This window comes from Phoenix dactylifera, unplaced genomic scaffold, assembly GCF_009389715.1.
Source record: "Phoenix dactylifera cultivar Barhee BC4 unplaced genomic scaffold, palm_55x_up_171113_PBpolish2nd_filt_p 000204F, whole genome shotgun sequence".
Classification (NCBI taxonomy): domain Eukaryota; kingdom Viridiplantae; phylum Streptophyta; class Magnoliopsida; order Arecales; family Arecaceae; genus Phoenix; species Phoenix dactylifera.
In genome coordinates this window covers 74827-145543 of record NW_024067722.1, presented here as the reverse complement: position 1 = coordinate 145543, position 70717 = coordinate 74827, and the positions used below count along the sequence as shown (strand labels likewise).

The window sequence follows — 70717 nt, the reverse complement described above, 5'->3', positions numbered from 1 at the left end:
TACTTGAATACAATAAATGCTTCCATCAAACAAAGCTCATCCTTTTGCTTGAGGATGTTTTTATGCTTCTGCCAGTCCATTTAATGAACCTAAATTCATTTTGCCGATGGTCAAGTGGTAAAAATTATTTCTTCCAATACTTTGAGATTTGAAATGTTTATTACCTTATAAGATTCATTTCGTGTGTATGCATCTCGTACTCTATATGATAATCTGAATGTTGACTTGAGCACTGTGACTGATATATCTGGTAGGTAGCCAAAGCCTACCTAATTGGATATGGGCAGTTAAACATGTAAATGCTCATTATGTTTAAATGATAAGCTAATAGAGATTGGACTAAAACTTTCAAATAGCGAATTGGATTAAACTTGTCTTTTATGCTGGCTGGATGCTGAGTTTTTGTTTGCTAGCATGCATTGTCAAATAACCTGAATTTTTAAGATAGGATCTGACTAAACAACTATGCTTTGGACAAATTTGTGGATGTATATCAATTTTTGAGTTGATAATAGTGCTGGAAGGGAAGGCCACAATTAACACAAAATGATGTATGCATTATACATATAAGTGATCTGTTAGAATTTAAATCCACATGGACCATATCTAGATGTCGTCTATGTGTTATAGCTATGTCCCTAGATTTTCTTATGCATGGTATGCTTTCAAGATATTGATGTCTATTGGGATAGAAGCAGCAACAGTATGTAAGAAGCTTTTGGATTCTTATGCATTTTGTTGGGACAAGTCTGAGATGCGTTCTCTCTTTATTTTACAAAATCAAGATTCGTTCCATGGAACAATTGATAGTATTTGACATACATGTAAAATGTTAGTACCTTGGACTAATCCAGGTAAAGTAGTTAACTAGGCTAGCTAAAATGCCCCTTTCTCTCTTTCCGGAAATCTAAAATAGCATAGTATGTGCTGCCCACTTGCATTTACATATATCCTTCATCTTGAATACAGATATCATTTCTGTACTCAAACCTATTACGTTTTCTTGACAATCAACAAGTCCCTCCTACATCATCATTTCATGTTCCTCTTTCTCTTCAAGTTCTATGAAAGTGATCCATCTGTTTGGACTTTTTTGATGTTTGAACTGCACCATTACCTTGACAACATCTTAGCTTTATTTTCTCTACCTGTCCTGTTGAACTAGTGCCAGAACTGTAGCAATGCCAAGAGTACTGCCTTTGGTTCCAATGTTTGATGATGAGCAATTATTTGCTTAAGAATGTTGGTATTCTCATAGGTTACGATCGTTTTGGGCAGTTCAAAGATTTTGCCTCCCATGATTCATTAAGATAATTTATCAGTAAAGACTGAGTGGTTTTCTGATCCCCTTTGCTTCATTCTTTATTGGCATTTGGAATTCTAAAGATTGCTGTCTCATGTGGAATACCTTTTGTTTTAGCTGAAGTAAAGCAATCATCTTTTTTCTCATTCTCTCTGTTCATATGGTGCGAAGAAAGTAACTAGTTGAGATGCAATGAGGAAAATCCCTCAATTCAAGTTCCTACATCAACGGAAATTGTAACTGCAAGAAGCTTGTACCTCGGTGTCACTTTCGGTTTATCTTGCCACTGAGTTTAGTTGTGGGAATCTTCTGTTTTAGATGCTGCACCAGTTCTAAAAACTTGTTTCTGCTCATGCTCTCGTGCCCCTACAATGGTTCAATCTAAGTTACTCAATAGCTAAGTTAACCTGATATGATTTTCCTAAGTATAATTGTAAATTTTGTGAAAATTTCTCAGGATCTTCTGCTTCTAATGGACTGCTGCTTCATTGCTCACATTGGGATTTGTTTGGTTGCATGATAGTAGTCTTTAGTCATGTAAGTCATGTTAGTGATCCCATCCTGAGATTTTCAACAGATGCAAGTTAAGTGACTAATTTAACTTGTTTATATCTTTGCTTCCTACGTTCAAGAATTGACTTCAATTAGCAGGGAAAAGAATCCAAGTTACCCCTCAAAAATTGATTTTTGAAAGTGGTTTTGTTCAGACCTTCTTGACTTTAGCTGGCGATTGTTGTTGCTGACTATCACATTTTTATCATGTTTATTAGCATTAGATAATTCTTGTCATGTTGTATTTTCCAACTTGCTTCCCCTGAAGCTCACTTCAGATAGTTTCGCATGTGCAACCAAACTGGCCCCTTCATGCAACCATAGTCTAAATTTTCTTTGAGTTCAACATGAGAATAAAATTTCAGGCTTCAGCTGGTTAATATGTACTTGTGCATTAAATCTAAGTAAATGACACCATTGGCTAAAGTTGAAGGGGCCCATATTTTCATTGTGACTCTTCAAGTGTTCTTAATAATAACATGCTTTCCTTTATAAACAACATCCTGCTGCATTGGTATTCAAAACAATACCCTTCGCTTCCAATTCTTCCTAGGTTTTAGAGACTATTGCCAAGTCATTTAATTCTCATGCATTGTTGCTTTTCTTCACTTTTCAATTCATCATATTCGAACCATCCAATTCTTCACTATTCAGCCCACTACTTTTCTTCCTTTGAGCATTTACATTTCTGGAAGTCTAGGTATACTCTCCTTGGGATGATAAGATATAGGACTCAGATCAGATTTTGAATGAATCATAAATCTAAGATTTAATTTTTGCTTTGGAGAAATCAAATGAAAACAAAAAAATTATTTGGCATGAGAAGAAGAAATAAGAAATATATGTGAGCTACACATGCAGTTCTACAACTCAATTTCTAGTCTTGACTATATATTTCTTTTGAAGTAGCCAAATGATCTCTACTTCCTGAAAGATAGGCTTCCATAATATGTCATTCTAATTCAACTCTCCACAAAAGATAAAGAAATTCAAAGTTTCTGAAAATGAGAGGAGAAATTCTGCAAATTCTTCTTCTGAAGTTCTTGATGCTGCGCTAATATTTTCTAACTTTATATTGGACTAGCATTTAGCATGTGTGGTGAACCTGCAATGCATATATGGCTGTGATTCTCTCAAAAAGTACTTAAAAAATTGGAGCAAGCAAGGATTTTTTTTTTCCGACAGGTGGGGTGGGGGGTGGGGGGGTGTTGGCATGCAAGAAGAAGATTTTTTCCATTATTTACAATTTGATAAACCAATCCCTTTTCAGAGAGTGCATTTCTTTTCTATGTTAGAGGATCTTGATAATGGTGCTTATAAGATAAAGGACTTTGTTTCTGTTTTCTTCAAGATAAAGCTAATTAAAGAGTGGGTCCAGGCCTCACATAAGGTCCCTCGGATTCATTTTTCTCAGCCCGTCCAAGAAAGCCGGGCAGTTTTTTGAGTGATATGGTTGGGCCATGTTTTTTTTTCCTTTCTTCTTTGAGAAACCAAAACCAAGATGTCAAGGAAATGAAACCACCATGCTTCAAACTCCGGGCCCCGCTCAAAATCTCACCACGTCGCAAAACCAAGAGTGAGAGAAATGAAACCTTTTTGGCTTCAGGCTTTGACACAGCAGACTTCAAAGCCTTTCATGTGAAAGGTATTCAACTCTTGAAGACTTGAAGTATTTCCAGACCATCCTAATTCCCTTTTTAGGTGGTGTCCCTCACTATTTCTTTCTAACTTCCAGGTAAATCTTCTTTTTCTTCTTTAACTTTAGTGTCTGCTTTTAGAACAACATCACAGCTTGTAACTTGAGAGCTGATTACATCCCTTCATTTGGTATGGGAAACAATAAACTTGGGCTGCATCACAAAACCTCCTGAAATCTTACAAGCATCATCAGATTCAAACCTGAGTTTAATGTATAGTTGGACATATAATCTGGAGCCTCCGGAGATGAGAATATGATTGATCTAACGATCACGCTGCATGCATCTATTTACTGTGACCTGGTTTAGCCTGCCTGGCTTGAAGGTCTAGGTTGGCAATGGGCCTAATAGGCTTTTACAACAATATTATTTGGCATAGGTGATGAACATGAATGATTCAAGAGGCCCAGGCATTTAATGGATGACATGAGCTTCTGTCAACTGATGAAATTATATGTTATGTATTTTTTGCAATCAAATTTTCATAAACAAACAGTTTTGCTCTTATTTTTTGGTTGATGGGGGAGCTGGTGTTTGGAGGGGTGGGGGTGGGGGGTTGGTGTTGCAGGGATGCTTCACTGTTGTCTCATGTAGTAGAGTTGCCTAGAGCTACAAAAATGGCCTCGTTTTCAAATTTTTGGTTGCTTTTGCCCCCTGGCTTCAGCAGATGCACAAGAACTGTATGTTTCTAAGTATTTGGATGCACTTTCTTCTATATAGTGAATGTACATATTCTTTTCATATTGAATGGCTGGAACACAATCATGCAGTGAGGGGCAAAAGCATCTATATATTCTGAAACTGGTCATATCTGCCAAAGGAAAAAAAAAGTGGCCTGACAGATATAAAAAATGTGCTGTTTCTGCTAAATAACAGTTTTCTGATCTGGGAACCAACCTGAGATTGAACTGGTTCACAGAAGCCTGGTGAAGGGCTGAGGCTTATCCACATTGTTCTTGTAATGTGAAAGGGAACGAATGGATGCCTATATTTGTCCATACATCCATCATGTCCTAATTTCTTAGCATGATATTGGTTTTGGATTCTAACATATCCTAAGCCAACAAGATTCGGTTACAGTATGCGGGACTCCTATCAGCAGCATGTTTTTTTTGGTAGTCAGGCACTTCAATTGTGATGATTAAGAATCCTAGGCTAGAAAAATATGCATAAAATGACCTTGCCAAAGTTGGAAATTTTGTTAAATATACCTTAAAAAGTGAAATCAATGCTAGAAATCTCCAATTGTTTGATGACAAGTGGAACAGTGGCTTGTGACAAAAAAAATGATTGCCTCAACTTAGTACCATAGATATTGTGTCCATTACATATCTGTGGAGCCATGGTAATCGAGTTGTCGAGAGAATCAACACTTAATATGTTATGTGCTATCACCATATGGAGTAGAACTCTATTAGCTGTTTCTCCAGTCATCAGATTGTAGTTTTTTTTTTTTTTTAATCAGTTGATGCAAATCCAAACTAGCACACAACATAGTGTAATCTGCTTCATTGTTTTAAAAAACAGCTGCTACAACGGCTATAGTGTCTGCCTTTCACAGTTTTGGCTTGAAACCACTATGTTAAGTTTCATTGCAGCATCATATGATGCTTGGGTATGCGGAACCTGATATTCTGGGAGGAAACCTGCTATAGCAGCTGCTCTGTGATGGACTCAAGATGGGCCCTTTATTCCATGGTTGGCTGGATCAGTTTCTTATTGGACATTTTTTTTTCTATGGTTGGTGTTTATATGGTTGTGGACATCTTTACTTTATGATTCATGTTATATGATTGTGGGCTCTTTATCTTAATGAGTGATGTTATTATATTTGGGGGATGATGGTATTATATCATTATATTGTGGACCTTTACATTATATAGATGTTGACATGATGTTATGATATTAGGTGGATGATGTTTTCTAGCTTCGCCCTTGGTGTTCTCTTATCGTTTTCCGCATGAAATTGATGTAAAATATTGATTTTTGATACTTAGTAAGAAAAAAATATTGATATGTTTTGGCAGCCCATGCTGGGTGCATGGTGTCCATCATCCTCTATTTGCTATGAAACACCCCAACCGCTACATGCCCACCAACCGTTTTTTAATGCATTGATCTGTGCACATAAACCTTCTATTCACTTTGTATTATGAAAAAAAGGTATTTTCTGAATAGTTTTGGTGGCTCATAGTAAATGGATGGCAAATTGTTTTTTTGGTTATAATGCAGTCTTGATCTTGTTATGTGTGCTTTCTGCATTATGTTCTAGATGTAGAAAGACATTGGCAAATCATACTTATTAGAATTTAACAGTACGAAGTTTGTTCAGCTGAAGCACTCAATTATTCAATTCAGAACTGCGGCTTCTGTACAAAATTTGCACAAAAAATTTTGTATTACAACTTATGTTTTCTCCAAAAGGAAATAAAAAGGCTGTGACATCCTTTATTTATACTTGCCAACAGTTATTAGCTCAGTTGGCACCTCACCCATAAGGGCTTGCCCTTCAGGATTCAAATTCTGAGTATTGCTCAAAAAAATCTTTTATTTATACTTAATCAAGCCTATTCATTATTCTTTTGATTTTTATAATTTTGGTAAGGGATCTGCTATGACCATGTTATGTTCAAAAAATTTCCACCACTATACACTGTCTAATTCATGTGTTTAATGTACTCGGTTTGCCTATCTATGTTGGCTTGGTACCCTTGTTATTGATTACATGACCTTTTCTTTTGTAGATGATGGATTCAGCATTAAACCTAATGAATGCATCATTTCAAGATCGCTAGACCCAGATGGTGTTGGTACTGGCCTAACAATATATCCGGAGTTTACTGCTTAGCCTCATTGCGGGAGTTTCTAGCTACTAGAGTTGTTGCGGTGAAATCAATGAATAGAGTACTTGCTATGTCTCTGGTTTATGGTACATCTGTATGATTGCAATGAAAATGGATGTGGAGCTGTTATATATGTATTACCGTGCCAAAAACCTGATGTGAAGTTTGTACATTAAGTGATTGTGGTTTTATTAGATACTATTTGGCTGGATGCCAGGATTCATTTCAGCTGTTTGCATGAACTAACATGGGATTTGTGGACGTGTGCATGTGTGTGTGTGAGAGAGAATACTTGCTATGTTTCCAGTTTTTGGGCACATCTATATGATTGCAATGGAAATGTATCTTGAGCTGTTCCATTTTTTGTCTTACTGTGAACAAAACCCGATGAGAACTTTGTATAGCAATTGATTGTACTTTGATTAGATTCTTTTTGGCTGGATTTGGGATTCATGTTAACTATTTCTATGAATTAACATGGATTTGTGTGTGTTGTGAGAGAGAGAGAGAGAGTACTTTCTATGTGTCTGGTTAAAGGTACATCTATGTGATTGCAGTGAAAAATTCAATGAGAACTTTGTAAAGCAGGTGGTTGTGCTTCCATTATATATTGTCTGGCTAATCACAGGTATTATCCATTTCCACTAAGGTGGCAAGAGGGCAGGCTTCCATTCCGGTTGGGTCAGTTATTGAGAAGTGGTGTGGATACAGGTAGAAGGTTGGGATTAGCCTTTCCTGATCTCAAAATATTGTACACTGTCTAGCTAGATGCTAGAGTTACATGTCAGATATTTCGATGAGCTAATGTAGGATCTATGCATGCAGGGGAGAAGGATGAAATTTCCGCAGTTTAACGTTTTCGGAAGAGCTTGCTAAATCCGTTTCGTTCTTTGTGGTGAATTTTGCCCAGTGCGGAGTACCTGCATTGGTGATTTGTGTGTTAAATGGTTGGAGGATTTGCATGCAGCTGCCATTCAGATATTTTATCAGTAATCCCAAATTGTAAATTAACTTTGTCTTGAGATGTGGTACATGGAAGCCGGGATAAATTTTCTGGACATATTGCTGTTGTGAGTTGTATTTTATATGTGGCCAACCAATTGTCCTTTTCCCAACCAGTTGGCAATGCTGTTTCTTCTTTGTATGTGTGTATTTACAGGAATTCAATGAGAATGTTTGCATTGTTCTAATTGACCATTAAGAGTGCCTTATTCCTTGCCCATATTAACATCTTAATTGGAAGCTCCCTAGATTTTTGTAACGAAATCTTTCTGATTAACCATTAAATTTTCGCTCATTATGTGTGTATGATCATCAGGAGCATCAGAGGACACCAAGTCTTCTGATGTCACCTATTTTTACATTCTCCATGCTGTTCCTGACTGCTGATCGTTAATATATCAATACAGATATTGTACGCTTGCATGCGTTGCATGCATGCATGTTAAATTCATAAATCAATAAAACTAACAAATAAACATAAATATATATAAATATTCATACATGAAGCCCGGCTAAGTTCCGTATGTTTTATTTTCCCATGCAACTCGATCTTTAAATCAGAATTTGCATGCATAAATGTTTGTTTATCATATTTCTAGTATTCACCGTAATGACCATGATATACGAATAGAATAACTTGGAATCCGTAAGCTCTTACCTTGTCCGAGTGATGCATGCAATATCTTTGTGCGGATCCAAGATCTGCCATTCACTTTTTATCCGTGCAAGTCATATATTTACACCATCACGTATGACATCACTGCTGAAAGGCGAGAAGACGGCAAGAATCGTTTGCATTTGGGATCAGCGTCCAAAAGTAACGGACAAAAGGTCCCTTGCTGATTTGATAGCGGGAGAACGATTGATGGCATCAGTTAGGTCCCAAATATCAATATCTTTTCACCAAAAAAAAAAAAAAAATCGATATCTTCATCGGATCAGTGTACCGAGCAGTCATCTGGCAGGTGATCTTTAGCATCTTTCAAGTTTAAAAAATTTCTGCAGAGGTCGCGATCCTTCTTGGCCCACGAACACACCCCTTTGCGATCTGAGCCTATTAATGCGAAAAGCGTCAACGTCCACATCGTTCAGGCCCACCGATCAAGTGGTCTCCTTCCATTCAGGCCCACACTTGCCCATGCCCTTCTCACAGGATCGCCGATTAACTCCATAATGCCGTTATAGGAACGCGGTTGCTTAGTACCATGAAGAAACTAACGGTCATCATTACCTGTCTTACTTTAATAATACAAGTCAGCATATATTACCGTCTTATTTCGAAAATAAAAATCAAGAATATGATTTGACTTTCGCCTTTTCTTTTGCCTCTCTTTTTTGATGGAACTAGTGGAAGTTGTCTCTTGAAACGGCTGTTATCTATGACGTTATGAAAGTGATGATGCTATTCTAACCCTGCCTTTCTCCCCGGTCAAACGAAATCTCGATGGAATCTCAAATCTCATCATGGAGTGGCGCGCAAGATCTCAGGTAGGCGGCTGTCGTTCGCTTTGTTGGCTTCCCTGGGTCGTCAGGGGCCAGTCCTCAAGAGAACGAAGGGAGCATGCTTCTTTTTTTTTTTTTTTTAGGGGAACAAACAGATAATGTTTTATATAGAGAGTTTAGGATTGCGATGAAATGTATTAACCAACATTTCTCTCGTCAAACTTTGACCGACTTTCTTTAGTCATTCATCATTGGATGGATGCATTCAGAAGAGCGCCCTTTTTTTTTGTACAACGGTGGCTCATGCGCAACAGATGTGAGTGCAGCCCATAAAATCAAAAAGGATAGGAGCAAGCAGGGTGCTTCGAGTCTCCTTAAATATGCAGCCTAGGGCTCTTCGAACCTAGACCCTTGAGAGTACAAATTATAGTAGTGTTATTTACTATTTTTATAGCATGGTAACTTATAATACTATTAGTAATATTATTTACTACTTTCTAAATAAGATAGTGTATTTTATTATTAATTATTTACACAATATTTCAATCATATATAATTATATTTTCAATGATGAATAAGTATAATTCATATCACCATTAGTTACTATTTATTACATAGTATTAGCATATTGATTACATTAATTTGTTGCTACTATTTATTGGGATTAAATAAAATACTATTATCCTTTAATATTTACATAATATATATTCGAAACTTAATATTGTTCTTTATTAATAGTAACTAATAGTAATATTGTGATGTAGACAAGAAAAAAAAAACAGGTTGAAGTGAGAGACCATTTTTTTTTTCCACTTGACTTCCCATTTTTAGGTAACTTTGAGACCTAAATGGCACAAAACTATCTTACCCCTCCTTTACTTATTTTGGATGAAAATCACTTTAGGGATTAAAAGTAGTTTTTATCTTTTATTTACACAATCAAACATCCAAATGTAAATCAAAAATAATTTTTAGAAAAGCGATTTTCATTTATTTTTTTCGAAACAAATAGGCCTTGAGTGTATCTTGTCCACGGAGTCAAACTATCATCGAAGCATTCTAATGGCTATTGTTGAAAGTTTGATAATAAAACAAATATGATCCAAAAGCATTACAATAATTATGAAGGTGAAGCAACATGGATCATCCCCCCAAACATGTTACATTTATATGGGAGTTTTTTGGTCAAATCTTTTAACCTAATTGAATAAAATTAATTTTGGCTGAATTCTCTACTGTCGATTTGTACATCGAAATACGTTTGAGCATAAAGCTCACAATGTCTCATAGCCACTATTAGCTATAGAAGTCATGATCATGGCTAAATGGGTCTCTTGGCATTTTGAAAAAAAATAATAATTTGATCAACTTTCATTAATGATTTAAAGCTCAAATGCCAAAGAACTATGGCTAAAGACATATATTTTCTTTTTCCTATTAGAGGTCCTGGAAAATAAATTACAAAAATGGCAGCCAGCCGCCTCTTAAATACCGCTAATCCCATGAACTCTATGAATGAGATTTGATTCAGCTTCTTTGTATAACCATTTTTTAATTAGCAAAGAATTAGGGAAAAAATCTTTGACTAGTTTGATAAAGGGAACATATATATCTCATTATTAGATATAGTTAATAATGTACCATACCTTAATGAATTTTTACTTAATGAAAACAAAACTGGGCTGGCCGGGTCAGGGCCTAGCATTTCCTGGTCACCGTTTGCAGCACGCCTTACATCGTGAGTCATGTTCTTAAAAAAAGATTATTTTTTTTTTCTTAAAGCTGTGCCCAAATCATCATCAAATCATTGAAAAGGGAGAGAGAAAGTGCCGTAAAGGTAATGCAGATCCTAATTGAGAAAAAACCTGTGTCTCTAAAATATAAAAATATGCTATTCTTTCCACTGCCCTCGGTCAGCCCCCCGCCCGTAGATTCGATCCTGCCGGACCCCCCCCCGTAATCCAGTCCCCATTCCCGCATCCTTAATTGATATTTCGAGGACTCGAGGAGTCTCTAGTCTCTACATGCCCCGATCCCCATGCCGTAAAATTTCCTTCTTTCCTTATTCTACTCTATCTCGGTATCCCACTCTCGCTGCGTATTTAGTCCGCTATTCTGGCACCTATCCTCGGATATTCCCCTTGTTCCTCGCTATCCCGGTCCTATTTAAGCAACGCAGGAGGAGCGTGTTTTCCGAGTGCGGAACTCTCGAGACAGGGGAGAGACAGGGGAGGAGCAAAGGAGTAAGGGGGGAAGACAGGAGGGATGGGTCGGCGGTGGGCTTCTCGCCGGCTTGGTCTCGCTCTGGCTTTGGTGGTGGTGGTGGTGGTGCTCGCGGGGCGGTGCGATGGAGGAGTCACCAGCTCCTTTGTGAGGAAGACTGGGAAGACTGTCGATATGCCACTCGATAGCGATGTCTTCCGTGTCCCCAGTGGGGATAATGCTCCCCAGCAGGTCTTGAAATAGATCTGATCAGCTTAAACTTTGTTCCTTTGACCTGTTTGGTTTCTGTGCTTGTTTTTCCGGCTATCCAAGTGTTTCTTCCCCCTATCCATTCGTACCTCTTTTTTTTTTTTTTGGTGCGTCATAATCCGATCACCTTGAAGTTTCCTCATCTAATCTCCTCTGCAATCTCTAGTTTTTATTTCTTCGTTTATATTTTTTTTTACTATTTATTCATGTCTTCAACCGTTTTTTTAATCTGAGCTAAAAGTTCTTTTTTTTTTTTTGGTGTGTTTGTTGGGGGGGGGGGGGGGGGGGGGGGGGGGGGGGGGGGGGGGAGGCCTCCTTTTCGATATATGATTATGGGATTTCCGTGACTTTCTTTTTAAAACTTTTCCTCTTCCTTCCTTTCTTGTTCTTTCTTGTTCTTATTTTTAATTTTATATATATATATATATATATATACCCTTTGTTTTCTTTCTTTTTTTTTTCCTGTTTCGTTCCTTAATTCTGGTTTCTACCTCCTTTCCCTTTGTATGTTTCTTACATGGTGTTTGGTCGTCAATGTTTTTAGTTCATGCACTTTGATGCTGAGGTTTTTATTTCCGATCAATCATGTCATCGTCGCTGGTACTGCCTTGTTTCCGTGGTTTTCAAAAATATTCTTTTGGGGTTTATTATCTCGCAGGTTCATATAACCCAAGGCGACCGTGATGGTACGGCGGTTACTGTGTCATGGGTCACTTGCGACGAACCTGGCTCCAGCACCGTGCTTTATGGGACTACTAAGAACAAGATCGAATTCTTCGCTGAGGGCAAGTATACTCGATATAAGTTCTATAACTACACTTCTGGCTACATCCATCACTGCACTCTCAGGAATTTGAAGGTGATTTGGCAACCTCTTAACCACTTGCATGTCTTCTTCTATTATGGCTTAATTGTCGCTGCCGAATCCTTCCATCTGTAACATTAGACGTAATATCTCATGTGCTCGAACACAAGTATAGATTTAGAGAAGAGTTAGGAAGTCAGAGTAATGCAAGTTGCTGTTGTTGTCTCTTTGCAGCATGACACAAAATACTACTACGCTCTTGGGATCGGGCATACATTGCGGCAGTTCTGGTTCAGAACCCCACCAAAAGTTGGTCCTGATGTACCATATACATTTGGCCTTATAGGTATTTCTAGTTGTCCTCTCTCTCCCTCTCTCTCTCTTTTCCTCTCTAATTAGACAGACTTCTTATGATGCCATATATTTAGACTCATTGGATTCAGCAGGCAGCAATAGAGACATTCTAATCAACAAGTTTATGTTGGTTAATGCTTGACATCATATTCCATTCTCCGAACACATCTAGCTTTTGCTTCTTTTTTCGTTCTGCATGATCACCCGCATATTCCTTAGATGCAAAAATGGTTTATCTGTATCTGTTCAAAGATTGTAAGATTTTCAGGCTATCAATGTACCCGTGCTATTTCTACTGATCGTTCACATGTTATCACATGATTTTCATCTTTTTGTATCGCGTACAGGGGATCTTGGACAGACTTTTGACTCAAATAGGACACTTTCTCACTATGAATCAAATCCAAAGGCACAGGCAGTGCTATATGTTGGAGATCTTTCTTATGCAGATAACCATCCAATTCACGACAATGTCAGGTGGGACACATGGGGCAGGTTTGTTGAGAGAAGCGTCGCATATCAGCCATGGATTTGGGCTGCAGGAAATCACGAGATTGACTTTGCCCCTGAAATTGTGAGTAGAAAGCATATGATCAGTGATTATAGTTAAATATAACATGTATTGCATGATATATTCATTTATGCTGTAAAGTTAATGTATTACTCATATTGTAACATTAGTATCTGCCAGTGCAATAAAGCATTGACAGAGGGCCATGCCAAATGGGTGGTATCTACTACCAGCAGTTGGCTGGCATTTGTAGTTTGGGTCACTCTCAGGAGATAAAGGACATGGTACTTCAAAAAAAAGCATTGATGTAAACATTGAGCCAACTCTCAGGAAGTACACCTCAAGAGTTGAGCATATCTTACGGTCATGTAGTTTTAAAAACATAACCAACTGCGAGAGGGAGAACGCTTGCATGGTACAATCATGTGTGGCAAAGATCACAGGATACCACATTTAGCAGTGCGCTTGAGTTTCTTCTGAGGGGTTAAGAAAAAGCAAGGAGAGATTTAGAAATAGTTGGACGAAACTTGTGAAATCCAGATAGATGGGATGAGGCTGGCTGGTTAAGTTACATACACATTGATTAGTAATTTGTTTGGGTCAATAAGTTAGAGATCACCAGATTTTAGCAAGCTGTATGGTAGATTATACTGTTCATAAGATTTTGAGACTCATTTTTGTTACTTACCTTTCATGTTCTAGGAAAGATAAGATTTTATCTTATGGATTTTAAATGCAAAATCTGAACTGATTTTATATTTAGAGTTAAATTGGACAAGTTGGGGCATTTATAAAGTTGAGAGCTTCGAAAGAGTTGAAATGTTAATACATTCCTTGCAGGGTGAAAATGAGCCATTTAAACCGTACAGGCACAGGTATCATGTTCCTTATAAGGCTTCTGGTAGCACATCTCCATTCTGGTACTCCATCAAACGGGCCTCAGCATACATTATTGTGCTGTCGTCATATTCTGCGTATGGTAAGTATACATGATGCATCCTCCTGATTTTTTTTTTTTTTGTAAATTCATGTTTAGAATTTTTGAAACATGATGCATCTTTTTGATATTCATATATGATGCATCATATTTGAAATGTCTTTTTGCTGAACAGTTTATGTAAATTTTCCAGAACAGTTTTAACCTGATGAAAGAATTTTAGTATTCTTGCATGCATTTTATTCATCAACTTTGTTTTGGCGGACCCGAAGCATTGAGAACCAGAGGAGTCTGAAGTTTTTGATCAAGTCGTTCCTTACCGTCTTCTATTCTGTCCATTTGCATTCCAAAGCTTACCTCTTGCCTCTACCTGTGGAATTTATGCACCTTTCTCAACCATTACATCCATAGAGTACAACACACCTATGCTTTGCATTTATTTTCCATTCAAACCTGGATAAATGAAAGCTGCAGCTTCCTGAAGTCCATAGCTTGCCATATACTGTACATAACTATGGAATTAGATTACAGAAAGTTTCATCTAAATGTATTCTCCTGGACCACCTTTCTTTAGTTGGAATTACACCCACTTTCACACCCACTCACAGAGGTGCAATGGCAACCAGGGCATAAACAAATTTAGAAGGGATGCAGATAGGAATTCCTATCACAGTATGTCATTCCAATCATTGCGCCTGACTTTTGGTAAAATGGGGTTTTTCAATGCCTTTCTTGTGGTTAAATATATCTTGCTCGTGTTTTTTTCCTCTCTTTTTTTTTTTTTTTTGGTGGTGGTTTGGGGGGGGGGGGGGGGGAGGGGAGTGTTATTCTGCGTACATGTGATCAATGAACCAAACAGTTCAGGTCTATTGCCAAGCCATTTCGCCTACTACAGTTGTTTGATGCTTTATTTTTGTACTGTTCAGGTAAATACACTCCTCAATACAAATGGCTTGAACAAGAGCTACCTAAAGTGAATAGAAGAGAGACACCATGGTTGATTGTTCTTGTGCATTCACCATGGTATAATAGCTACAACTATCATTATATGGAAGGAGAAACCATGAGAGTAATGTTTGAACCATGGCTTGTACAATACAAAGTTGATGTTGTCTTTTCTGGCCATGTCCATGCCTATGAGCGCAGTGTAAGTGCCTACCCTTCCACCTAGTCGTCGTCTACCATGGAAACTTGGTTTTTGTTGCTCTCATTTTACCTCCTCCATCCCAGATTATGAACAAGCTACATGATTTGATGGTTCTTTTTCTCTTCTTCTTTTTTTTTTTTCTCCTTTTGCAGTATAGGATATCAAATGTTGCATACAATATCGTGAACAGGAAATGCACGCCAGTTCCTGACCAATCAGCTCCTGTATATATAACCATTGGCGACGGCGGGAATGTTGAAGGGCTTGCTAATAAGTAAGATTACTACAAGATCCATAATTATAATTTCCATTCCCTCAATATTTTCTTAACATTTTACAGATGCAATCAGAAGTAATGATTCTTCATTCATTCATCTACAATGCAGCATGACAGAGCCACAGCCTAGCTATTCAGCTTACAGGGAAGCCAGCTTCGGTCATGCTATCTTTGACATTAAGAATCGGACCCATGCTCATTATGCCTGGCACCGCAACCAGGATGGAAATGCAGTTGCTGCTGATTCCATGTGGTTTTACAACAGATACTGGCACCCGATCGATGATTCTGCTACATCTGCTGCATGAACTTGGGCCGCTAGTTCTCAATCTTTGGAAATAAACATGTCTCTCTCTCTCTCTCTCTCTCTCTGGTATTTTTCCGGTTTTTGCCGTCGAATAATAATTGCTGTGACCGAATACTCTTGCCATTTAAATTGAATTAAGATGTTTGTTACTTTGTCAAGAGCCATAGTTCAGTGACCACAAAGTTCATATCGAGGTGGGCTCTGAATTGTACAAAACATTGCTTTGGATGACTGGCTTCATTTCAAGGAAAAGATTTATATCACAAAGATCCATCTAGGCCAGTTATGATAACTTGCAATACTGCTTCGCATCAATTGGATTTCAATTAAGGAATTTGCTGAAGTGTTAACCTAGTTTACGATGAAATTCCCTATAATATGAAAAAAGGTTGGAATTCAGTTTGATAATTTATTGGATGAACAAAATGCAAAATGGATGGATGAATAAAGAGAGAAAATAACCATTTTATCAGGTAAGTCCTCTGCATGCTACCCCCTTTATTCCCTCCTCACCGACAAATGTCTTTATCTAAAACTTTACACAAGCAACTATATAAATCCATCAAAAAATTCCTCATCATATCTCAAGCAAAACTTTTTTTTTTTTTAAAAAAAAATTGCTCTTCGTCAAAAGGTCAAGCAAATCCTAACAAAGCAAATCGGTAAACTCAGCAATTCTTAATCCCTAATCCAAACAGAAATGGACCCAAGCAATCAAGTCTATGTTATTAAGATAAGGTATGTTATGAAAGATTCAATTAGACTAGCCCCTACACAAAAATTCCATATTCTATTCTTGTACCATTTAATTCTAAGGATAGGTTATTGGATCTTTTTGAGACTTGAAAGTTTCCGTCCGTGGAATTTTGATAAGTAGATGATGCCGGGTAGAGGGAGAAGGAGGAGAAAAAAAAAAGAGGAGGAAGAAAGAGAAGAAGAAGGAGGAGAAGGCGGAAAAGGCAACTCAATATTTTTGAAGCTTAATAATACAAATTTATGTTTTCAATTATATAGTAGTGAGTATGGTTTGATCCAAAATTTTAATAAAAGTTCAGATAGAAATAAATACTTAAGTCCTTGACGAATTCCAGTTTTAGCATCCAAGTGTGTGTGTGTGTATATAATTTTAAATAAAATAATAATTTTTTTACTTTTATGCGTTCGTCTAACATAAATATGTCTAGAATTTTTATACGACGGTCCTCTATCACGAGAAAAGAAGAAAATGGGCAAAAAAAGACTTTGAGGGATTGATTTGTCTGTTGCAGTCTTGCAGAGCAAAGGAAGAAAAGTTTCCCTTTTTTTTTTTTGTTTGAGAAGAAACGTTGAAGAGAAAGATGTGTTGACCAGCAAAGTAAGCTCGGTTTTAGAAATTAAGCATCCATGAACGTGACGAAGGCAAATGATGACAGCTAATAAATCCAAATAAACCGTCAATCGAGCTGCCGTTCCCTGCTCAGTTATCCGGTTCCATGCGGCAGACAAGAGTTTGGAGTACGGTTATTGGGTGAGCTTCGGGTAAGGCCCGAGTGCGACTCAGTCATTTCGTAGAGCACCACATCTGTGCGCAGAGTGGGACAGGAAGGTTCAGGAGGTGGAGAGGGTGAAGTCGGCCATGGATCCGGAGTTCTGGAGCTGCCCTCTCCTTTTTCGGCCGTCTATCGCCCACCACGTCGCCGACTACGCGGGGATCCGCCGCCTTTTCCTTCATCGCAAGGGCCAGTTCTTGCCGCTGATCGATCGCCGCAAGGTGCCCTTTTTATTTGATCCATTAGTTGTCGTTTGTAGCCTGAATGGATCTTTAGCGGATTCTTGTCAAGGAAGTGGTGAAAATTTTGAAATCTTTGCATCAAATTGAGTTGAACGAATGAATATGCAATTGCAGAGGGTATGTGGCGGATCGGAATTCCATTCGCTGACCGAGGAATCGGGAGAGTTCCGCTAACCACGGCCTGCCGAGTACGCACGGGCACAAGATAATTTTCTAACTTGTTGCGTTTATCGGCCTGAATTGGGGAATTGGAGTCACCGACGTTGGATTGGAGGTATAGAAGGTCCCTTGATTTAGAACTGTTCCAGAGAACTGTTAATTAATGGTTTGCTTGGTTGAAGAAGTTACTTATATAGGAAAGAAAAGACAGCTAAAAAAATTACAATATCAGTGGATGTATAACTCAGTAGGGTACAATTTTGTGAGATCTTCAGTATAGATTTTGCATTCTCTAAAGTTTTGACTCATGGTTACCAGTTTGTCTGTTGTGCAATTTTTTGTCAAGTTGATTTCTTTTTGCACGAGAAATGTGCAAAGTTTTATTTTTGCGAGAGAGGCATTGCAAATCTTATTTGTATTATTAGCTACGTACACGAAGTAAAGTTTCTTGGCATTTCTTTGTTGCTTAAATTCCTCAAGTCATCCATAACCTTACAGCCATTTGATATGACTGACAGATATATAATTTCATTTCATCAAAGAATTGATTGGTTATCTCTGCCTGGTTGCACGTGAAATTTGTATTCCTTACAAAAATAGAATTATTCTAAAAAGCAGAAAATTATACTTAGAATGTGCGCATAAAGGTATGACAAATGCCTATATTCATGATTCAGGCATGCATAAAAGAATTTATGTGCATTATCCAAGTAATATTATTTTCTTCGAACTATTTTTGGAAAGAGAAGTGTGTCAACATTAAATATGGGGATGTCCGTCAAAATCCGGGTAAAATGTATGCATACAAACTTTAGCTTCTTTTTGCAGAAATTTCTACTACGGAGACTTTATTTTTGTTTCTCTTTTTAATTTCTTACCTCATGCACTTGTATTTTTGCTTTTTTATGAATTCTGCTTCCACAAAAATCCGATATTTAAGGTATTATTGATGTAACACTGGGTGCTGGGCATCGTCTCCAGGCCTGCAGCCTATTCTGTTTGTGGCATATAGATGGAGTTCTAGCAGGGTATGTGCTGCATGCTTACATCCTTTCTTGTATTCACTTGTGGTAATTTATTTTTCTAAAAGAAAGTTTGCTCTATAGAATTATATAGTTTTATATTTTGCTTTAACTAATGTGTATTATCTTTTGTGTGATATGATTTAAATTTTGCTTCCTAATTTATTATGTAAACATTTTGACAGTATCAGTTCTTGTTCCTGAAGGACTTTAGAGGTTCCAACCAAGCTTTTAGTTGCCGTGCAAGTTTTAGCTCGAGTATAGGTGATGCTGATTGTCAAGTTCGATTTGTTGAACCTGCATATTTATTTGTTCAAATGGACTGCATCTTTGACAACTGCAAGGCTTCAGGTGATTTTTTAGTACATAAAAAAGTGTCTGCCATGCTTTCCTTTTCTACTATTCCGAGGAAAGATTTCTAATATTATTTTCAACTAGAAGCTGATATTGAATGTTGTTTTTGTCCGTTACTATCTTAAAAGGCATTTGAGTTCCGATCTTGCATATGTTGCATCAAATGGAAGCTTAGCATTTGTTGTTGGTCTGACCTACCTTCTGTTCTTCAGCAATTGAGAGGACATTCAATAGCCATTACAGGTTAGACTGAGTGTCAGTAATGTCAAGCTCTTTATTTATTATTTCTTGAAGATTTTATTGCTGAATAAAAGCTATCATAAGATTTTCATATTTCTTCTTTGTTTCATATTGCATTGTCACATATGTTTCAGCATATCATAACTTCATAGTAAATTATGGCTAGAATGGTGCTAGAAATTATGTGGAAAAAATGGGCATGTCAGGCATCAAATAGGAGATATAGGAAGAAGCAGAAAAATTCTTGAAAGTGAAAAGAAGATGCATCAATGTGTCCATTACAAGTACTTAGTATTTTCAATGCATTACGATATAACTAGTGCATATATTGGTTAATTAGTTGGGTATCTCTTTTTCTAGTGCCGTTGTCTACTAAATTTAAAACCCACCATGATTGAACTTTCTTGAACCTGACATATGAAGGGACCTATTCCACCTAATGCTCTGTTCATCGTCAATCTTTTTATTCTTGAAGTTTTCACGCATCCTTACTTGATGTAAAAGCATAGGACTCTCTTTATTCTGCATAACGTTTATTGTAGATTTGGTATAAAACTATTTATGTGTGTCAACCAAGCTTTGTTGTACCAGTCAGTGCCATACCATACTGGGCATACTGATATGGTGCACAATACGCCTCACCATCTTGTACTGTACCGCATACCGACACTATAATAGGATGGTACTGGTATGGGGTCCGGTACCGAGAACGCGAACTTTAGTGTCAACAATTGTTTATCTAGTTAATGAATCAACTATAAGGCATTTAAGAATACCTCAAATCTTGTTGATATTGGCTAGGTCTTGACAATGTCATTGGAACAATTAAATATGATGATGGAGTTCTACCATCAAATTAGTTAAGGAGGTGTCATTAGAGAGAGGGCATCCTCTACATTCTAAGGTTGGAGTCAAGATGAGCAAGAGGACATTGAAAAGTAAATCGAAGAGACATGGCTTGCGTGTATTCTGTTTAATAATTTTTTGGAAGCAACACAAATGACTATTATATGTTGACACAGTGATGTTAAGCAGCACACCAATCATTCATCCTCACATTTCTCTTTATAGAAGTGTTATCGCAAGATTTATTTAACCCATATAACATTCCTAGAGCTTTGTATATTTTTATTTCTTGAAGCTGCTTTGCACTCCATCTTCAAAATATGTACATACACTTTGCATGAGAACTAGTTTTGAAATCATTCTTTTGCAAGCAACACAAAATGACTATTACATCTTTACCTCAGTGATGTTAAGCAGAATACGAATTGTTCATCTTCACATCTCTCCTTGCGGAAGTGTTATCATAAGATTTGTCTAACCCATGTAACATCTGATAGTGCTTTATGTAATTTCATTTCTTGAAGCATGTTTGCACCTCCATCTTTGAAATATGTCCATCCACTTGGCATAATAGTTAAATTTCACTTGCACTGTATGTATACTTATTTGTTTTAGCAGTTGTATTTCTATTGTTTAACTAATTGGCAAATGTTCGATTGAATTTGTGATATTGGTCAAATGAAATTTTATGGTGATTTCACATCTTGTTGCACCCATACTTGTTTCCTTTATTCCAAATTTGCTAAATGTATTACAGCTTTTGATTTTTCATCTAACAATCATTACATTGCTTCATCCTTGATGGATAAGGCTGTGAGAGTCTAGAAAATATCTAAACATGGTTCGCCGTATCAGCCCAAACTAGGCGGTACGGGGTGTACCGTACTAGTTTGATACTGGTACCTGGTATGAGTGGCATACTGAAACTTGGCATGTTGAAAAAATTTCGTTCTGTACCATATCGACACTGTGCTAGCGTGGCACCGGTACGGGGTCCGGTACCGAGACGGCGAACCTTGTATCTAAAGGTTGTTGCATTCAAGTATTGTATGGAGTTTCTTCCCAATTATCTATTCATTTCCACCCAATGTGTAAAAAAGATTCATATCATTATACTTTTCTTATTTTCCTATAGAAACTATCATGATATTTGTGAAAACTGGTTTGTTGGTTCACCATTTGCTTGTTTGCGTGTTCCCCCATGTTTGTAATAAAATTAATGCCACCTAATTTTCCAGCTCTATTTTGTGATTTTAATTCCAAAAGCACTTTTGCTTCATAGGCTAGGTGCTTGTTTACTAATTACTCGGGCGAATGTTGCTTTTTGGATAATCCAAACTCTGGAAGTTGGGGTATATAGCATAACTACAACATTTGGATTTTACAAGGCCATCTGTGTCATATAAATCATAACCACATTTTAAGTGTTTTTAAATACATTACTTTTAGTAATTCAGCTGTTATGTTTCCTTTGAGATTTTCTTGTTAAATTATAGGACTGCTTCCTATAAAATTAACATTCTGCATTTAGAACAATAACAAGAATCTTACAGGTGTCAATGCCTATCTTGGCCCTGATACAGATCTAAACTGGCACCTCAAGAGGGTAAAATAATCTAATGTATTGTACAAGCTTTGTCAATTTGATCTTGACCTCTGGATTATCGCAAGGCCCCCATATTGTCCTAGCAGATCAGAAGTTCTTCATGTTCATCCATTCTGGTTTTGTTTTGTCAAAGCTGGCAATGGCATCACTGTCAGCACTAAGATAATGTTAAATTTCTCAAGATTAAGCCAATTTAGAGTGCTACAAGTTAGAGAATTTGGAAAAGTCCTCTGGGGTTGCTTCTTTTAGTATCAACTTGAAAACCATGTGCAAGAGAGTTTTGTATTTTAAATTGTAAGATGCTTCTTTATATGTGCTGATTGGCTGCATCAAGCCCAAATCCAACGTTAGGTATGTGCTGGCTTCTACACACTATTAAGATACTTGATTTCAGTGATTAAATTGGGCGTGGCTAACATGGATCAAATTATCACATGATGGTGGCATTGCAGGTCTGACAGCTAAGACTAGCATGGCATCTGTGTTGCCATGCTTGTGTTGGTGCATGCTAGCATGACTGTGTGCTGAGCATTGGCATGCAGTTGTTTCCATGCCAGTGCTACATTGTCAGTAAGGCATTTGCACAATACATACCATGTTGTGTCTTGCACTCTGACTAGAACTTCAATTAATAATTTTAATACCAAGAATTTGAAAATCTTCAAAAATTTGAAAAAGAACATTTCACAGATTCACATCATTAGTTTCACCTGAAATCTCCACACAGGCTTTTAATACCGAACACGTAACTTTTACTACTTACTCCTCTCTGCTGGATCTCCTAGGTTAACTTTGTAAAATCTTCACACAGGTTTGCCTTGGAAAATTGCAATAATTATCAAAGGTCTCATACTAAGTAACCTGTCGATACTTATGTAAAATTTCATGCTTTCATGCCTACATAAAGGTGAATATTGCCTTTAGCATCTGATGCAAGGATGTAGTTGTATGATTACATGATAATATATTTTGATGTAATGCAAGTTCTGACTTTGTGATGGTGAAGGTTTAGGATACCATCTTTTCTTTATGATTAGGCATAACAAAAGAATGTTTTCTTCAGCATTGTTGCTGTCACTGACTACACAGTGCAATTGCCTGCCTGCCAATTATGCACAGGTCAATAAACAGAAGGTTATTTTCCTTGGAGCATACATTAGATAGTAGCCTGCGATGCATCTTATGCATCGGCCAGAACCTCATTGTTTAGAGGCTCCTTCATAAACTTGTACTCGCACATTGGAAAAGCCTTTAACTTCTTGCATAATAGGCTTTGATCTTCTCGACCCGATGCTTTCTCATTCTTGGGCTTGCAAACAATGCAACTACAATACAAATCTTGGGAGGTGCAATGCTAGTTCTCTTAGAACTGCATTTTGGTCTCTTAATCCTTCAAGTACCAATCTGATATGAATAGGGAAGCAGTAGTATAGATTTGACAGTTGAGAAACAACAGCATAAGCAAGCTTATATTTAGCAAATGAAGTTTATCCTTCCATCAATAAATCTGTAGTGACTATTTTGCACCAAAAGTGGAGAGAAGCATCGGATAGTGTCAACCAAAAGAGAGAATTTTAGAAGTATTTTTAACTGATAAAATTGCACTTTTTTTTAACATACGATCTTGTGAAGTCAGTTGAGATTTCTATTTTGATGAATCTGCAATTATGCAATGTAGAAAGCTTTTTTGTCAAGCAAAAGCAAGGCTTTCGTGTTTTTTATCTCCTTTCCTTAAGGCCATACCTAGGGTAGTTGAAAAGACTTCACAAACACTTTTGCACTAAAGATGCAGACGTTTGTGGCCTCTTTCTACTGAGACTATTTAATGACCATGAAACATGTTGTTGTTTTCATTTATGTATTTCATGTTTGCAATTGTTTGGTGGATGATCTTTGTCTGGCTCTTTAACTTCAAATTTTGCTTTGTAATCCTTCTGTCTTCTTCTCTCATGTTTAAGATAATTCATGCCACTACAAGAAATTGCATTGCATTTTTTTCAAAATGTTTATTGTCTAAAAAAATGGGAAATCAATTATTATTTTGTCCAGAAATTGGAAATTCTATTACTGTCTTTTCTAACTAATTTTTGCAGATACTGTTTTATTTATAATCTGCTTGATGCTGGTTGCCGGTGAATAAAGACATTCTTTCAGTTGGAAATGCAAACAAAGAAATCAATGTAAGGATTTTATCCCCTTTCCATGCCATGTTTTACAGAATTTTATATTTCGCAAGGTTGTGCTGCTAAGATAGGATGCTTTGTCCCACAAAAGGGTTTGAAAGCAAGAAATTCTAGAGGTTTTGTTTCTTAAGAATTCCATATCAGTTTATCTTCTCTCTTTTATTTCTTTTAACATAATTTATTCATTTTTTTTGCCTCTTTCTCTCTATGTTTTAAATTATGATTCAGGTTATCAATTCTGGTACTGGTTGGGTTATTAATAAACTTCTCCTTGAGAATGAGATAACAGCTCGGAATAATTATTGCACTGGTCAGCTTATTTTTGCTGGTGATGGTCAGTTATGGTGTTGTGATAATTGAACCACATCCATTAGCTCAGTGAATTAATAGATTATATCCAGAATATTGTGACTTGAGTGAACCTCACAGGGTTGAGCAAGTCTCCAACCTGTGCAATATCATATCTTTTTTCTTGTGGCATGAGGTCCTGTACTTCTTATATGTGCTCAAAATTGAAACATTTATTTGTTCAGGTTTTCTTTCATGTCATGCTTGGGAAATTCCACCAGTCTATATCTTAAGCTATTGAGCTCTCTTTCACCACTCATCAAATTGAGTATGCTGCAATGTGCAGTGTTGCTTTGGGGGTGCAAGGGCATTTGACTCTTCCATGCTCTCTCAAATTACTCCCTGGGTGAATAGCATTTGCATTTCTTTCTGCCCGCTACCTTCTCCTGAAAAAGGGGACTTTATAGGTACGTAGAGGCTCCAATGCCCTGCATTACCTTTGATACCTGAACTTTTATTTTTATAAGCACCAATTAAATATTCACTAGGTCTTAACCAAGGTATTAGGAGATGGAAGAAGAGGCATTAAGAAGGAGATAAAACTATGTCCTGGCAGAGTGCTTAGCAAAAATAAAAGGCTAGGATTTATAGGTACAGCTTTTACTTCATGGTTGGAAATATGAAGCTTCTGAGTTGCCTTATAAAGGCCCTCTTGGTTGGTCAGATGTTTGGAATAAAGCTTAACCCTCAGCTTTGCCAAAAAAACATATGAGGAAAACATTCCATTTGCAAAATGATATGTGACCTCTATTTTTGGCTATGGTGTGCGTATCACTTAATGAGAAACCCAATCTCCAGGTTCTCTTTGTTATTTTGGTGGAACTCATTTCTGAGCTGGTTGCCTTGGTATCTTATTAAATGCAGTTGACTGGACCATTAAAACCCTCTGATCATGATTGGTACTCAGGCTGCAGTCTTGATTATGTTCCAGAGTGTAGTCCTTTTTGCTAGTGGAAGAGAGCTATTACAAGTGTTTTATGGCCCTGCTTGATATGAAACAACACTTCAAACATGTATCCATTGTATATGCTGTTCCAGACCAGCATTATAGTTTTTTTTTTATTGCAGTGAAATGATTTTTTATGACAAATGCACTTGTTTGATATCATAAATGTCATTAGTATGTCTTCTTCTCTGTTCATGTTCATTTTATTTAACTAACAGACTATGGACTAACTGATTTGCTGAACATGAGGTTTCTGGCAGTGAGGATTCAAACGTTTACTTCTATGATTTAACTTGGCCAAAGCACAACTGTGTAAATAAGATGCAGGTCTGCTCCTTGCAAGATTTTGCTGCACATATAAAACCCCAAACTTTATCTCTGCAATGCTGTTTTGTTTATTCATTTATTTATTTTTTCACATCAGGAGCATGATTCTTCGGTTATAAGAGTTGCCTGGAATCATGGGGAGAACTTGGTGGCATCATCTCTTCAGATGGAATAGTAATTGTTTGGATGCGAGCAAAGACAGCTTGACTCTTCTGTGCATTGCCTTGTAATTTGTTGCCACCAAGACTTGGTCTGATGATCTAAAAGGCTTGAAAAGCATCGATCAATCTGTTGTAGAGCATGAAGCGTCGATCTGCTATGGAGAGACGCTGATCTGCGCACAAAAGAAGAGCGAAGGAGGTCGTTGGAGCTGATCTAACCAAGAGGCCTTTGGTGCTTGAATCAGATAGGACTTTAGAGAATAGTAGAAGAGAAAGAAAAATAGTGTAGGACAATCTTAGATGCATACTTGATATCCTAAGCCCTCATTTTATAAATGTGGAGTTCTTGTCTCATTGGGGTTGGACTCTTCATAGTCCTGAATCACATAGAAAGCTATCTTTCGGCTTTTCTAATCTGGATCAACGTAGGAATATGAGTCTAACCGAAACTGGTCTCTTGCTATGCCATGTGTCAACTTATGATAGGTAAGCCTAATTTTAGTCACATCACATGCCCTCCACTTCCGAGCATGAGCCATTCTTCTTGCTCAGGCTAAGGAAGTAGATAGATGGGCTGATATTAGGTCAAGTATGATCTAGCTCATCCTGCTTACTTTTTAGGTCATAGCTCATGTATTTAGCTCATGATGACTTTATGCTATAACTGTGAATTTTTGGTAGACTGTTTTGGATGGATTTATTTGGAATCCAAAGAGGTTGACAATTTGTATGATGAGACATGTGCCATCTTGTCAGATTGGGTCAGGAATGTGATCAATCTTATACATCTTCGGTTGATTTGAGCTACTAAGATCTTCTTGTTTAAAGAGTCGTTTCTTGACTTGAGAGCCGTTGAGGTACCGTTGAGGTCGGCTCTTTAAACTGAGAGCCACTGAGGCCGGCTCATTGACTTTTGCCCTCCAGACTGGCCTTTGGAGGCCTTTAGCTTATAGGACGGCTTTCCGATATGGCCAAAATCAGTCCTTCTTATCACAAATTGACATGTGGTATAGTAGGGATTAGTTTCAGTTGGATTCATATTTCTAGGTTGATCCAAATAAGGTAAGCCGAGCTTTTCATATGATTCAGAACTTTGAAGAGTCTAACCGCAATGGGACAAAGACTCCACGTCTATAAAAAGAGGCTCAGGGTACCATATATGTATCTGAGATTATTCTGTACTATTTTTTTCTCTCTTTTGTTGTTCTTTAAAGTCTTGTCTGACTCAAGTATTGGAGGCTCCCTATTCGGACCAACTGCAATGACCTCCTTTGCCTTATTTTTTTTCTTTTGTATGCGTAGATCAGCATCTTTCTATGGCAGATCGGCACTTCATGCTTATAGTAGATTGATCGATGCTTTTCCAACTTTTCAGATCATTAGACCAAGCTTGGTTCCTTGATCAGCACAACCAAATCACAAGAACATAATAACCAAATCATGCCTATAGAATACAATTTTGGTATTTGTTTCTATGTCAATTTTTTACGCTGTCTTTTCTTTTATTTTGTATTTCTATTGTGTTTTTCAGAATTTTAGTATTGTAAAGAATGCCAAGTACTGAATTTAGTGGAAAGGATGTCTCGGACAAAAACATTTTTACAACTTTATGCTGCGTGATCTAGTGCAAATTCCCAGGGGCACTAGCATTAAACGTAAGCATGTCATCTGGAAAATGTTTCGTTTCTTTCTTGTTGGTACAGTTTTTTTTTTTGGTAAATAAGGGACAAGTCGTTTTTTTCTTTCTTTTTTTTTTTCTAGTTTCTATTTGATCTTCTAGACCCCAGGTGATAGATAAGAAGGGCGCCTTTTTTTTTTTATTTTTTGTTTTTTTTTTTGGTACATTGGTGGCTCACATCGGATGGGTGTAAATACAACCAACAAAATTAGAAAATAAAATATTACGCAAATGTATAGGTACAATCTCGTGGTCTATTTAGGAGAAACCTTTAGAGGGATGAGCAACGGGTGCGTGAGGCCTGCTGGACTCCAAGGCCTTCGCGATGGGAGCCCTGCATGTTTATGATAAAAAATCCAAAATGCTTTTGTAACTCGACGAAATGCAACTTAAAAAAAAAACTCACTCGGAAGCCGCTCTGTTTGCTGTGTTCTCATTGCTCCCTTTGAATTGGTCATGGAATGTGCCGCATGATGAAGACAGCGGAGTGATGCAAGACAGCTGAGCGACCTTAAATTTTACCGTGGCGTTTATGGACCCTATTCTGAGAGAATTAATTTGAAAATTCGAGTCACCTTGAATTAAGTTGCAGGCGAACTTCTAGATATATACTCTACTATTATTTTGCAAGGATGCATTAAGCATTGCGGATCCAGTCACTGAAATGGTGATGTCAGCCACCCATACTAGACTGCTGCTTTTACATGGCCACTGGATTTGATGCGAGTATACCATCCACTGCTGCACGAAAAATGGGGCCCATTGTATGCCAATGCTCGTCACGCTACCAAAATCAACAAATTCATACACAAAAATCTTTCCATACCTGCGTTAGTAGATACGCCCACTCATGTGAACTCTGTAAACCAAAACCTTTCGTCATTTACCGCATTTCGAGACAACATTGGGTTGCATGTATCTCACCGTCTTGTAAACCTCCGTGCAAGACAGTGTGTTGACATTAATTTCTTTATAATAACATTTCATACCTTCACTTGTTAACAATTTTTTATTTGCGTGTTGGCTGTTTTTACTTCTTGAACTATATAGTTTTAACCTACATCATGGGATGATGATGATTTTCTTTTTTTCTTCTTTTTTTTTTTTTGTGGATTGATTGGTGGAACTAATCGGAATAATTATAATAAAATATTAAACCATGAATTCATGGAGCTCCCGGACCAGCCCCGAAACAGAATAAATTCCGGGCGGACCGGCGCCGCCTCCCTGGAGGCGAATCAGGATCCCGAGCACCACGTGGGCGATCAGCACTGGCCGGAGATCGACCCATCTCTGACTTGAAAACACCAGACGTCCGACGACTTCTAAATCTCGTTTGTCTCCGCCCCTTTGTGGCCACCACTCCCTGATCTCCAAGCACTCCTCGGCCTTTCTTCATGGACCCCTCCTCATCCCTTCCCAAACCACTCTTCTCTCTCCTGCTCCTCCTCCTCCTCCTCCTCTCTCCTCTCTCCTCCTCTTACTCCGATCTCTTCGAGTCCTGGTGCAAGGAGCACGGCAAGAGATACGCCTCCGAGGAGGTGAAGCTCGCCCGCTTCCGGGCTTTCGAGGACAACCGCGCCTTCGTCACCGAGCACAACGCCGCCGCCAATTCCTCCTACACCCTCGCCCTCAATGCCTTCGCCGATCTCAACCATCCCGAGTTCCGGGCCCTTCGCCTGGGGCTCAACCCCCGCCTCGCCGTGCCCTCGGTCAACCGGACGGCCTTTCGTGGATTTGTCGGTGATGTTCCTGACTCGATCGATTGGAGGAAGAAGGGGGCTGTCACCCATGTCAAGGATCAGGGCAGCTGCGGTATGATTGCCTTCCTTTTCTTTTATCCATTTCGTTCGTTAACACAGCTCTTTTTTTGTTTTATTCCATTTTTTTTTAAAAAAAACCTCCTTTTTCTTTTCATAATTCCTTGTTAGTTCTTGTATTGATGTTGAAATCACAATACGTCCTACCCAGTAAATTTAGAAAGAAAAGGCTTGGCTTCAAAATCACTGACATCAGGGGTGGATAATATCACTATGTTGTTGCTTAAAAGCATAAAACAAGGAACCCCAGTAATTGCACATACTCATTTTGGGCCCAAGTACAATCCAGTCTAGTGACAGAAATTATCTCTTAATAGTAGTCTTCTGTATGGGGATGAATATGATGGGAGGAAGCGAGGAAGCTCTCTGATGAAGAAATTAAGAAGAAATCATTGGGCAAAATACTCATGGTGTAGATAAAATTTCTATTTCCGAAGGATGAGTTCGCAACCCTCATGGATGTTTCGCGACATTGATCTTAGGTGTGTATGCTAGGTAGGATGGAAGAGAAGGCACATTGGACAAAATTTGGTAAAGGAGGCTTCTGGAGAACTAGAAATATGCTTGGGAAGTGTATAATTTGGGTTAAGTTTCTCTTTCATGGAAATCTATTTGTTTCCTAAGAAAAGTAAGAAAGAGGCACGAGGTTGTGATTCTGTTTTCATGGCATCTCTCCTTCAAAATTGAAACTAATTCTCTGTGACGCCACTTTTGGCTCTTTTATATTGGAGAATTCTTGGTCATGAGTCATGACTCACAAAACAGAGATACTTCCATGTCAAAGGGATTCTTGTCAAAGATTTCTCCCAACAACCTTTAGGGGCTCGTTTGGTTCGCGGGAAAAGAAGGGGGGAAAGTGTGGTTAACGGGAAAGTAATGAGATGCCTCTTGTTTGGTTGGAGTTTTCAAAGAAGAGAGAAAGGAAAGTCGTATTTCCATGGGAATATGATTTCCACATTTCATGGGAAAGACTTTTCCAAGTCTTTTCCATGAGAAACATGGGAAAGTCTTTCCCATGAGAAACATGGGAAAGTTACTTTCCCATGAGGCGGGAATCACTCCATTTTTACTTTTTTCCAAAAAGTCCCTCAGCATTAAAGAAGCATTGAAAAGGCATTAAAAATCTAATTTTTATTAAGGGCATAATAGGAATTATACATAACTTTTCTAGAAAAGTGGATGGCCAACCAAACATAAGCACTTTGGAAATTTGTCACTTTCTTATGGTCAACCAAACATGCCAAAAGTACTTTCCTAGGCATCCTCTTCCTAGAAATTTGTTTTTCAGGAATCAAATTCCTAGGAGGAAAAATGCTTCCCTGAACCAAACGAGCCCTAGATTCCAGCAATCCTTCCTTTTTATGCAACTCTTGGCATCCTTACCTACAGCTATGCCAATCTTAATCATCCATTAATAGTAGGGGAAACCGATCCCATCATGATATCCATTCATGAAAAGCTGACCTTTATGTAGAAACATTTCCAGACCAGTGCCCATTCACTTTGTTTCATGTTAGTAAATAATTTGTATGGTGTTGCATTATTGATTACCTGGCTTGGCATGGAAACCAGTGCTAGGATGTGGAAAACAGGTAGGAGTATTTCTTGGATGGCTGTGACACCATCAGCCAACAGAGATTCGGAGATTTACCTAATTTTTTTCTGAAAATTATGTATCAGCAAACTTCAACTTTTGGGTTATATGCTTTGCTCTTCCTTTTGAATGGTATTTAGTCCTAAGAAGGGTATAATTTGCAAAAAGGGGAGTTTGTTTAAAGCAAGCAAAAATAAGCTAAACCGTAGTTCCAGTTTTTCTCGATTCAGTCATTTGAAGTATAGATTTTTGTTTGAGTGGATCTTTTTGTAGGTTGACAACTAGGTTTTTTCTTTATTACTTTTTTCAGTCGAAGTCAGGCTCTAATTATTGACTTTTTCATAATAACTTTGCCTTTGCACTAACTTTTCCTTTTTCCATCGAAGAGAATTCTGGGAGTGTCACATGTGACAAAGAAGAGAACAACAAGAAAGAAAAACAAGGAATGCAATAAGACTAACAGATGAATAATCAAGGATGGCAGTTGCAATTTTTTTTCCGCCAATTTGTGCTGAACTCCAGGAATTTCTGTTTGATTCAATTTCTGCACCATCATCTATGGAATCTTATTGAGTTATGCTAGCTTTTTGCAAGAAATAAGGCTTGACAACTTGATCTATGACTTGCAAAAGAAGGTGCTTAGGATTTCACCGTGGATATCCAGTTTTAATTGTTGTGATTCTGATGACAAAAGCTTTCTTGAATGATGTGCTGCCATCAAGGAATACAATTTGAGAAGTTGTTCTTCTGGATAAGTTTGTGACAGAAAGAAAGCTGGAAATGAGAACCATAGCTTTTCTTATCTTATCAGTCTTTCCAAGTTTCCAGTATTATAAATGACCTCTTGGTAGAAACTTCCCTTTTCTTTTCAATAGGATAGAAAACTTCCTTGATGTTGGGAGAACATTAATATTGCCTTCACATTATGACTGTTTTGTAACTAACACCAAGAGAACTCATCAATTTATCGTTGCTGCTCTTCGTACAAAGTAAGTTGTTTTAAAATTCTTCTTATTCAATTAATGTTTGGTTACTTTTCCAGGTGCTTGTTGGGCCTTCTCAGCCACTGGTGCAATTGAAGGCATAAATCAGGTTGTGACTGGATCTCTGGCGAGCCTTTCTGAACAGGAGTTATGTGATTGTGACCGAACTTATAATAGTGGATGTGGCGGCGGACTCATGGATTATGCATTTAAGTGGGTAATACAAAATCATGGAATTGACACTGAGGATGATTATCCCTATCAAGCTGCAGAAAAGACCTGTCTCAAGAGCAAGGTAGTGCTTCGTTCGTCCGCAACAACATGGCCTTATTTGGACCCAAATTTTTACTTTGTTAAGCAATTTTTTGTTCTATCACCAATAGATACTTACTAATGCCTGCACTTGTCTGATTACAGCTAAATCATCGGGTTGTAACAATTGATGGCTACACCGACATACCACCGAACAGTGAGGATCTCTTACTTCAGGCTGTTGCGACCCAACCTGTGAGCGTAGGTATATGTGGCAGTGAGAGTGCATTTCAATTATACTCAAAGGTCTGGACTACTCTGAAGGATATTAATTTTTCTGTTGAGAAACTTTTCTTAAAGGCTTAACTTTTCACAGCTTGTAGTCATTTATTTTTGATGGCAGGGTATCTTCACTGGCCCATGTTCAACATCTTTGGACCATGCTGTACTTATTGTAGGATATGGTTCAGAAGATGGTGTTGATTACTGGATTTTGAAGAACTCATGGGGAACAAACTGGGGAATGGATGGGTATATGTATATGCTTCGTAATAGTGGAAATTCACAAGGGGTCTGTGGTATAAACATGCTCGCCTCTTACCCAACAAAGACGAGTCCAAATCCGCCTCCTTCGCCAGGCCCAGGTCCAACAAAGTGTAGTTTTCTGACCTACTGTCCAGAAGGTAATACCTGCTGCTGCACTTGGCGTGTGCTGGGACTATGTCTTTCATGGAGTTGTTGCGAGCTAGAAAATGCAGTTTGTTGTAAGGATCACCGCTCTTGTTGCCCCTCTGACTACCCCATCTGCGATACTGGCACGAAGCGGTGCTATAAGGTCTGTTCACCTCCATAAACATGCTTACCTTACTGTTACTGACTTGTTTGTTTGCAATTTTTGACATGTTTTTTTGGTTGTTTCCTTTTTTCTCATTCTTACTGCTTGCCAAAATTGTTTAGATATTTGCAATGTTTTTTTTCGCCCTTTTTTTGGTCCAGCTAAATGCTTTTGTAGCCTGCACACAAAGTATGGCTTGATTCTTATAGCATTATTTATATATTTTGAATTTTGTCTATTTAAATGTTTATCCTTGGTTCTTTGTGCTACATGTTTCTTAGAATCTCCTATAATTCCTAAGCTTCATCTGATGATTTTGACCTTGAATTTTGGTATTCTCAGTCTTATTGTTAACTTGCTCCCATCCTTGCAGGGTAATGGAAATTCCACTGGCATAAAAGGAATTGAAAGGAAAGATTCTTATGTGGGATTTGATTCTTGGGATGATTTGCTTAGGGTGTGGGATCCATGACGCCTGTGATTATTGCCAGCAAGGTATAACAGTAATTCTTACTTTTCATGCCACCGGCTGCATGTTTTCTTCACACTGACTATAATGCTACATTCTTGTCACAGATTTCCCCTTTCAGAGGAGTATCTTTCCTTAATGTAAAACAAATGGTGAGCTCACTAACTTTGTCTGTGGCACCATTTATATCGTACCAGTTGGTGTATTTAGAGATTCACAGGGTCTTCATAATTATTGGTAAATTAGTATCTATGCAATACCAGAGTTCAGCTGTAAGCATAGGTTGATGTATCCATTTGTGTGATGTGTTAATTATAAATTTTAGAACTGTAATATTAGCATAAAATGTGATTAAAACAGAGGTGCTTGCCATGCGAAGACTCTTTTCTTGGAAAGCATGCCATTATGTCGCTAAATGATAGATAAATCTCGTATGCCATTTGACATGGAGTGCATTTGTGGCTGTTGAAAAAGATCCACCATCCGCATCCAAGTTCTATTGGTCCTGGAGAATGTCATTACAGAGTCTGACAGTATTTGGGTAATGTTCGAATTGTTAGAACTTAGAAGGGTGCAGGGTGGGACTGACTTCATCAATTCTGTTACTTGAGTGAGTCTTATTATGAGGCCTAACATTGATGAGCATGAAATGGAAGCCTGTAAAAAGTCATTCTGTTGATAATGCATTCCATGTCAATGCATGTTAGCTCGTGGTGGCTGGATTCCTTGGGATGAATTCTAGACCGGCTCTTTTCTTCTGCAGTCTGGTTCCATGTTAATTGTGGTAAAGATGGCTTATTTGGAGATCTTAGTGGAGTTAAACACGAACGCCGTCCTCTAGCCAAGCAAAGGTAAAGATGCACTTCAAGTTACTACCAGAAAGAGATGCTTTAGCTTTGCATCAGATTGAAATTCTAGCAAGACTCCTAGTGCGGATTCTGAAAACGTCCTGTGGGGCATTATCTAAAATGTCATTATAGATTGATCATAAGAAAATTTTAAAATAATGTAGTCTGTTGGTCTACCATGACAATCAGCTGCTTTTTATTGGAAAGAAGCAATTACACTTGCTCGTGATTGTGTAGCTTGTGATCGCTCCCATGAAATCCAATACTAGATAAGATAGCTACGGCTGCACTATTTACCCAATGATGGGCATCACTTAAATTAATTTTCTTCGAATAAAAATCTATTTTGGAAAAAAAAAAAGGGGTTTGTCTTAGAGGCTACATTTTTTCTCTGAAGCAACTAGACTGGAGATTTTAGGTTTAAGTCGAGGACCGGGTAATTATAATCAACTCAAGGCAGGCTTCATTTCTATGCCTTCGTTGCAACTGTTTTTTTTATGTAACCCCCTGCCTTGGTTTTTCCTCTTTTCTTCGTTCTTTCATGGAACTAAGATGGGCGGAACGCCAACCAAGAAGACAAGCGAAGGCAGAGTCACGTTCAGATTTTTGCATCGACACGAAATAAAAAGAAGAAAAAAAAGAAAAACAGTTTGCCTACTTGAAGAAAACTGATGGCCTTTGTTTGACCTTTTGTAGTTTGCGATCGAACCGTAGTTTGTACCAAAAAGAGTAGCTCAGTTTCGCATCACCCACCGTCCGTCTGTTAATAAAATCATTCATGATTAAGCCGGCGGCTGGGTTCCTGAATAAAAAGAAGAATAGGGAGGGGGTTCAGCGGAGCAGTCGGGCTCGATCATGGACCGTTGCTGTGCAGTAGAACGATGGTTGATGTGCAACGCAAGCAGATCAAATGGCATCTGGCCTTTGCGAGTCCCCTGTTCGTGCTGCCCTCACGGATGCATTTGACTATAGCCGGAGGGATCTTTCCATCAAATTTCGCATTTAACCACGCGAGAACCAACCCTCGGGCGAAGCGAGCCGAGAGAGAGGCCCGTCGCCGGTCGCTACCCCTCGCCCGGACGCGCCCGTGGAGGGTTTCGGAAGCCGTCTCTGCCACCAGCTGCGTTCGTCATCGCGGAGGCGGCGATGATGGACTTGGATCCCAGGCATTACGAGCACGTCGTAGGTCTTCTCTCGCTCGTTCTCTCTTGCCCCTTCCTTTCGTCTTCTTCTCTTAGTTACTGTTTGGGATTTCTTTTCTTTTTTTCTTTTCATAAAGCCTCTAATCGCATGGCTAGAATCTTCTTTTTCGCTCTACTTCTTGGTGGATTGCTGTATTATAGCATTCGAAGGCGCTCGCTCTCTAGGAGATTTCTCCGTGTCCGTAGTTTTGATTTTTTTCTTATTTTTAATTTTTTTTCACTAGCCTGCATCTAACTGGATTTGGGTAGGCGTTGCGACATAATAGGACGATATTTTTTTTCTTCTTCTTTTTTTTTTTTTTTTGTTATAGAGAAGGGTTTTATGGGGCTTAATTTGCAAGATCAAAACTGAAATGTTACGTATTTCGGATATGAGTTCGGTAGCTTGAAATGATGCTGGTGGAGCGTGGTTTTGTGAAGTTCGAACTTGGTTGCTGATTATGGGAAGTATTGATGGAAGGTATAATTGGACAAGGGAAAAAAGATGCATTTCCTAACATATAGCTAGGTGGAGCCTTTTCATGTTACATCACACCGACTAGCTTAAAAACGAGCATTGGCATTGTTTTCTGTTCATGTATTGGTCTTGCACAGGTTTCCAGTTTCTGAAAAACATTTTGAGGTCTTGAACAAGTCATGCTGCACTTTGTTCCTCTCTGTCTGCTTTCATCTGGGCATCTGATTAACAATGACTATTTAAGATCACCTGTCTAGTAGATATAAAAAAGGGGACACATCGCACTTAGCTTCCTCGTTTCTGTAGAGCTCCCATAGTCCATATTTGTTATTGAATGAAATAGTGGGAGGCACAGATTGATTAATTTCTAGAAGTAACTAGATTACATTCCACTGGGACTTGAGGGCTGATGAAATAGAATTAATTAAGAGGAGGTTACGAATCAAATTTATGAGCCTATCACACTTGTAGCCCCCACCTCCATCTCGGATGCTGTCTTGTCGAGGATGTTTGCTTCATGTAATGAGTTTAGTTCTATAATTAGAAAATATATTCATTGAGGATTTTAATTTTATTAAAATGGATCTGGTATCTCCATAGTCATGCGATATTAACTTTGCTAAAGCTGGATCACATTCATGTTTCTTGGAGTGGAACTTCACATTTCATCTTGTTGTTGTTTTCCCCCCTCTGTTGAGTTGCTAATTGTGCTAAATGTTGTATACTGGTCATCCACCTAATTGATGATTTTGGTGCATTTCTTGCGCTACTCTCTATGGCTGCACGGAGCGAAGGATTATACTACCTTTAGGTATCCTGACTTCTTGTCTTCTTTTCACAGTTCCCCTTTGCTTAATCCGGTGCATTCTATGCAACTGGCTGATGTTATGCAACTTTTCTTTTCATCTAATTATCGTATAGCCCTCTTATCATCAGTGCCAGCCTGTTTCTTTCGTATAGTCTTCTTCTCTTTTTCTCCTTTTGCTTCTGAATATAAAGTACTGATTCATGAACAGAAACAATAAATCTAGCTCTAAGAATGAACATGAGCTGATGAAGGTAACTACAGTTCGCGAGGGCTGAAAAACTTGTACCTTTGGAGCGCTCAAACAGAATCAATTCTCACATAGTTTAGAATTCTATTTGCTTATACAGAAATCCTGCATAACTTTGTCGGTAAGGAAAATGTTATTCTCAATTTCTCTCCTGTGGATGAAACACTGATGAACTGTTGAAAATAGATATTAGATGTTGTGCAGTGGCCTTGAAATTGGTCATATGAATGAAGTTCCGGAAGGAAATCGAGCAAAAAAGAAATTAAGAGTTAGCTATCTTGAATTTAGGGACTGTGGCAATGCCCATGGACTTGATTATGCTAAACGTCTTGCCAGGATTGAAGAAAGATAAAGTTGCTTGGGTAATATTATTCATAACAGGTCCTTTCAAACAAGGACTGATTTATATTCAATGAACCTGCGGGTATTATTGGGCTTAGCTTCAAAACGGCAAATTTAGCTTCATTGTTTCATTGGTAAAGTACTATTTTCAGTTTTATGGACCTAGGGCCTGCTGTTGATTCTAGGAAGGGAAGGTTTTTGGAGCCAGTAGCTCTGTCTTAGCTAAGGATCCCTTCTCCAGATTAAAGATCCTTAGTATGGCTGTGTGCGTTTTTTATTCCACAATTGGATGAGGGTACCAATATATTGTAGTTTGACCCGAATGATTTTTCACATGCCTAGTGCATTTGGGTTATTTCTTATTTTATAATATTGGTATTATTTGATATATATATTTTTTTTCAAAATTTTGTCTAGCTATTTCTCTTAACTCCAAGTGCACTTGTCCTCAAGAATTGTTTCCACTCGCATACTCTTGGCTTCTCATTATTTTCGCTACTTATAGTCCTGTGTGGTGCATGGCTGCCTCTATCATCCATGGGTTTCAGCATTTTAGTAATGTGGTGTATGATAAGTATTATGCTGCTTAGTATCTCTAACATTATGTAGGTTTGTATTATTGATGTTGGCTTGTTTCGATACATACAGACTTTTATAACTCTGATAATAGCATATCATGATGATTTATAAGTCCATACGAGTCAGCAAAGTGTTGGATTGCACGTAAGCACAGCCAAGCCTGATAAAGTTGAAAACTTTGGATCATTATTTTTTCAATCAAATATATGCCGATCCAACTAATGTGTTCTTGTTTAACTAATGTGGTTCACATTTTTGTGACTTGTTTTTAAACAATCAATATTTGTTTTTAGTGTGATGGAGGATGATGAACTGGTTTTGATTGTTCGGAAGGCATGTTTTAGTGTTCCCTATCAAACAAGCAATACCCTAGAAAGAAACTCAAAATAAGCTAGATGCAATAGAGGGGCTTACCACATCTTAGTGTGCATTGGTTATCTTCCAATAGTCCTATCTAATATTTATCATGTACTGGGGCATGCCAATTGTTGGCAAGGTATGTTATAATATGATAGTGTGTTGGGGTTTGACTGGGAGTGGCTTAATTTACATGTTAATCCTTCAAATCAGCAGTCATGAAATGATATGAGTCAATTGTTCCTTCCATTAAACAAACCCAGGCAGTAATGTTATAGGAAGTGAAAATGGAAAGTGCAAATTCTTATGCTTCTTCCTACCAGAATTCCCTCTTACGTATTCACTTCTTTATTTGTGCATACTCCATTCATGTTAATAGCACATCGACAATAATTGAAAATTTTCCATTATTTCCTGTGGCAGAAATATAACAGAATTATTCATTATGATAAGTTTCTCATACAGTACATGCTAGGCAAGACTTAGTAGGATAAAAAAAGAAATGTGACTATCTACCTTCTTAGTGCCAAAATGTTATTCTTTTGCTTTGAATCTCTGGTAACAGAGTTCATGCTGTCTTAAGCTTTGCTCATGGTGCCTCTTCATAAATATCTGCAAGATTTGAAACTATATCCTATCATAGTCTCACACAATAAATTTTAGTTTTTGCAAGTTTCTTTTTCCTTCTCAAACTTAAATCAGAATTGATAAATAGATAGATAGTCTAAAAATAGTTAGTATGACAGTTACATGTTTTTTGTATCCGTAATAGAAATTGTATGTCATATTCCCAACATTCTTCACTCATTGTTAACTTGCTTACCTAGCATCATCAAATGATTCCCAGACTATTTCCTCCGCTGTTGAAACTCTGGATACTGATTTTGTCCTTTCGTTGTGTATAGACAATCAACGATGGTGATATCCGCAACATCGTCCAATCTTATCTTGTGCATAACTGTTTCAATGAGACAGCAGAGAGCTTTCTTGCTTGTACCGGAATGAAGCAGCCTGTTGATTATCTTGCGGACATGGACAAAAGAAAATGTAGGTGACTTGCTTCTAATTTGTTCAGCACATGCTTAGATTTTTTCCCCCCTCTGGATATAGCAATGTTAAAATTGATAAATAATTATTGTCAGAGATCAATTTCTTATATCCATTGCCTAATGTTGGAGCAGTGAAATGTGCATATTCATCTATTTAGACTGTTGCTTGGTTGCCTGTTAGATGGGACATGTAATGCTTTTGGATGGTCTGAAAAATACACAGAGCAAACCAGCCTAGATGATAAGATGTTGTCAATAAATGTAGTGTTGATACCGGTATAAGATGTAACACTGCACCTAGTTTACATTGTATTGTAGCGTGTTTTAAACTAACACAAAAAACACACTTGCTCCAAGGGCAGATTTTTTTTTTTCCAAGCAAGCCCGTTAAATTGATTCTTGTTTTCATTTGTTTAGATAACTTGGACCTTGGAAATTCAAAGGCTGCCAGTTCCTTGAAGGGAATGGTTTGTCAATGCCTCAACCAATTGGTGTAGCAGCTTCTGATGTAGTTGGGTCAATTCATTGTCATGATACAGTGTTGATAAGTATGCTTTTAACGATGTCGATGATTAAATTAGATGCATAAAAATGAGAAACCTGGTATATGATAATGTCTAATTAGCTTGCTGGGTATCTGAGCATACATACGCAAAAAAATGTCATAACAAACAGATACGTACTAATAATCCTTAGAAACAGTGATATATGTAGAATGAGCCAGTGTGTTAATAAATCATTCTCCTGAAGAACGGGTCACAAACTTCTTCTTTTTTCCGAGTATAATTTGAAGTTTCACATCATAAAGTGAATCGATTATGAAGTAAAATGGAAGGATTTACCTTTTGCCATTCGATCATCATATATTTGGACAAATTATATCCATAAATGGTATCTAATTAGCTTACTGTATATCTGAATATGCACATATGCAAGAAATGTCATAACAAACATATATGTACGGATATATTCTTAGAAACAGTGAAATATGTAGAATGAGCCAATGTGCTAATAAATTTCTCACCTGTAAAGATCCCTTTTTTTAAGTTTAATTTGAAGTCTCACATCATAAGGTGAAGCAATTTTGTAAAGGTAGAATGGAAGAATTTACCTTTTGCTATTTTCATTTTCATATATTTGATATGAGTAAACATATAATTCGGAAGTACATGTTGGCTGATAACTGTATTTTTGGTTATCCCTAGCAATATTCCGCTTTGCACTGGAGGGAAATGCTCTTAAGGCCATAGAGCTGACAGAACAGCTAGCGCCGAACTTACTGGAGGATAACAAGGACTTGCATTTTGATCTGTTAAGCCTTCACTTTGTCAATCTGATCTGTTCAAGGAAATGGTAAGGGATCCATAAACTATCATTATAAACATGATATGCGAGACTTATGTCTTGATTTATTATGATTCATCTGTACATGACAGCACAGAAGCTTTGGAGTTTGCTCAGACCAAGTTGACGCCATTTGGAAAGGTGCATAAGTATGTTGAGAAATTGGAGGTATGTCTCCGAAACCAATATGCTTGTGCAAACATGCCTTAAGATATCATAAGTATTATAATCTTGTCATGATTCACTGTTGATCATGGCCATCAAGTTCGTATAAAAACAATACTTTTGGTGATACACCAGGACTTTATGGCTCTGTTAGCTTATGAAGAGCCTGAAAAATCACCTATGTTCCATTTACTGAGCCCAGACCACCGACAGAATGTTGCAGATTGTCTGAATCGGGCTATTCTGGGTATATTAACTATATAGCAACTCTTTTTTTTTTCATCACCAGTAATTTGCTGCCCCCTTCTTGATATGAAAGTGACTAATTTATGGTATTTGATCTTATGGTTGATTTCAGCGCATGCTAATCTACCTTGCTATTCTTCAATGGAAAGGCTGATACAGCAAGCAACCGTGGTTAGACAGTGCCTACATCAGGAGCTTGGCAAGGTACATAATTACTTAAATTTCTTTGCTATTAATAGATATGCTGGATCTAGCATTTTTGTCAGAACTAGTTTCTTGTATATGATGAAATCTTTTATAACCTTAAACTTATGCCTGCTCTTAACTGTGCCAAACACCTATATTTTCTGACTTTGGACGTGCTTAGAAGTTGCTTAAGTATAACAATAAACCTTGCTCCAACTACTTGGAGTTAGTGCTAGAGCCTAGAGGTTACTTCTGTCTTTTGAACTGTTCTACAATTATAAGCTGAAAGAACAAATTAGATTCGGTCTTTCTCAGTCATCAAGCCAAATCTGGAGTCTGAGGTAGTTAAAATGGAAAGTGAAAAAAAAATGGCCACTGATATATGAGGGTCTAGGGTGCATCCTTACTCTTTGAACTCGTTGATGAGCAGGATGGGCCTCCACCATTTTCTCTGAAAGGCTTTCTGAAAAATTAGACAGCAGATTGCATGCTTAGACCCGTTTCGGATCACCGTGTGCTGCCTACGATATTGTTACAATGCCAGTCATGCAGAACGTAGCTGCGAGGGCATGGGCAATGTGAATGTTATATACTGGGAACAGATCTCATGTATCGGTTTATCTGATGCCCGGTCATGTATTATTATTATTGTTATTATTTTATAAAAAAAAAGGAATCATTGATTAAAAGCCAGGTGGTTTCTGGTGTGATGTGAGTGGCTGTTGCTTGTCGTCTACATGCCTTGAGAGGCTGGAATGTTGGGGTGTTCTCTTTCCTTTATTTCAAAATGCAACTCTTAACTTGCAGCTTGTGATCTGTCGATCCAGCGAGTCTTCGTGGCTTGGAGATGACATGAATGAAAAACCTCCAATGATCCATGACTACTTGATTTTTTTTTTTTTCTTACCAAATCCGAGACTCTTGCACAACCCCTACTGAAATGCTCTGAATTCTGCCGCAACATGTCAGCGGAATGGTTGAAAGATGACCATCCACCCACCCCGGAGACAACCATTGTCATGTCTGAGTTTGAGCAAATTGTTAGCTGAAGTAACAACATCATCATTTCAGATTGCATGCCGTGCGACAAAGTATTTATCATTTTTAATTTCTTTTTTTTTTTCCCCTCTTGAAAAGCAAACCGACTGGCAAACGAATGGGCGATCCTCGCCAATGATATTCCACTGGGCAACAACTGACGCAATCATCGCCAATATGTGGAGGAAGAAGGGGGGGGGGGGGGTGACAAAGTGGACGGAAGGATTGGGCATGGCCAAGTACAAAATAAAGATCGACAAATTGGCCCATCGTGCAGGGTATCGTTGGAAAGTTGGCAAGGTGAATTACCCGTCATAAAAAGAACTACCGTCATTCTCCCACCTGAAGGCTATATTTGTAAAAGATTCTTCCGACGAGCCGAGCTTGGGTTGGTTATATTCCCTTGGTTACCTGTTGCTTAGGGTTCCGCGCTTGGAATCTAGCATGCTTGCAGGGGAGCTTGGCTGTTTGCGCTGGCACCACCGAGGAACCTGAATCGCATTGGATGGCAGCATATATATATATATATATATAATGCCCTCCCCAGATAAAGAAAGCAAGAAGGGAAAGAGGAGCACAAGACAGTGGCCGTATTATATTAATATATACATCTTCGTGGCACCTTAAATTAAAGCTACTGCCAACCCAGAGCTCATATCTTCCTTGGTATCTCCAAAAGATGAGAGAATCCGGCCGGAGGCACCCCAGGGGGTTGCGCCCACAGGGATCAACCTCTCTCCCCAAATTAAACCGGCCCGGCTTGTGGGCGAGCCTTTCAATTCAAAACCTAGCTTTCCAGCCTGCGGTCGTATCGGCCCCACACTGCAAGGGGTTGGATACATCTCACCTTCTGTGAGGCCGAGGGGTGGGGCAGGTGAGGCAAGCTTTTAGGACCCAGGTGGATCTCACAGCATGACAGGCCTATCATTCTTTGGTTGGACGCATATAGCATGTTGGGTTGGGCCCCTATCACATCAGTGCAGCATCAAAGTGGGTGCCTGCCTTACCTAGTTAAAGCACCATCGGCCATATGCGCCAAACTCTGGTTAATTACCTGCTCCTTAGATTTCTGTTTGCTTCTTTGCTTTCGAAGGCGTGTCTGTTAATTTCATCATTTATCATCGAGAGGACAGGCTGTGGATCTTCATGACGGTTTCCGTGTCTACTTTGCAGCCCAGTATCCCTTGTTTTTTTCAAAAAAAAAAAAAAAAAAAAAAATCAAAAAGAACCGGCCACCACTTTGTCCTGCTCTGCAATATCCTACAGCCGTTCCATTTCCCCAGCGGTCTTGTTCTGTTGAAGGGCATCTCATAAGTACCATTTATTTGTTTATTTTTACTCTTTAGTATAGAGTGCGAACTTCGTGTCAAAACTTGTGCACAGTGTGCGCGCTGTTGGATCTTGCAATTCTAGCTTTGTGCTTTGTTTTTTAAAAAGAAAAGTTTTCCCTATTGGCTTCATTAAAAAGATAAAACCTTAATATTTGTTTAGCTGTGATATTATATATATATTGCTGCTATGAAATTGGCAATGTTTAAACTTAATTCTAAAATCATGGCATTAGCTATATGTTCCATCCGTGCAAGTTAGCTGCTAGATCTGAGTCTAATTAGTTGTAGTTGTTAGAAGGCGGAGATGAAATACCGGGAGATGCATGTAGCTGAAACTATATATATATAGCACTTCTAGTTCTATTACAGATGGTATTTATTTCCTGTTTCTTGCCGAATGCACATGAATACTTACCGGCTGCAATGATTATTTTGGGCAGATATTGCATTTACAAAATTTGTACCAAATTTCAGTAACATGCTAATAATTTTCATAGACCAGCAACAGAAGCCCTCGGCAGGAGCTGGAATGGCTAGACTTGCAGGGTGTGTCCCATTATTTGCAGGGAGACATGGTTCATCTTAATTTGGCACCGTGCATAAAACTATTTTTTTTTTTAATTTCTTCTGTCTGGGTAGCTTGCTCTTAGCCTTATGACCTACATTGGTAATTAGAAAGCCCTTGCATAATTGCACCACCAAATCCAATGTAGATCATCTCCATGCACGAGCCTATCCACACTTTACAACCCGCGCTGCAAGTGCCTTCGAGCCTCATAGCGGCGTCACGTACTGTTGGAGGCTAAGAGGTAGTACGTATGCATGAGTTGATAGGTACGTAGAGAAGCTAATCCTGAGAGAATATCTCGCACACTTATCCATGCATAGGGGGAATCGGCGTCGGCCATGCCGCCCTACTTCCCAAGTCGATCCCAGCGTGACGCCATTGGAGTTCTGAAAAGTCGAATCGTACAGTCTTCACTCTCACCTCACGAGCATCTCTTTCCTTTTTACGGCAACATCTTTCTTTAATTTGCTTCCCTCCGTTAAATCTACGTATGTGGAGCCAAACTACGTACCATTACTAAAATATCTCGACCGGGATGCCTCTTTTTTTGTTCGGAGAACAAAATTTTTGACATGATTTGAATATAAAGAGCCTTCCAAAGTCGATGAGAAGCCAGCTAAGAACTTCATTTCGTGGTCGAGCATTTTGACACGTCGTGCCGACGTTGGTCGGCATTTTGCAGGAGTCTGGTTTCGAATCCCCCTGTTCCAAGAGGCCATGCATGATAGCTGTATCAAGCCCACGTCAAAGCAACAAGTACATGTGCCGGAATCTTTCACCAATGTTTTTCTTCTCTAATTTTTAGCAAATCCAACATTTACAGTGGTTTACCACGTCCGATGATCAATAAGAACCTTCAGAAATAATTTTTCTTAATTATACAGGATCAATCCTAGTCTGGAAATTTAAACTGGGGATTGTTTCTTTTGGATCGAGGGCCGATCGAGTTATTTGGAATAGCGATAGGTAGTCAAAAGGAAGGGGAGGGGCGCTGAAGGAATAGCGATAGGTAGTCGGAAACAATAAACTTTGGAGAATGCTATCTCAAATTAAGAAAAGAAAAGGAATGAATTAACTTGGATCTCATAACTTTACATGAGATCATCTTTTCTTGTTTTCGTCGGTTCTGGAGAGGTCGTCACCACCTGAATCTGTGAGCCAACTACGTGCGAAAGCATGGTAGCAGCCATGTGTGGTTCAGATTGTGCCAAACCATAATTATGAAACTGTATCCCTCTGTAATTTATGTTGTCGACGCCAGACAACATCCAAGAGCTGCACTAACTTTTCTATATTAGCCATGAGCGAATTAAATCAGGTCTCTACCTAGCTCATTAACCAGCGACTGCACCGTACTGGCCATGTTAATCCTGGGAAAAATTACCATGTTTCGAGGACAGCATCTCATCCCGCAATTAGGAGGAGCATGACAGCATGGAGCTACGTATTAGCAAGTAGTTTTGGACCTTTGACTGAGTCCAGAGATTGCTGGGAGTGTGATGAGTTGGAGTTGGTCATACGGTTAACATTTGGCTCTGAATTCCCATGAATTAGTTTTAGCCTGAAGAGCTCGATCGACAAATTTGCACGACGCATCCTGATCAATGCAATATATGCGCCTCTAGTCTAAAAGTTTGAACAACCATCCTTCGCCGAAAGAAAACGTTGGATGTTTATTAGTTGTTTCGTCTGATGTGGCTTAACTTAGCAACAAAAGGTTTATGGTCATTTTTAGAGATAACTAATAGCTACGTAGGAATTAGGATAGACGCACAAAACAAAAAAAAAAGTTGGGGGGGGAGACTTGCTGAGCTTTATGTGAAATTGCTGACCCGTCCCTTTTTCCTTTTTGTGCTTTACATTTCAATGCATGTGACTCCATTGTCCTTGCCGAAGAAATTGAGCAATCCTCGTCGAGCTTGTACAACCCATGAGCAATCCTATCGACGTCCTCTTTGCTGGAATTGCCGGCCTCGATGTCGAAGCACCAAATCCCTGAAAAGAAGGTAAGATTAGAAGTCGGAAAAATCTCCCCTCCCTCTTAAAGATCGAGATGGCCTTCCTACCAAGATAAAACATATATAAGAATCAAGCACCTACCTAGAAGACACTAAAAGTGGAGCAAGACTTACTAAATTGACTCAGGGATCTTGTGCCCAACTTCAACCTTCGGATGCTTGCATCCGAGAGATACGATGATTGAATTGGGACCCTATACGGTATATATGTGTTTTGCACTGCAGAGATGGACGGCTGTCATAACTCGTGCCGCTACCTTAGAGATGGACGGCTGTCATAATTCTCAAGAATAGACGAGGTCATTATGGATGCCGAACATATATGGGATATCATGATGGCCATCCGCTTGTAAAATGGATATCGTGACTCATCTGGTTCACGAGAAAAGAGGAGAAAAACGAAGAAAAGCCTATTATTTGGTTGGAGTTTTCCAAAGTATCTTTAAGCTATCAAAATTCAGGAATAAGATCTTTTTCTTGATTAAGAGTATAATAGATATTTTACACTAACTTTCTTTTCCTAAAAAAAAAAACAAAAAAAAGATGCTGAACCAAACATAAGCTACTCTAACGATTCTCTTTTTCATGATCAATCAAATATACCAAAATTATTTCTCTACGTATTATATTTGTAAGAATTGACCTTTTGGAAAAAATATTCTGGCAAAATTTTTTTTTTTTTTTTTTTTTTGCGAACCAAATGAGTCCTTAACGTGCGTGTGAAAAAATACAATGCAGTCTATTATGACAGCTTTGCTATGATTATAGAAAAAATTGTTGCGACAAAGCCACATGGCCTGCGAGGGTGGTCCATGGATGCGATATGGACAACAGTGCATGAACTATTGGAGCATGCATGAAGGTTTTAGCTGCATCGAGTGGGGTGGCTTTCCGAACCCCACAGTCGCACCCGAGAAACCTGCACCACTTATTATAATCTTACCAAATGCCCAGTATTACATCTAGAATAATGGAACTCGCCGCACCATTATCATGATCACTTGCATGCTACCAAATATAGTAACATGAACATTGGCCCCGTGGTAGCCCTAAATGGAGATCTAAAGGTTTAAATGGAGACGTCCATGTCAGTCCATCGGACGTTCCATTGTCGTCGCATGCATTGCAAATAACTGTTAATTACCAGTACTGTTTTCTAATTACAGCCAAAATCTTTCACACTTGAGACTTGAGATGGATGGTCTGCTTTCTGTTAATTACCGCGGCCCTGATGAAATGCGCGCCGGCCGGCGAGGTGGCTCAAAATGTTGGGTCTCACGATATGGGAACATGGAACCATCGATAAACTCAAGAGACGTTATATATGGAACTTACGAGTAATACTGGTGGTGGGGCTTGGATTGGATTCAAGCTGGGGCTAAAGCCAACTCAGGTTCATCTTGGCAATTTAGGAGCCAGCTAGGACAGCAAGAAGGCGATGGTCCCCCATAAATAGAGATCGATCGATCTCACTCTTGCGAGCTATCGACAGTTCCGTTTCTAAAATGGACGTGCTCTCATGCGGTGCCATTTGCTTTAGACCGGACTCTGGATTGCATGGCCATCGCGCCATGGCGGCCAGTGTCAATGGATGTGACCCAGCACCATTTCGACAGCTCGACCCCTTTGATATAATGGCGGGACCGTGCAAATTTTTTTACTGACCTGACTTCGGTTTTGTCACGTACTCTACCGACTTTAACTGTTTGAAAACATGAAGTAAGTTGGATCAATGTCGAAGCAATATAAATGCCACTCAGATGAAATGTGTGAAAAATAGTAGATCATGCTAGAAATGAGTTCGCCAGAGGAAAGCAGTGAACACGCTGGAATGCAAGCAAAACATTGGAAACACATTAATGGAAGACCAACAAATTATAACGAGTGTGCAGAACATGAGAAACGACAAATATCTTCAACTTTTTCATCAAGAAAAAAAAAGAGAGAAAAGGACAAGTATCTTCAACAGCTTAAAAAACAACCGGAAAAGGTAAGTGCCGAAAAAATATCCATATGACGGAAGAGGTGAAAAAGATAAGCTTCGATATATGCAGGCCCTTTTTCCTGCAGATGTCAGATCGATCCCTATTCTCAGGTGATTTTGCAGTACAAAAAGCTCGGCCATTAGGAGAAAAAGATAAACTTGGACGGTAGCATATCATGCGGTGGAGAGAGAGAAGAGGAGTTAGTTTTGTAATCAAATATCGTACCTCTAGGCTGGCTAATGTTGAGGGACATTTTCGAGATGATGATTTTTGGGTCAGAGCTCTCGATAACCTGAAAGAGCTTTATCTTTACGAGACAAATATTAGAGGCTGAGAGCATTCTTCTTGAGAAGGATTCAACCATAATAGTTAAATGGATACGGTCCGAGAGACGGAGGGGAGATGGACACCCATTGTTGTGTGATATACGTCGGTTAGTGCATGAGTACAGCACTTTTCAGGTCATGCATGTGTACCAAAAGGAGAGCAGGACTGCTGACTGAATCACATTCTTTACTTTCAAACACTTTAGAGAGATCTTCTGGACATGTCATGTAATTGTTCCTCTGTTCTTATATCACCTTTATTCTCTTAATTTTGTTGATTGTTCTCGTGCCAGGTTGGTGTGGGTGACCGTTGCGTAAAAAAAAAAACTTCTATATATACTGGCCTTTTTCCCTGCAAATGTCAGATCAACCCATATTCTCCGGTGATTTGCAGTATAAAAAGCTCGGCCATTAAAGAAAGCTGTGCAGCTGCTCCTTTTTCTTCATTTCTTTTTTTGTTTATAGTAAAGATCAGCAGATTTATTTCAATGGAGAACGAAGCAAAATAAATGAAATGCACTAAGCAAGCAAACGCTAGATACCACGCCCAAAGGGATCACTTTTCAGACTGGTAGCACAACCCTCGGCCTGTTCCCACCTAAAGAAAGCTCAGCACGTCACTAAGAAATCCAAAGGGCTCATCTGCACAGGAGTTATAACCCCAGTAAAAATCTTTCTTGGTAGGAGTAACCCTGGTAAAAATCATCCGCAATCAGATTGATCGATGTAGTGTAAGGAGGCTGTGTCTTTTTCACACTGTTTTTCAAATCTAACTAGTTCCTCTCCCACCTAGTTATAAGATCTTCTTGTCCAGTGGCTGCCAAACAAATCTGAATTAATGCAGTGGTCTCTCTTGCCATATGTCCAAACAATCAATCAATGGAGGATCGTATTTATACTTCTTACCCCAGGGGCAGTTACACCTACCAAACAAGCAACAATTAACTGAGACTACTATAAATCATATATATATATATATATATATATATATATATATATATATATATATATATATATATATATATATATATATATATATATATATATATATATATATATATATATATATATATATCCATTGAAGAAAATTTGGTGAAGATTTAGTCAAAAATAAGAAACTAAATGGACCCCAATGGCATACGGTTTACCTTTACCGAACTTGGCAAGAGTCTAATGGGTTGAAAAATTTTGAATCACACCCCAACTCTAGGAATTTCCTACCGCTAGATTTGTGGAGGATTTGCACTCATGCTTGATTACAGTGTATCGACTGTATAGACTTTATAATAGATGCATGCATTTTAGAATCCTTCAGTAAGATTTGGTCTCTTATATATGTCAGGCGACTCTTAGTAAAAATAGAAAATCTAGGGCTGCTAGAACTCTCCTAAGGCCACTAGAATCCTAGATAACCTTTATCAATAGGAAGCTCTTTTCCAGCGCCGAGTGCCAACCTCCACCACCTCCCCTCTCTCTTTCTTCCTCTTTTTTTCTCTTTGTTCTTTCGAATTCACCATTCTCTAGCATTGTGCCATCAAAAAATAAAGGTCGAAAAATGCCGTCAGAAGCAAGGTTTAGCAAATTCATCTTGTGAAGTTTGAAGGTATAAGACAAAAGAAGTAAACAAATCTTATACTCCTTGTTTTCAAATTTATAAGTAAATCTTATACTTCTTACTAGTTTTTGAACTTGTAAGTAAACCTTAAACTCCTTACTAGTTTTCGAACTTATAAGTAACCTTGACACTCCTTATTAGTTTTTAAATTTTCATATATTTTTCATGTTTATGATTTATATGAAAGTATGAAAACTAATATTAAATATTGATGATATCATTTTTTTTTAAAATTAAGAATCAAGCATACGATATTATAAAATTTATAATTTATTATGAAATAATAGTTCAATGATTATTTTAATATTATTGATTTATTTATGAATTATGAACCCTATATTTATGAAATTTGTATTTTTTTTATGAAAAGAATAATTTCATGATTATTCTACTATTAAACACTTATTTATGGACTGTGAACTCTATGAATCCATTTAGTATTTTATTTATATATAATTCAATAAAATATGATTTAAAAAAATATTTTAAGAACTGTGGCAAAAGACTTTTAAATAGCTATATATGGCATTTGAAAGTGGGATAAATCGACATCCGAAGCTAGTTCCATATGACCCTGCTAGTGGATAATAGTAGTTGGTGTATGACCCTACTAGTAGATAATAATAGTTGGCATACGACTTTGCTAGTGGATAATAGTAGATACGATCCTGTCAACGGATAATAGTAGTTGGTATTTTATCGATTACGGCCTTGTCATGAGCATAATAGTGACTTTAGCATTTAGTCCGAGAGAAGTAATTTGACGAATGATATTGTTAAATGGTAAATAATTTATAATTTTATTTATGCTATACACTTGGAACTATTGTTATGACATATTGATGATTTTTGCATGCACAATTGACTTTATGACTTGTTTTATTATATAATATTATGAAATATTCTATCTTGCAATAATTATTATTTTCTCTATATGATGTGTCAATTCATGCAAAAACTTATGCTTGATCCGGTAAGATTGTAAAAAGTTTACTTACTGTACTATGTAGTTCAGATCTCTTTTTTCTCTCTCTTTTTTCAGACGAATAGGATTAGTAGGAACGAAGAATGGTCTAGAATTGGAGTTTGTGCTAGTAAGCTTGGTGATATTGTAGAAGAATTTTAGTATTTTAATTGACCATGAATTTAGAGTTAATGGCTTTCAAAATTTTAAAAATTATAGGTTTTCATATTTTTGTTCAAATTTAGGCGCTATGACCAGTATTAGTTTTATTTAATGGATGATGAAATTGAACTTTTATTTTGCTTGTGATGGATTTAGAAGCTAAGATGTAATGGTTGGCTTCGCATTATCGTAAGTTGTACTCCACGGTAGCATGACCATTCTATATCCTGAATTTGGGGCTTGATAGAATAAGTTGTGCAAGCTTACTTTAATTGATGGTTTAACCCATATACAAATCTTAACATGTAGAATATCTATAAACTACATTTATAAACTTCATTTGCGCACAATATGATCAAAATGAAAGCATAGCGCTCGGGAATTATGTGCCAGAATTTGTAGAACCATTTAATGGTGGCTTTTATCATCAATTTCTTTGTTTGAAATAAATGTGTCATCATCTCACCAATCCAAGCTTTTTGATCTAATTTTATTTACATGACATAGAAGATGCTGTTGGAAACTAGATAACTAAGTGATATTCTTGGATAGGAAGTTTGACTTTTAGGTTGTAGATTGATACTGTGACTGACTTAGCAATCTATTTATACACTATTTCAGTCTAATAGATATCTTTAAACATAATAATTAGTATAATCCATAGGGCTTACTCGACTTTTGTATCTCTTTTTCATTATTTTGTGAGCCTTATTGAAAAAAAACTATCATATTGAATGTGTCATAGCCTGCTTGCAAAAAAATATTTATGTCTTACGATGAAGCTAGGATTTTTTTTTGTCCAAATTTTAACTCTTTGACCTTAGAACCTCATATGTGTGATTCAGACTCGATTTAGATCCGAATTTTTTGGGTTGAAATCGGGTTATACACAAACACGATCCGACCTGAACAATCTCAATCTTGGATCAAAACTTTTAGCCATGAATATGACCCGACCCAACCTGATCCAACCCGATCTTAGCTTCTATTGGGGTTGGGTTTAGGTCCAATATTAGGAGTTGAATAAGGAACCATATTGGGTTGAGGTCGCTTATCACCCAGTCTGATCTAACCTATTTGCACCTTTAGTCATGAAATATTTGAAAACTATACGGTCTTCATTGTTGGAAAGCCATAGAGTAAGGTTTGACCTTGGTGTTGTTGCTAATCTCCATGTCATTTTATTGTATCATTCTCAATTTAAGATAAGCAAGCGTTGGCATATTGCCACTTTGCAGAGGACACATATCATGCATTCAATCCATTAAAGTATAAATTTTTACAAAAATCAGCTAAATAAAGACGGTGTTTGATATCAGATATTCGGATCAATCGGCTTCCTCTTCCTCTGGGTTTGCAATGTATGCAAATCGATCCAAGTGCAAATGCTTTTCATAAATATGTCGATGGAATAGTATGACCGAAGACCAAATCTTGGATATTTATTTCACGGCAGATACAGTCATTATGGAGGGGACAATTGTACGAAGTACGTACGCAGTCATCAATAGGGAGCCACCCTGGCTCTCAGATCAATTGCTGAGGTAAGGCAGATGAGTGCATCAGAGTGTTCGGTTAGGTATAGCCACGTACGCCTGCATCTATGCGTTGGAAGCACGGATGGGGATTTGGCAATGGAGTGGTTCGTGGATCCAGAGCGGAAAATAAAGAATTGCGTATATGATTAATCAAAAACTAGAAGAATTCTTCGTCAGCCAAACGTCCACTTTGAAGAATTGAATTGTCGAAATGACACAGGCGCTCTAATGCATGTAGGCCGCCTTAAGAAAAAGCAAAATATGCTTCTGCCCCTGATGGCATGGGAATGCCATGATTGAGGCCCAAACCTTGGATTGATTCAGGCAAAAGAGGGGGTGCCAACCAAATGATCAAGGTCATGTTAGCTCCCACAGGTGAAATTTTTATTGAAAGGAAGAAGATCAGGGACAAGAAGTTTTTAGGTTAGATGCTGCCACGACATTTTGCTACAAGGAAATAAATGGAGGAGTCGGAAGGTGGATCAGGTTTGCTCTACCCACCCACCTAACCACCCTTCCCCTACGTACAGAATCTCAAATCAACAGTTGGTTGGGCTTCGCCAACACCCTCTCTTTCTTTCTCTCCCTGTCGCTCTGTCCCTCTCCCTCTCTCCCCTCACCCACAACACTGGTGCATCACCCCCAGACCAAATCTCCACGTGAACCACGGCCCTGCATGGCCCTACCTAAGATCCCCAGGATCCCAAGGACCCCGCCACTGGCCCCCTGTCTCCTCCCCCATGTTGTTCTGCCACGTGTTAAACGAGAAAGAGAAAGAGATAATTATAGTAGTGGAAGGAGGAGAGTGAAAAAAAAATAGAAGAAAGAGGTCGAGTCAATCCTTATCGTAGAATCTTTGCATGTTGCGTAGAGGGAGATCTTTTAAAACGGCAGCCAAAAAAAAAAAAAAAAAAAAAGGAAGCGCGATCTCGGCTTACGTTAGCAATCGCCACGAGTCCCCACGCACTGCCACAAGATTTTGTTCCTCTCGCCCTCTAGCTTTCTTCCCTCCCTTCTGCCCTATATATACGATAAACCCATCACTTCTCCTCCTCCAAGTCCTCTCTCTCTCTCCCCCTCCCTCTCTTTCCCCTTGTGTTCCTCCCTTCCTTTTCCGGCGAAGGCGCACGTTAGCACCGTCCGTAGTTTAAAGGCAACCCAACGAGGCTACAGGATATATACTGGACCCGTTTCTTGTGCTTGTTGGCAGGAGTTTGAGTTTGGGAAGATGACGCAGAATTTGGTGTTGTTGCTGTTTGCGATCTGCCGGCTGATCTCCACCGTCGGCCTGACGCTGGAGCCCGCCGAGCTGCTGCAGCTGGACGTGGAGGGCCAGGTCAGCCTGGACCCCTCCGATGTCGGCCGGGCCTCGGTCGACTTTGGGGGCATGACCCGGGCGGAGCCGATGGCCGTCATGCGCCCGGCCTCGGCTGGTGACGTCGCCAGCCTGGTCCGGGCGGCCTATGGCTCGGCCCAGGGGTTCCCGGTCTCCGCCCGGGGCCATGGCCATTCCATCGATGGGCAGGCCCAGGCGCCGGGAGGGGTCGTGATCGAGATGAGCCAGTACGGCCGAGCCGCAGGCCACCGGGCGAGGCCCCGCCCGGTGTACTCCCCATCCCTCGGGGAGTACTACGTGGATGTCTGGGGTGGGGAGCTGTGGATCGACATCTTGAACTGGACGCTGGAGAACGGCGGGCTCGCGCCAAAGTCGTGGACCGACTACCTCTATCTTTCAGTCGGGGGAACCCTCTCCAATGCTGGGATCAGTGGGCAGGCCTTCCACCATGGCCCCCAAATAAGCAATGTCTACGAGCTCGATGTGGTCACAGGTTGGCTTCTTCATATACTATCTATATATCATGCGTTATGTACTAAATTAGGTGTCAGTACTCCCTGCTTCTCTATATATACGGTTTCTAATATGCTTGCTTCATGTTTTCCGTTGTTTTCTAGGCATGGGGGAGATCCTGACATGTTCAGAAGAGGAGAATTCCGAGCTATTTTATGGAGTTCTTGGTGGTTTGGGACAATTCGGGATCATAACAAGGGCTAGAATAGCACTGGAGCCTGCTCCCCGAAGGGTTAGTTTCATAGTCATACCATCCATGATATATTCACACACACACACACACACACACACACACACACACACACACACACACCTTTGATTGCTCTTCCCTTTACTATCTCCTTGCTTATCTGTGATGACCATATATTGACTTTAGCCTGCGACTGACTGGCCTAACAAGCCAAGCAAAAGGCTGTGCTCTCTCTCTCTCTCTCTCTCTTCCAACATGAGCTTGTTTGGGACCATTTTGTTTTATCCCACCTTCCCTGAAGGAAGAAGAAAGAGGCCGGGTCTGATTACCACCTTGCCATCTTGGAACACCATTCCCTCCAAGTGTACACCTGTACAAGAAATCGAAACTTTTGTGCACTTTGCACTGTTTTTCCTGGACAGCACGACACTGACACCTCACCAATTTGGTGGGAAAAGTCATGCAAGACAGCTTGGAGGTAGCCGGGAGACGATGGAGAATCGGATCATAATTGGAGAGAGCAAAAAAAAAAAAAAGTTTCATGTGAATCTCATTTTTTTTATTTTTATTTTTGTGTGTGGGGAGGGAGGGGGTGATCTCCTAACATGGGCCATATCCGATTTCTTTTTGGTGATCAGGTGAGATGGATTCGAGTGCTCTACTCCAATTTCACAACGTTCACTCGAGACCAGGAGCACCTCATCTCCCTTCACAGCGCCCACCGGAGCGAGAGGTTCGACTACGTTGAAGGCTTTGTCATCGTCGACGAGGGCCTGATCAACAACTGGAGGTCCTCCTTCTTCTCCCCTCGAAACCCAGTCAAGATCAGCTCCATTGGAGCCAACGGTGGTGTACTATACTGCTTGGAGATGACTAAGAACTACGACGAGTCCACTGCCGGCTTGGTCGACCAGGTAGGTGCATGGTTGTAATGTTTGTAGATGACAAGGAAGCAGCCCGCTTCCTTGGCCTATATTCTTTTATTCCCCTACCTAAAAGAACCAATGATACGGCTTTTGGTTTGCCATGGTTTTCCTTATCCTCAAACCGTCGACAGGAGACGCCCACATGGAGAACATGAAAGAAAATCTCCACTCTAGATCTTATTCCATCACCTCTCACTACTTTATTACATCACTGCTCACCTTTCCAACCTAACATAATATGACCATTCGTCAGTCCCTTCATTAAAGAAAGAGAGCTTTGCTAACTTTGCTAATATTATGTGTGATTGGGCTGCAGGAAGTGGAGGCTTTACTGACGAAGCTGGAGTTCATACCGGCATCGGTGTTCACGACCGACCTTCCCTATGTCGACTTCCTCGATCGAGTCCACAAGGCCGAGCTCAAGCTCCGGGCCAAGGGGATGTGGGATGTACCACATCCATGGCTCAACCTCTTTGTGCCGGGGTCTCGCATCGCCGACTTCGACCATGGGGTCTTTCGGGCCATCCTCGGAAACAAGACCAGCGGACCAATCCTCATCTACCCCATGAACAAGCACAAGTAATTAATCACCCCCCCACATGCCTCATGCAGCTTGCATGCATGCAACTCGCGCTCCTATTTAATTTACTAATGCACATACTTAGACCACATGGCATGCACATATGATATTGATACTTAGGCCACAGACGGTACAGATCATGTTCATGAGCATGCATACATGCATGCATGCATGCATACATACATACATATTTTATATATATATATATATATATATATATATTGGGGGCTGGGATAGATTGTTATTTAATCACGGTGGTCCTGTGGATGGCCGCCCGCCAACTCTAACCATGAAGGTTGCAGTAGGTCGGACACCACCACACACTTTAAGACGACACGAAAATGCAGCATCTGCATTCATGCCGTTTCCATTACCGTCGACCACTCCAATATTTCCACGTCGCTTACCGTGCCGCGGTTAAAATTTGTAGCGTTTGGCGACTCCTTCCTGTTTTAAAAAACGTGGTGTCAGATCGCTTTCAAACGCTAATTTATTTAGTTGGGTTGTGTCCATCTTTCTCAATCCGCCATGCTTTGTTGATGCCAGAGGTGTTGCTTTCATCAACACCTAAAAAGGGTTGAATATTGGGATAGGGAATCCAAGACAGGGAGACATGTTATTCTCTTTCAACTTTGGTTGCTTTACTTTGTGTTTATCTCTCCAATCGATGCTCGTTGAAGGCATGCATTTTGAACACTTTCAATCGCCACACTTAGAATTGAAGCTTCTCCAATGAGGAGGTCAAACCTAGGTAGCTAGTCCTCACTGGCGAAGATATATTTATATCTATGTCCGATGATGTTTCTGATTTGGGGAAAAAAAATGTAGGTGGGACGAGAGGAGCTCGGTGGTTACACCCGAGGAGGAGGTGTTCTACTTGGTGGCCTTTCTGAGGTCGGCCCTGCCTGACTCGGACGAGTCGACTCAGAGCCTGGAGTACCTTAGCCAGCAGAACGAGAGGATTCTAGCCTTCTGCGAGGAGGCGGGCATCCAGGTGAAGCAGTACCTGCCGCACCACTTGACTCGGGCCGATTGGGCCCGGCACTTCGGGCCCAAATGGGGCCGATTCCGTAGGCTCAAGGCCCAGTTCGACCCCAAGTGCATTCTTGGCTCGGGCCAGGGGATCTTCCCACCCTCTTCCTCCCCTCTCTCCTCTTGGGCATTCCACCATACACCAGACACAGGAAAGGAGGATGCCATGGAGGTGGGACCGCATGACCTGTAAAGCCTTGTTTGCCTATTGGGTGCCGGGCTTCTCTATGGGGCAAAGACGGTCCAATCGAATTAGGAGGGTTCGATCGTAAGTTTGGAGCGTCCTCATTAATTTTTGTCTCCTATGGAAATCCATACTAGCCTGCAAAAGATGTGTAACTGCATGATATGTCCATAGGTTTCTGTGCATGGAGCAAGTTACATAATGGATATATTTTTTTATCATTAATTTACCGTACATATAGCTCCTATAGTCCTATGTATGGTTTTATTGTGGGTGGTAACTGCCAAAGATGTTGGCGCCTGAAGAACAGTCACTCGATACTTCTCTCCATACATCTCCTTCAAGGGAGATAGAGAAAGGGGTGGGTGCCGTTAGGCTGAGGTATCAGCGGTTACGTATGCAATTAATTGAACATAAAAAACAGTATTTGTTGTACCTCCTCTTAATGCTCAAGGAGATTATTTTTTATTGAACTTGAAGGAGATTAAATTAAAAAGAAGAAGAAGAAGAAGAGAAATCCCTGAATCTAATATCATACACACATGGGAACGTACGCGAGCTCCAAAATAGATGAAGACAAAATTAACCTAACGAAATCAACAAGCTGCAGCTAGCCTCCCAACATATACAAAAGAGACAGCTAGCATCTGTAGCTAAGCTGGAGCAGGCGAGGAGCCAGAGCAAATCAATAAATTCTTGAGAAGCAAGCTTGGCGTAAGCCAGATTCGAAGTGGGATCATGACAATTGACAGACAGCGGTGGTGCTGCCACCTAACGCTTCCTGCATGCATCACTTGGAACGGCGCTGCCGTTGTTTTCACGGTGCGCTGTGCCCGCGTTGCTCGTACCGCGGCATGCTGGAGCCTGGAAGGTGTGGGTTTACAGCGTGCGCGCCGACTGCAATTAGGCCCAGTCGCTTCCCCACCCGACTCAATGAACCAGTCGGAAATGGCCGGGTTCTCCACTCGAAGTGGTCGAGAAGGTGAGTCCAAGAGAACGCTGCCAGGTGGACCTCAAAAAAAAAAAAAAAAAAAAAGAACAAGAAACCGGGTGGACCCAAAATGTGCGGCGGAAATTTAGGACAGCTTACGCAGATCCATCTTCTTCCTCACCGTCAGCACATTATATTCTAGATTTATGTAACGTAAAAGATTAGAAATATTAATGTAGGCCCCCTGCCGTGATTCGGTTGCTCTATTCCTTTCCATCGAGCATTCCCCGACTCCCATAATTGGATGGACAATAAAGCGGAATTGACGGCGATTGGGTGTTCTCGGATCCATGCACATTGAACAAAAACCAGCAAATATCCCTCCTCAATTCTGACACTCACCCAATGATGTTTGGAGCGGGGATTTGGATAGCAATTTTACTACAATTATTATTATTATTATTATTACTATAATTTAGAGCCATTTTGATCGGGACCATATATAGGATTTGGGCCGTGAATTGTAACACTCCAATAACAATGGTTATAGCTAGTGAATCTGAAAGGATATGGATGCGACAAAAAGATGGCAATAAATAAAATATGTTACCTATATGTGTATCTCAATGTTTTAAAAAGCGGCGACGGCGCCGCTTTTTAACATGTGTGGGTACATGCACACGGTGCCGCTTTTTAACTATTTAAGAATAGATGAAGTATATTCAATACAAATGAAAGTAGCAAATAATGATACAACTTTTTTTGGATAAATATAGTAGCAGGATTAATAAAAATAACTTATTATATTATTATTATAATATAATTAACATTAGCACTATGAGTACCCATATCATGCCCGGTTTGAAATCCACAACAAACCTAATTATTGTCGTCCTCAACCTATTTCACCTGCATGGGTCTACATAATAGTGGGCCGTATATGTGGCCCTACCATGTCATGGGTCGACATGCCTTCCCGGGCTATACGTCACCTATTTTGTCGTTTAGGAAAACATTTTTATTTCCATATTACCCGCTATATATAATGCTGTTGCTGTACTGTGGTATCGGATCCCGCTCCATGGCATTATAGTTTAATTAGCTTTGTTATTTAATAAATTTAACAAGATCCGCCATCCGCGGTTAGTTTTTTGAATTTCATGTGCCAGAATTTAATGTACCTTATGACTCGCACATTCGTGATAACGTTCCGAGTCAAAGAGTATATACATATATATGCACGGAACCTCTGTTTGTGCTTGAAAAGTTTTAACCTTTACAAACATAGTTTTTTCTAGAGGTGCTTTTTTCATTATCTTTATCTCACATGATTATCAACATAGTTTTTTTCTAGAGGTGCTTTTTTCATTATCTTTATCTCACATGATTATCTGCCCCCAATGGGATATCTAGTTCCGAGGTTGAGTCATACTCCTTCCGTTGGATCGGAAAGCCTAGACCGAGGATGAGTCCATGCGATCAGGATCTTTTCTCATGCTTGAAATATTGTAGATTAAAATTCCGTTGCGGGGGTTACATTCTAAGTTCTCTGTGACATTATAAGCTCTTTATATTTTTACGGTCTCGTTAGAGATGAAGGGAAGAATGCATGAGGAAGCCAACTGCGTATTATAAGTTCAAAGTTTATAAAAATATTTTTCAGACCCCTTCATGAGTAGGATACATGCATGGACTGAAAAATGCCGCTCAAAATAATATATATGCATGGAAGGTCAGCGGTCATTAATCTATGGAAATGCACGACAGCTTTTCAGCAAATATGCGTTTGCTTAGGTTGGTGGGCGTTCGGCTGAGCTTGTTTATCTCTGTCGTTTAGACTGGTGCTTGTTTCGATCTCGACGGTGCCAATAACAATACATATCTTTCCTCATTATGGCCGATAGAGTGTTCCTGCCTGCTGCCCCGACTTCGTTTACATATTGTTACATCATGCATGCATGTGCTCTGGAGAGTTCACAAGTCTTTGAGGTTGTACGTACTATATAAGTACTCGAGTGGATATATATATATATAGCTTATGATATTGCTTCTGTAACATTGATGCCTCTTAGCAACTCCTCTATTTTAGTTGCGTTGCATATATATAAGGAAGCATGATGTTTATGTCGTACTTTTAGATTCCTCACCTGGGACCTGCTGAGTACATGCAGGAGGTCTGGATTGTCCAGAAACCGGAGGAGTACCGTACGTGAACCGTTGCTTAATTATGGTGGGGTTTCATCTGGAGCGGTGCTGCGTCAGGGAACAGTCGGCAGTCGGTGTTTATGTAAGGCTTCTAGTAGGTTTAGATTATTTAGATTGCCTTGTCTTGCATATATATATGTTCTGATCCTGCTCGTTGGTTTCGTAGGATCATTCGAGCTTTTTTCGGTTGAGAGATCCAGAAGATAGTTAAGCCTCTATGATCTGCATCTCCCCCTCCCTCTCTTTCTGCAAATGAATAGCTATCCCTAATACATCGATCGAACGTCCAAATTTCCACCGGCATGTCGGACCTTTTTTACTCCGCTCGGGTGTTTGCCCATGCTTATTATTTGGTGTTACTTGGTCAGCCAGTTTCCAAGTTAAATATCTTGCCTTGTGACTAGGTTCACAGGCCTTCTAGTTCCTCCGAGCATACTTCATATAGTCCTTTCCCTTTATTTAACATTAAGATGCTGCTTTTGCTAGTGATGCCTTGCTCTCTCTGTTCATTGGCGCCTCGATATGCCGAGCTATTCTGTGCTGGTTTTCGGTAATCTTGAATCAGGCTTCTGGATGATAAGTAACTTTTATTTTGATAGGTGTCGGCGTCATGGAGCTCTCATGGCTATTGTAGGAATGTAGCCGAACCTTTTGAAAAGATTCAGGTGCACAGGTTTGGTGGATTTTTAAAGGGCCATCGGTTTGCCCGCATCTGAGTCTTTTTTTTATTTTTTTGATGGGCTCGTAAAGCAGCCACCCAGCTTTTATTGAAAAGCAACAGTAATCACAACAGCTAATAGAGATTAGATTAGAGCGAGGCAGCGTAACAGAAACAAAAGCAGTTGTGAAAAGAGAAAAGCAAAGAAAAATCCAAAGAATCAAATGATGCAACTTCAGCTCCACAAAGAACTAGCTTGCCATTCCTTATTGATAGGTAACGACAACGTAAAAATCTATTTAACATAATAGGTAATTTTTTTATTGCATGCTAGATTTTTGTGTGCCTATTAAGCAACCTTGCATTGCAGAGGTTGGACCAAAAGGAGAATAGCAATAAACTTTCTGCAGTGACCAAGCTCCGAAAAAATTGCTTATCTATGAAAATTCTGATATTTCTTATTTTCCAGCACGACCGGCACTAATGAGCATCTGGGTCTTAAATGCTGCAATCTAGATATAGAAAGGCAGTTGAGCTATGACTTAAGACCGCCGTTGCATCCAAAGATGCAGTCAAAGGTGATTGCATCTAGGATGCGAGTTCATCTGCAGCATTTGTTTCTGTACTGCTGGAAAAACAAAAAAAATATCCAATACCTTGAAATCAATTTATTCCTTGAAGTATCCACTAGCAAGAAGATTAATTAAGAAATATTGACAAATTCTTTTACCATGCAGTGTCTGAAGAAATAAAGAAAATCGATCCTGCATCTGAAAAAAAATCAATCTGCCAGCTTAGAATGTATCATGGCTTCTCTTGGCACCCCTCGAAGTGGGTCGCCGCCACTGTTGCAAGCACCTATTAATGGTGAAATTTTAATAGTTCGCATGCAGATCTGGAAATAAAATGAGGCATCTGAAGCTGATGCTGGAGCACAAGCGTGGCCCAGCATATTTTAATTTGTCGATAGGGGACCGAATACGGAATAATACAGACTACTCAAGGCGCATTAACAAGCATAGGGATAATCAAACACAAGAATCATCGGATTAATCGATAATAAGGCATAAAAAGACCAAATGCTTCTTTTGAGTTGTGCCAGCATTTCCTTTGAGAAATACAGTGCAGATACCACCACTCTGAACCCCAGACCTCTCCCAAGTGGAGAGAGATGCCAATTGCCAACCAAGCCAAGGCTAGTTCGTGTCAACCTAGCATTTCACTGGACACCACAGACGCTCCTGCCAACAACCATACATGACAATGTGATATACAGGTACAGATTATCAAATGACACCATTAGTAAACCAGCATCTAGCAAAATCTTTATTTGCTTGTTTCATCACCCCATGTAGGAGCTCAAGTCACCACCTTGCAGACTTGCAGATTCAAATACCAAAAGGAGAACCATCTAAGAAGGCAAATGAAAGCATCTAAGAAGACTTAATAGAGCTCTTATTGTTGCTTGACTTGATGGGGAGCAAATGCATAATCTACAATGACTCTACAATGCCATGTTTGAGCGCTTTTAAACATGTATCTGACGATATCATGCAAGCCCAATAAATATATACAAATATTTGATGAGACCAGACAGCTCTCTTCAATCTTCCATAACTGAAGGATGCCAAATATTACATGCTCTACAAGGACTGACAAGAGCCCCATGTAACCTCTAGAATACAACAGTCATCTGAACATTTACATAACTGAAAACTGGCAGACCACTCTATACAACCCCTTGGATAAAACATATGGGCATCTGTTGTGTTATTCACCTTCTCCGCCTTTTGGATTCAACCTGCAAACATAATAGGTTCACTTTTCCCATTGTTTGAACAGAAAACAGTAATTGATCAGAGAAGTCATGGAAGGGCATAACTGAGAAATACAAGGATTGAAGAAATCCCCTCGCTATGGTAAATCTACAGAACATAAAGATGCACAGTGCTTGCTAGGTAGAAATCGTATGGTTAACAAAGCCATGCAGAGAAAACAATCAACCAATACTGCTAGCTTATCACAGAAGATTTTTTTTTTTACTTTTGAAAATGTCAAAATAATATGCTGCCTCAAGAATTTCCATATAATCATATGGAACCTTACTTCTGGAATTTCCTGAATTATTCAAGCAAGTTGAGTGACACAACACCAAAAAAAAAAAAAGAGGACTGGTTAAAGCGAGAAAATCAGATTACCTGAAAAGAGTGAAAAGCGAAAGCATCAATGTACACACACATACTTTTGAAATGGAAAACTTTAAGATTCTTGAGTAATCAACAATGGCAAAGCATGGTTCTAGCTTCAAGAGGGATATGAACAATGAGAATTTGCTCTGTGGAAGTTTATGTTAAAAATAGAAAAGGTTGCATTCTGAAAGATGCCTGTACATTACACAAAGGATGCAACCATTCAACATGCAGATGGATGTGAATGAATGGGCTTCTTAAGAGAACAAGGTACAGATTTAGATAAGGTGACATGATAACAGATAATAAGGTTTCTTAAATAAATGTAGGCAATTTGATATTAAAATACCATCCATAAACCATATGTAACCAATGTGAATGACCCCTGGAAAAACATAAAAGATGCAATAGTCACGGTTCCTTTCCCAACGTTAAAGAGCCTCATTTTCAAATTAGAGGAGGGCCATTTCGAAAAATTACAAGAAACAAGAAAAGCAAACAGCTTCAGTAACTCCCGACATTATTGCATCAGTCAACCCTAATACAGTTCTCACCACCATTGTGTTGAATTGTCACCCCAACTGGATACCACACAGCATAATTTCCTAAAAGGGCACCTACACCTAGTAAAAGCACAATTCTCACCAGAATCAGGTCAAATTTGGGGGCAACATTTATAGAGGAGGGCATAGCCAACTACTGCTCATTCCTCATCACAGTGGCATTAAGATGTGCTGCAATGCTCTCTAAGAAGTCCGGTGGCTTAAATAACAACTCAAGCAGCCCAAGAGGCAGTTGCCCTCAGCGGGGCTGCCAACATTTTTATACTTTTAAATCATGTCTGACAGTATATCTATGGACAAGATTGATTTACGAATTAGTATTAGATGTTTCCAAGCTCATACTATCCATTGACTTATTACGTCATAATATGTTCCCCCTGACTACATCCTGTTGAAATTCCTCATTTTTTTTGAATTTTCTTTTTGGGCCACCTTGACTCTGGTGTCAGACTAGGTATCTGCCCAGTGCCTAGGCACAGGTGCCCCCCTGGCTGCCCATCTACCACCTGAAATCTTTTAAAACAGTGCAGGAGGCATGTCAATTCCTACCTATTTCTCAACAAAATTGGAGTAAATCAGAGCCTGTTGCTTGTCGGGGAGACCCCAGCAAGGGTACAAACTTAGCAAGAAGCTGTCTTGTTATTTAAACTTCTTTCCTACAGACAGACAGTTTCAACCTTCCACCTTGTCCATTCAAGCCTGGGACCGATGTTAGCACTGAATGTGAAGTTATTGAGACTAGAGAACTGCATAATGGAACTCTCTAATTGGTTCGTTGTGTCAAGTCTAAGAACATCTTATTCATGGGGTTTATAAATGTTATAACATGATACTCTATATCTTGGTTGGAAGTTGTTGGTACATGCTCTGCTGCATGCATAATTGGCTTCCATATTACCTCAATATTGGCCACCAAACATAAGTCATTTGATACTTCCATTTTATAAATACTACCTTCTATTATGTAATTATAGCGTATCTTTTTAATTAATATTGCCTTCTAGAGGAATATAATTATCAGCAAATCAGCAAGCTATGTATTGTAATACCTTTGATTCCAATTGTCTCGAAGCACTATGAGAATCTTCTGTCTTCTTTTCATTTTGAGAGGAGCAACTTTGACAGAAGAAGTGCTCAAGCTTCTTAGCTTCCTCAACAGTCATATCTATACAAGCAGGATGGTACCTGAAGCAAAAGAATTCAGCAAGTTTTTGAAGCTTTGACTTTTAATACATTACCAATCAACAAAGCATCTATTTTTATAACAGTAACAACTAAAAAGAAAAACGAAACGAAAAGAAAAAGGTCACAGTGCATATAAATCATAGGACACATAAAAGAAATACATTATCATAAGGAATGCATGGATCAAATGCAAAAGAATTTCTGCTCATTCTATTAAAGAAAAAATATAACAAATATCTCTAGATAACAAAAGAAATCCATGCAAAGAGATTTTTTTTCAGAGCAGGGTACTTTCATCATGAAACAAATCAGGTACTCAAATCGGTAGCATTAAACTAAAAACTTCGATTTTAATTTTCAAGGTCTAGAAAAGGTTCACCGTCTCAATACCAGACTCCGTACCTGTACCATCCTATTATGGCGTCGTACAGCATGGTACGAGATGGTAAGGCATACTGAATGTCAGTACGGTACAATACTACATACTAATTTGGTACCAGTATGGTATGGTACCAACCAATATGATAAACCTTGGTCTAGATCATTTCCAATATTCGGCTGCATTTTGGATATGATAGAAAAAAGTTAGCACGTGATTCAAACGAATTTATGTACATATGAACATATTTAACTAACAAAATGAGTATGTACATATGTCCGAGGGTGTATCTGCATATATTGAAGCATCTATATACGGGACCTGTTTCAGTTGATGAATGACATTTTTATCTGCAGACCTGTACAAGCATGCTTGTTGCAATGTAAAGACATCAGCATAAATAACTGAACAAGTTGATGATCAACTGTTAATACATTGTGCAAAAAATTTAAAGTATGTACATCACCCTAGAGATGTGTATCATGTGATAATGTAATATATGAAGTGTACGGTTAATCACACGTACATAGTCATACATGTGCATGTGAATGCATGTGTGAGTAAGGCTATCGCCCAGAATAATAAATTCATTACATTATCGCAATTTTTCAACACTTGCTTGTTGAGTTTCACAGTACTAGAACACAGATTTTTCTGAAGAACTTGCACTTCATGACAAGTCTGTTAACCTATAAGCAAGATTGGCTCATTCTACATCCTCACAATTGAACGAGAAACTTCAGGTGTCCTTGCCAGGCTCATGCAGTCACCAACAGTCAATTACAATTCACCATCAGTTCATGAAATGTTTTTGTACTCAAGAAAACCATACAGGCTGGTTCAAACCATACCAAGAGCCTTAGGTGTAGGGTCGGACCAAAAGTAGGCACTTTCCATTAGCTTCTGCTTCTAAAACCAAATTTCCAGAGCAAATAGCACTAGATGAGCTTAAATGGAAGGAAGCACATGAAGAGGAATTAGACATGGTTTATAAAGTGATATTAGAGTTCTGTTAACACTTCCACAAGGGAGCTCTCTCACACAATTATGCTACCATAAAGCTCGTTTATAAAGTGATATTAGAGTCCTATTAACACTTCCATGAAACTGCCCGTACTACTATCGGAACTGCTTTAGCATCGCCCAGTCAATTTCATCAATAGAAAAGACAAAGGGTGTCACGCAAGCAATACAACCTCAGTTCACGTAGCCCCTTCAAGTGCTATAGCTCTAATTTAGGCCACTCTGCCTTTATGAAGTGAAGATTTGATTTACAACAATTCTTTTGAAAAAGTGAAACTTTCACAATGCAATCCCAACTAAGTGGTCCACTTCCCACTCAATGAGAAATTTGGCAATAATAATGACCTATGTGGAAGCAAGTTCATTGTAACTAGTTTCTGGACCATTGGACCATGATGTGTTTAAAAATATACTTTAATAATTCTCTTGTTTTACCAAATATTGACTAGATCCAGCATCATTCTTCAGCTCCAAAAGCTGAGTCTTGAAGTAATTGGATGAACAATCAAAGGCTCACAAACAGTTAAGACATCATTTCCTGTGGGAAATGGACAAGCACCATAACCAACTTTTGAAGCCAAAAGTAATGGAAATGCACAAACTGTACAAAGATTAGGAGCCTTTGTTTTTCTGGATGCAACTTCTTCAATGGGACTGAAGCTGATAACTCATTCTCTTTATCTGGGAATAACACAAGAATTGACCAGAAATGTTAGCAGATCCAACTGCATAGAAAACAAATAAAGCACTGTAGGAAACAATGGATACCTCAATATCAAGGAGGCACTACAGGCCTAAAGGGTGGTGTCACGGCCAGTCATAAGGTGAATTCAAATCATAAGGTAAATTTGAATTATTGGTTGTCAGAGCATGTTGCCAAGGAAGATTTGGGTAAGAGTGGTCCAAGGTAACAATGTTCACAAATTTCATATCCTACCACCTCTTATCATACATATCATATGGCAGTACAATAATAATGATGTACATATGTGAAATTTCTAGATAAAATATAGCGATTGATATGCGTCCATGTTAATATGGTTGATTGGGTCAGCCGAGCTGACCAGAGTTGAATTTACAAACTATGGATCAATTAAGGTTGAATTCTTTAACCCCCCCCCCTCCTCTCCCACCCCCCACCCCCAAAATAATAATAATAAAAAATAAATAAATAAAGGTGGAACTCAAGCTCAACTAGATTTATTGGGTTGGGATTGAGTTCGATCCTTTGAAGCCTAAATCCTGATCTTTGGCTAAACACAAAAGAGCTCAGCCCTACACAATGGCATCCTTTAATATGGCTTGGCAGCTTAAGCACACAGATTGATAGATAAAGTTCTAAACTCCAATTAGCTATGCTCATATGTGGCTTTAACATCTTTATAACCCAAGCATTTTCTAAGGCTTTCATCGACGTCAAAACATGAGTGTGATATCACCTACTCTATATTACAAGATTTCCCTTCTGTTACTCTCCATGTTGTTGCAAAATGCATCTATTCACCTTTTATATCATCCTAAATATTAAAATCAGCAAAGCCTCCAATTCTTCAATAATGACAATTCAACAGCATTTACCTCGACCTAATAGCATGCTTTTATAATAGCAATTCAAAAAAAAAAAGCCTTTAAATTATCATTTCTTCCACACATTGGGCATGTTGCAACATCAAATAGATAGATGATAATGTTGTTATTTCATGCATTAAGGGTTCAACAACAATACTAAAGAATCTGTAAGTTGTTTACACAGGTGACATCTCTATCAAACCCAACAAGAACTTATAGTCCAGAATCAGAAGATCAAAAGAAACACTACAAAGATGGTTAATATTAACATTAAAGAGGCCTACCAGTCAGAGCAGCCCTCACACTGGATCATAAGGTCATCAGGGTTGTAAGGCATTTCACACTTGCAAAACCTGCCCCATAATAATAATTGATAAATAAATAACTAGGAAAGAAACAAAAATTACAATACCTCATCAAACAACTTAGACAACAACAAAGGGAATATATTTTTGGCATGATCCGAAAAGGGAGAGGCAGAGACAGAAACAGGCAGATAGACTGACCCAGAGAGAGAGAGAGAGAGAGAGATTACAAGATTCAAGTTAAGGAGGGAAAATTGAAATGTTCTGGGTGAAGGGTGCAGGTTATTTAATGACAACCAAGACCACTTCTTGGACCTCAACTCATCCATTCATTATAACTTCTAATTACTCTAAGTTCCTTTCAACACACAAATGTTGATGTTGGAAGAAGATCTAATTACATAATTTGTGAGAAGGATTTATCCTGACAACTAAAATGGTTTTCCTAGAAATTCCCTCCGCTTGAAAATGGAAGTGGGAAACCAAGTCTTTCATGTATAGGCAAACATGCCGCCATTATATTTAATTAACATTTTCAAGCAGGTTACTTTCTACCAGACCACCATCCTCCACTGCCAGCTGTAGAATTCGAATATTTTCTATGAGTTCATTAATACCGAGCGAGACTTTATAGCATCCAGTTGATTGCAGTATTCAAACAAATGCACAAAAATAGTCATCAAAACCACGACTCTATCCAAGAAAAAAATATATTTGACACCAAGAACAAATCCTTTGACCCAACAAGTGATAACAGGTCACAAAGGAACATCGAGTCAGTGTACCAACTTGAAGAACTATTCTAGATGCTCAAAAGTTGAGTCTTTAGGGCACGGAGAGATAATAATTCCAAATTCAAACAAGACTACTAGCTGACGCCAAACAAAATCCAACACGAAACCATTAAGACATCAACTTTAAACCAATCCCATGTTATCTAGTCTATAATCTGAAGTACAAATACCAAACAGATAGGGAACTAAAATTAAAAGAGAGAGAGAGAGGGAATGGGAGGTAGGGATTCATACACGGCGATTCTGTCGGGAATGAAACTACCAGTCGCCGACTTATACTCGAACCGGCAAAAGTAATCTTCGTTGCCGACAGCGTCGAGCTTGGTGTAGTTCTTGAAGCTGTGAACGAAACACTTGCCCTCGATGGTGTCGGCACTCTGGACGTCATAGTGGTCGGAGAGGAAAACCTCCTTGGCCCCGTGGAACTGGCGCCGCCCCCCGATCGACTCCTCCGGCCGGTAGTACCACCGCACCCTCACCTTCACGTTGGAGCCCCGCGACCCCGCCTCGATGCTCTCCACCCTCGCCACGTACGGCGGCTTCGACGAATCCGGCTGCCGCATCAGCACGCAGTCCCCGGCTGCCAAATCACAACATGAAAAATTCACAATTCCGAGCCCTACCAAAAACACGATCAAAGCTTCAAAATTTAGGTTTTTTCTACAAGGATTGCGGAGAGAGAGAGGATTACGCTTGATGGTTTTGTTGGATCCTTTGATCGTATAGGAGTCTAGGATTCGCTTCGCCGGCCGAGGCTTCGCCATGGGTAAGAGGCGAGTAGGAGGAGACGAAGAAGGGAATGGGAGAGGGAAAGCGAGAAGAGGGAGAGAAATATATATATATATATATATTAATCTTTTTGTTTCGCCGAAAAATTAAGAAGGTAGGGCGAGTCTCTGACAAACACAATTTACTTACGTGTGCATAAAAGTTTCTATGAGGGAGATTTATCCGCCGTCCACGATTGGTCGTCACTCTTGGTGTCGCCGGTCCTTTGGACTGACGGAGTGTACGGTAGGACGGGATGGGGTAACGAGCTAAAGACGGAGCCCGTACAGTGATATATATATGCGGGAGATCGGAAGCCGGGTTGGTCCGCATGTCCTCTTCGAGAAACATTTCCCGCATGCGAAGCACGTGGGATGGAACCGGGGACTCGGCGCCGGTGTGGCGGCGATCCCTCAACGGTAGCGTTTCCGGATATTAATGCTCCGGGGAAAACCCCGGTGACGTCGAAACGGCGTTTCTTGTGCGGCCGTGGTGTTCTCTTTCCTTTCCGATGTATCGGCAAATTAGATGCGGAGGCCTATTCCGAAAGCTATCGAGCATTCAAATGAATGATTGTTGTTTTGGTCGATTCTTGCTATAAACATCTCCATCGTTATAATCCATGCGAAGCTAGCAAACAACCCTCAGACTGCAAGGAACAAAAAGAGAGCTAACAGCCGATATTTTCTCGAACTACAGTTCAAGGATCATTTACTTAAATATAATTAATATAAATATGATAATCTTTGCCACGGCGGGAGGAGGGGG

At 39.1% G+C, this 70717-nt stretch overlaps 6 protein-coding genes across 9 annotated transcripts in view; 5 read left to right on the top strand and 1 right to left on the bottom strand.

The window, feature by feature from the left end:
• The window catches only part of LOC103712024, a 9339-nt gene extending 2585 nt beyond the window's left edge, over window positions 1–6754 (top strand). For both annotated transcript variants that reach the window (XR_005507518.1, XM_039117306.1), the window contains one exon: window positions 6297–6754. Coding sequence is in view for 1 of the 2 variants with exons in the window: in XM_039117306.1 (XP_038973234.1) it covers window positions 6297–6347 (51 nt within the window). In the remaining variant the exon portion in view is untranslated. The remainder of the gene's footprint in view (window positions 1–6296) is intronic.
• Window positions 6755–10759: 4005 nt separating this feature from the next.
• LOC103712023 (purple acid phosphatase 2-like) lies at window positions 10760–15816 on the top strand. The gene is made up of 8 exons (XM_008798392.4): window positions 10760–11294; window positions 11971–12171; window positions 12352–12463; window positions 12819–13045; window positions 13823–13961; window positions 14846–15066; window positions 15219–15340; window positions 15453–15816. Exons 1-8 carry the CDS (start codon window positions 11106–11108, stop codon window positions 15649–15651), a joined length of 1410 nt encoding a protein of 469 aa, XP_008796614.1. The 5' UTR covers window positions 10760–11105; the 3' UTR covers window positions 15652–15816.
• Window positions 15817–28472: 12656 nt separating this feature from the next.
• LOC103712021 (low-temperature-induced cysteine proteinase) lies at window positions 28473–33690 on the top strand. The gene is made up of 6 exons (XM_008798390.4): window positions 28473–29106; window positions 31748–31983; window positions 32106–32246; window positions 32344–32775; window positions 33149–33270; window positions 33352–33690. The coding sequence occupies exons 1-5, from the start codon at window positions 28689–28691 to the stop codon at window positions 33245–33247; spliced, it is 1326 nt and encodes a 441-aa protein (XP_008796612.2). The 5' UTR covers window positions 28473–28688; the 3' UTR covers window positions 33248–33270; window positions 33352–33690.
• Window positions 33691–35010: 1320 nt separating this feature from the next.
• On the top strand, window positions 35011–41896 carry LOC103712020 (glucose-induced degradation protein 8 homolog). 2 transcript variants are annotated; one of them, XM_039117303.1, is made up of 7 exons: window positions 35011–35274; window positions 38990–39131; window positions 40339–40486; window positions 40570–40645; window positions 40778–40889; window positions 41001–41092; window positions 41505–41896. In XM_039117303.1, exons 1-7 carry the CDS (start codon window positions 35239–35241, stop codon window positions 41547–41549), a joined length of 651 nt encoding a protein of 216 aa, XP_038973231.1. In that variant the 5' UTR covers window positions 35011–35238; the 3' UTR covers window positions 41550–41896. The 2 variants fall into 2 exon arrangements, with proteins under 2 accessions (XP_038973231.1, XP_038973232.1); XM_039117304.1 differs by having other exon boundaries at window positions 35101–35278.
• An 11792-nt stretch (window positions 41897–53688) lies between these two features.
• On the top strand, window positions 53689–57605 carry LOC103712017 (cytokinin dehydrogenase 5-like). Its single transcript, XM_008798382.3, has 5 exons — window positions 53689–54448; window positions 54573–54700; window positions 55297–55572; window positions 55901–56163; window positions 56993–57605. Exons 1-5 carry the CDS (start codon window positions 53848–53850, stop codon window positions 57387–57389), a joined length of 1665 nt encoding a protein of 554 aa, XP_008796604.1. The 5' UTR covers window positions 53689–53847; the 3' UTR covers window positions 57390–57605.
• Window positions 57606–62598: 4993 nt separating this feature from the next.
• Window positions 62599–70015, bottom strand: LOC103712018 (chromatin remodeling protein EBS-like). Of its 2 annotated transcripts, XM_008798384.4 has the most exons (5): window positions 69873–70015; window positions 69416–69761; window positions 68367–68435; window positions 64976–65111; window positions 62599–62975 (listed from the first exon to the last, which is right to left on the bottom strand). In XM_008798384.4, the coding sequence occupies exons 1-5, from the start codon at window positions 69943–69945 to the stop codon at window positions 62949–62951; spliced, it is 651 nt and encodes a 216-aa protein (XP_008796606.1). In that variant the 5' UTR covers window positions 69946–70015; the 3' UTR covers window positions 62599–62948. The 2 variants fall into 2 exon arrangements, with proteins under 2 accessions (XP_008796606.1, XP_008796607.1); XM_008798385.4 differs by lacking the exon at window positions 68367–68435 and having other exon boundaries at window positions 69873–70013.
• Between the last annotated feature and the right edge of the window lie 702 nt (window positions 70016–70717).

Bases quoted from the DNA above. Each gene is read 5' to 3' on its own strand.
- LOC103712023 (XM_008798392.4), top strand. From the start codon at position 11,106: ATGGGTCGGCGGTGGGCTTCTCGCCGGCTTGGTCTCGCTCTGGCTTTG. The intron at 12,172-12,351 runs GTGATTTGGCAA...GTCTCTTTGCAG, and splicing joins GCACTCTCAGGAATTTGAAG to CATGACACAAAATACTACTA. The intron at 15,341-15,452 runs GTAAGATTACTA...TCTACAATGCAG, and splicing joins GTTGAAGGGCTTGCTAATAA to CATGACAGAGCCACAGCCTA.
- LOC103712017 (XM_008798382.3), top strand. From the start codon at position 53,848: ATGACGCAGAATTTGGTGTTGTTGCTGTTTGCGATCTGCCGGCTGATC. The intron at 54,701-55,296 runs GTTAGTTTCATA...TTTGGTGATCAG, and splicing joins TGGAGCCTGCTCCCCGAAGG to GTGAGATGGATTCGAGTGCT. The intron at 55,573-55,900 runs GTAGGTGCATGG...ATTGGGCTGCAG, and splicing joins CTGCCGGCTTGGTCGACCAG to GAAGTGGAGGCTTTACTGAC.
- LOC103712021 (XM_008798390.4), top strand. From the start codon at position 28,689: ATGGACCCCTCCTCATCCCTTCCCAAACCACTCTTCTCTCTCCTGCTC. The intron at 29,107-31,747 runs GTATGATTGCCT...TTACTTTTCCAG, and splicing joins CAAGGATCAGGGCAGCTGCG to GTGCTTGTTGGGCCTTCTCA. The intron at 31,984-32,105 runs GTAGTGCTTCGT...GTCTGATTACAG, and splicing joins AGACCTGTCTCAAGAGCAAG to CTAAATCATCGGGTTGTAAC.
- LOC103712020 (XM_039117303.1), top strand. From the start codon at position 35,239: ATGATGGACTTGGATCCCAGGCATTACGAGCACGTC. The intron at 35,275-38,989 runs GTAGGTCTTCTC...CGTTGTGTATAG, and splicing joins CCAGGCATTACGAGCACGTC to ACAATCAACGATGGTGATAT. The intron at 40,890-41,000 runs GTATATTAACTA...GGTTGATTTCAG, and splicing joins TCTGAATCGGGCTATTCTGG to CGCATGCTAATCTACCTTGC.
- LOC103712018 (XM_008798384.4), bottom strand. From the start codon at position 69,945: ATGGCGAAGCCTCGGCCGGCGAAGCGAATCCTAGACTCCTATACGATC. The intron at 68,436-69,415 runs GTATGAATCCCT...ATTATGGGGCAG, and splicing joins ATTCCCGACAGAATCGCCGT to GTTTTGCAAGTGTGAAATGC. The intron at 62,976-64,975 runs GTATTACAATAC...TTATGTTTGCAG, and splicing joins CGAGACAATTGGAATCAAAG to GTTGAATCCAAAAGGCGGAG.